At 42.4% G+C, this 72,089-nt stretch overlaps 4 protein-coding genes and 1 long non-coding RNA gene across 8 annotated transcripts in view; 3 read left to right on the forward strand and 2 right to left on the reverse strand.

Annotated features, from left to right (window-relative positions):
• Positions 1-12,234: 12,234 nt before the first annotated feature.
• LOC111974957 (uncharacterized) lies at positions 12,235-17,928 on the reverse strand. Of its 3 annotated transcripts, none has more exons than XR_011481047.1 (4): positions 17,752-17,928; positions 16,794-16,906; positions 12,701-13,424; positions 12,235-12,590 (listed from the first exon to the last, which is right to left on the reverse strand). It is a non-coding gene; the product is annotated as an uncharacterized lncRNA (long non-coding RNA). The 3 variants fall into 3 exon arrangements; XR_011481048.1 differs by having other exon boundaries at positions 12,701-12,782; positions 13,294-16,906; XR_011481046.1 differs by having other exon boundaries at positions 12,701-16,906.
• A 13,232-nt stretch (positions 17,929-31,160) lies between these two features.
• On the forward strand, positions 31,161-33,284 carry LOC111974961 (chromaffin granule amine transporter-like). The gene is made up of 4 exons (XM_024003062.1): positions 31,161-31,291; positions 31,756-31,921; positions 32,341-32,625; positions 32,770-33,284. Exons 3-4 carry the CDS (start codon positions 32,357-32,359, stop codon positions 32,840-32,842), a joined length of 342 nt encoding a protein of 113 aa, XP_023858830.1. The 5' UTR covers positions 31,161-31,291; positions 31,756-31,921; positions 32,341-32,356; the 3' UTR covers positions 32,843-33,284.
• A 957-nt stretch (positions 33,285-34,241) lies between these two features.
• On the forward strand, positions 34,242-43,991 carry LOC111974960 (zinc finger MIZ domain-containing protein 2). Of its 2 annotated transcripts, XM_024003060.2 has the most exons (7): positions 34,242-34,525; positions 34,976-35,036; positions 35,251-35,346; positions 35,442-35,504; positions 36,563-36,759; positions 37,222-37,444; positions 43,198-43,991. In XM_024003060.2, the coding sequence occupies exons 5-7, from the start codon at positions 36,563-36,565 to the stop codon at positions 43,291-43,293; spliced, it is 516 nt and encodes a 171-aa protein (XP_023858828.1). In that variant the 5' UTR covers positions 34,242-34,525; positions 34,976-35,036; positions 35,251-35,346; positions 35,442-35,504; the 3' UTR covers positions 43,294-43,991. The 2 variants fall into 2 exon arrangements, with proteins under 2 accessions (XP_023858828.1, XP_023858829.1); XM_024003061.2 differs by having other exon boundaries at positions 34,243-35,036; positions 37,225-37,444.
• Positions 43,992-53,239: 9,248 nt separating this feature from the next.
• LOC111974959 (dickkopf-related protein 4) lies at positions 53,240-57,766 on the reverse strand. The gene is made up of 4 exons (XM_024003058.2): positions 57,596-57,766; positions 57,345-57,470; positions 54,533-54,614; positions 53,240-54,422 (listed from the first exon to the last, which is right to left on the reverse strand). Exons 1-4 carry the CDS (start codon positions 57,728-57,730, stop codon positions 54,115-54,117), a joined length of 651 nt encoding a protein of 216 aa, XP_023858826.1. The 5' UTR covers positions 57,731-57,766; the 3' UTR covers positions 53,240-54,114.
• A 9,155-nt stretch (positions 57,767-66,921) lies between these two features.
• LOC111974958 (chromaffin granule amine transporter) overlaps positions 66,922-72,089 on the forward strand; it is an 8,170-nt gene continuing 3,002 nt past the window's right edge. Inside the window, exons 1-11 of the mRNA XM_024003057.2 lie at positions 66,922-67,044; positions 68,060-68,228; positions 68,612-68,948; positions 69,091-69,149; positions 69,340-69,423; positions 69,547-69,639; positions 69,935-70,024; positions 70,545-70,588; positions 71,047-71,107; positions 71,323-71,418; positions 71,512-71,590. Coding sequence (XP_023858825.1) covers positions 68,102-68,228; positions 68,612-68,948; positions 69,091-69,149; positions 69,340-69,423; positions 69,547-69,639; positions 69,935-70,024; positions 70,545-70,588; positions 71,047-71,107; positions 71,323-71,418; positions 71,512-71,590 — 1,070 coding nt within the window. The 5' untranslated portion in view covers positions 66,922-67,044; positions 68,060-68,101. The remainder of the gene's footprint in view (positions 67,045-68,059; positions 68,229-68,611; positions 68,949-69,090; positions 69,150-69,339; positions 69,424-69,546; positions 69,640-69,934; positions 70,025-70,544; positions 70,589-71,046; positions 71,108-71,322; positions 71,419-71,511; positions 71,591-72,089) is intronic.

A 72,089-nucleotide genomic window follows, 5' to 3' on the forward strand; every position in this document is an offset into this window, starting at 1 on the left:
AGCACCGCACTGTACTCAGTGATGTATTGGATTTTGCCCAAACGCAACGCCTTTCTTATTCAGGACAGCATAATGGCGCCGAGAGATGTCGTGCCCGTTTTACGACTTCTCTAACCCAATTGCGCTCGTGTGTAGTGTATGTTTTTTGCGTTATTTTAACGGTCTATGACCGAAAAAGCTGACTTAGATATCAGGACAGCGATTACTCACTCCATACTGGGAGGAATACCTTTTCTTTAATGAGTCGGACGGGAAGGATTTACTTCAGACGCCCCAACAAGGCCCTCAACCCCTCATTCGCAGAGAAAGAGACTGAATATTGAGGACAAAGATTGGGGTCTTGTAAGGATCTGAAGACGATGAGTAATCTGCTCTTACCATAGACCTATTAGTCAACGTACAGTCATTGGATAAAAATAGATGAGCTACGAGCTCGCGCCACCAACCTCCTGTGCTACACATTAACACACAGAAACAGTACCCCCTCCATATAATTCACATCATAGGCATAATAGTACTGTAGAGCTCTTTTTACTTGCACACAATATAGCTGGGGTCCCTGTAGCACCCCAATCCAACACACTCCACTCAGATTTAGGATCTTAGTGAAACATTTATTATTGGTTTCAGGTGTGTTAGGCCAAGGCCAGAGTGACAACAGTACAGCAGACTCCCAGGACCAGGACTGAGCAGCCCAGCAGCTAGGGATTGCCTAAAAAGATATCTCCCCTAACGTGGGCTTGTTTTCAATACAGACTCTTTTTGTCGTACAGTATTCCATATAAGGCATCCAGACCTTATGAAAGTTGCACAGTATACCCTTAAWCTTAAAACAAATCTTGTGATACCATACATAACTTGACATTTCTTCCATATCTTTTGTTTATGCTTTCATTCCTTTTCAGGTCAGTTCCTGAGACACTTAGGAAGTGATAGAGCCATAAACAAAGTCCCCATACAACCATCACTTAGTGCCACAACGCCGCTCATTGGRGAATTAATGGAATTATATATTTCGTGAGTGTGTGTGTGCGTTGTTAACATCTGCCTAAGTTACTACCCAGATCTTCCAGTCTGGACGACCAGACAACGGGTCCGGAACGGCGATCCCAAACCAGACATCCACTGCCCATCCTTGTGGTGGACTGCCCCACTGTCAGAGAGCCTACCAAGGTAAACCACCAGAGGGGGGGTGTTAAGTCCGTCGTCAAATGAATGAGACCAAAGCGCAGCGTGGAAAGTGTTCATGATATTTACTAATGAACTCCGACAAAACAACAAAATACAATACCGAACGTAAAGTTCTGCAGGGCTAGACAACAACTATGCAAAACAAGATCCCACAAACTAAAGGTDGAAAAGGCTGCCTAAGTATGATCCCCAATCAGAGACAACGATATACAGCTGCCTCTGATTGGGAACCATACCCGGCAAACAAAGAAATAGAAAAACTAGAATGCCCACCCAAATCATACCCCGACCTAACCAAATAGAGAGATAAAAAGGCTCTCTAAGGTCAGGGCGTGACAGGGGGACCACAACGGGGATCACCAACCGGACTTCCACTGCCCATCCTTGTGGTGGACTGCTCCGCTTTCAGAGAGCCTACCAAGTTCAACCACCAGAGGGGGACTGCTTTTATTCTCTATGTTGGTGAGGTCGGGTGTGATTTAGGGTGGGTCATCTAGGCGTTTATATGTCGCTGTTGGCCTGTTATGGTTCCCAATYAAAGGCAGCTGTTTATCGTTGTCTCTGATTGGGGATCATATTTAGGCAGCCATTTCCCCTTTGTGGTTTGTGGGATCTTGTCTATGTATAGTTGCCTGTGAGCAGTATATTAGCTTCACGTTTTGTTTGTGCTTGTTTGTTTTTTTTGTTTTGGTGAGTTTCGATTTATTAAAATATGTGKAACTCTACGCACACTGCGCCTTGGTCCATTCATTTCGACGAGCGTGACAGTTGATTTGTAACTTGCAGGATAATCACAAGATCCAAATCACCAGGGGGGGNTCAGGGCGTGAGTTGGGGTGGGCATTATATGTTTTGTGTTTCATCGTTTAGGTCACTTGTAATTAGCCTTATATGGTTCTCAATCAGAGACAGGTGTTTGACGTTTTCCTCTGATTGAGAACCATATATAGGTTGGCTGTTCACACTGTTTGTTTGTGGGTGATTGTCTTCCGTGTTTGTGTCTGCGCACCACACGGGACTGTTTTGGTTGTTCGGTTCGTTTATTGTAGTCTGTTCCTGTTCGTGAGTTCTGCGTGTTTTATGTAAGTTCCATGATCAGGTCTGTCTATGTTGAACGTTTCTAGCCTGTGTGTGTGCACTACGTTTATAGCTACGTTGTTTGTTTGTTATTTTGTATAAGTCAAGTATAGTTCGTGTCAGTCTTCTTCTTTTCAATAAATTCATTATCTCAACATACCTCGCTGCGTATTGGTCCACCGATCCTTCTCTCCTCTCCTCGTCCGAGGAAGAGGAAGACGACAGCCGTTACACTGACATCTTTCTGCTTTGAACCTCTTCTGTCCTAGTTGGGCTTGCAAGAACAAGCGCGCCTTGTATGTTTGGTCTTAATGAAATAGAGTAGGCTGCCTATGCATAGGAGGATATTCACTTGGCAGGTATCTTGCCTAGGAAATTAAATTAAATATGATTAGACTATAGTTTACTACAGTGTCTGTAAATAAGTATTGATAATGGAAAGAAGTGTAGGGCGCTCAACCAACGTGAGTCGAGGTGTAATACTTTTTTACAGTCATCATTGAAATAGAAAAGGCGCAATGCGCACATAGTGAGTGAGCGCCTTTTCATTTTCAATAAATATTGATTAGCTATTAATTTGTCTCTGTCTGCAAATTGTCCTCCTAAAAGGTAGCCTATTTTTTATATGCAAAACATAGCTTAAGAGAAAGTGCAAGTGTCCACTCTCATCATTCTTGCTGCTTTATATTCAGTAGCCACAAACGAGAGACCAGGTGCTCATGTGGTCTCAGCTGAATAGAGTAGGCGATATCTTATGCATGGGCCGAAAATCACGGCAGTTATCCTTCCAAGGAAATTTTCTTCATGAATATGATTGGGCTATAGTTTACTACATTGCCTAGAAATATATACTGATCACCCATATTTGTTTCCGTCTTAAAATCATCCCATTCCTAAAAGGTAGGCTATACAAAGTAGCTAAAGTGCAAGTATCTACAAATACCTCTAGCCTATTGGCTGATAAAACCCAGTAATACTTATAGCCTAATAATGGGCCACGTGAGCAATGTTCCGTCTAATATTTTTCGGCACTGCCCCTTTAAGACATAAAAAAAGCTCTTTACCTGACTGCTTTTCAAAGATGGCTAGAAATGTATACCTTTGTGCTCTTGTAAGAAGCAACCACTTCCCCATTGCTGACTACAAAATAGCTATAACTGGGCTAATAACTCACTAACTAGAAAAGAATATGAACAAATGTGCACACGTGGCTACATGCAGCTCTAACTTTGATCTCAAAACAAGCACATAATAATCTCAACCACTCATGTTGTAAAACAGCCCAGTTCAAAATGAATGGCACAACTTCATATATGGCAATGGTCTATTTGCATATAGGCCTACTGCAGCTCTGATTGGTTATGGCTAATATTACGTTGATTCGATCACAATTCCCACAGTAAAGGGAAACGTTAATAGTGTTAACTAACGAGGAAAACTAGAAAGTTGAGTAAAGTTCAAGTTCTCATGATTCTCTGCAAGGGCAGATTTTTCTTTTGTGCGGCAGTCCCTGGAGAGCTGCGCACCCGTGCACGCGCAGTTTAGAGGGAACATTGCAAGTGAGAATCTCTGGTAATTTAACCTATTCCTTAGGTTATTTTTGGCATTTTCATATTGCCTATAGGGCGCAAAATTGCTGCGAAGATGGCTCGCAAGTGAGCTGCATCACATATGCCTAAAATAACATTGTGGGACTGCGGTTGGGTTCGGGACCAGCTTTTCAGGTAGCAAGTGGGAGTTGGACAGAAAGCCAGAGTGTCGGCGGGTGCCGTATGAAAAGCTGCAGTTCCCGCGTAGACCTCTAGCTAGAGCCCCTGCATTCTATATGGCTTTCCATACCCTAAGATATGTTGTGCATCAATGGAAAATATGAGATTACCCATTACCCTGATTCTACCATTCCAAACATTCTCTCTCTCAATATAGGAGGAAGGTGGAATCCAATTACACAGGCCTTTGACGCTTGTAGGATGTGGCAGGGCTCGCAGTCGATAACAGACTACAAAGCGCTCCCCAGCTGTGAGATACCCAGTGATGCAGAACTACCAAACAAGCTAAATGCCTATAATTCTTGCTTTGAGGAAAAACAACACTGAGTCTTGCATGAAAGCCCCTGTTGTTCCGGATGACTGTGCAATCTCACTCTCTGTGGCTAATGTAAGCAAAACTTTTAAACAGGTTAACACTCGCAAGGCTGCAGATGGAATACCAGGGCTCGTTCTCAGACCATGCACAGACCAGCTGGCAAGCAATTTCACTGACATTTTCAATCTCTCCCAGTCTGTAATCCCAACATGTTTCATGCTGACCACCATTGTCCCTATTCCCAAGAACTCCAAGGTAACCTGCCATGACACACATCAACACCATCATACCAGACACCCTGGACCCACTCCAATTAGCATACCGCACCAACAGATCCACAGATGACACAATCTCAATTGCATTTCATCAAGAGCATCTTGACTGGCTGCATCACCGCTTGGTATGGAAAATTCACTGCCCTCAACCTCAAAGCACTACAGAGGATGGTGCGGACAGTCGAGTACATCACTGGGTCCAAGCTCCCTGCCATCAAGGACCTCTATAATAGGCGGTGTCAGAGGAATATCTGAAAAATTGCCAAAAACTTTAGCCACCCAAGACATAGACTGTTCAATCTGCTACTGTCCGGAAAGCAGTACTGGAGCATCGGCTCTCTCTGACTAATAGGCTCCGAGACAGTTTATTTCCGCAAGCCATGAGACTGCGAAAATAGCCATAAGACTGCTAAATAGTGAATTAAATGGTTTCCCGGACGATCTGCATTGACCCTATCTTGCACTGGCTTTATGCACACTCAAAAGACTATATATGCACTATATATACACTCACTCATAAACATTACACTGACACTCACACAAACCCACACATTCATATACACTACATAAGCACACGCAGATAACACACACATGCATACTGATGCCACACACACACACTTTCACAATCATCATATGCTACTGCTAGTCTGTTCTTTATTTTACCCTTATTGTTATCTATCTTGATGCCTAGTTATTTTACCCTGCCTTTATGTACATATTTACCTCAAATACCTAGTACCCTGCACATTGATATGGTACTGGTACTCCCTGTATATAGCTTCATTCTTGTTCCTCTTGTGTTAGTTACTATTTGTAATTTTCTTATTTTATTTTCCCCCACGATGAAATCGGGGGGACTGTGGATCTGTCTCCGTCCGTTAGTACGTTCGTACATTCGTCACATGCGATATCTCAGACAGCACTGGCAAGATTTTGACGACACTTGGGTGAATGATGCGTCTTGCCATAGGGATCTGGCATTTATAAAATGACACTGGTTGGTGCTATGACAAGCGATTGAAAATGCTACATTTTAAATGTCACGCCCCTCACCCCGTTTGACTTTCAAGTCATGAAATTCGGTGCTGCATTTATTGTTGTTGTTTACTGTTGCCTTGCACTTTTTAACTCTGCATCATTGGGAAAGGCTCGTAAGCAAGCATTTCATGGTCAAGTCTACACACGCTGTATTTGGTGCATCTGACAAATAAAATGTGATTTTGATCAAATGTTTCTCTGTATCTCTCTTTCTTTCATAAACACATATATGATGTGTACATATGCGCACACAGGGAGAGTGAACATGCATTGGTCCAGGCAGCTCACCTAGGGCTGTTTGATTCAGGTCTGCCTTTTTAAAAACCTACCCTCGAGCTAGTAGGCGATGGCACCTGCTCAGTTCCAGGTGAATTTCAGTTATCAAAGCACAGTGGAAAAGCCTGTATTCCCTACCCCACTAAATACATTGCACAACACTAATTCTATTAGTAGTAGGTACATATAGTAACAGTACATGACAGTATATAGTAACAGTACATGATTATAATTTATGCAAAGCAAATAATTCAAGCAATAGAGGAATTATCCCTCTTAGATTCACATGGTACTAAAATAATTTTCCAAATTCTTCATTATTAATATGAGATGAAAGGTGAGTTCCTAACGAGTTCTGGAAACCAAGCTACAGCTTCATGTGATGTTCAAAGTGGTGGAGGCAGATATTTTGATCAAGAGAGACCTTTAGAAAACATGCACATTTTCTTTAACACTAAACATACAAATATGTAATTTACAGTTATAAAGAAGGTGAAATCTTATAGTTTGTAGTTTTATAATTTGATTATACTATATGTAGAAAGCATATAAATCATTTCAAGCCTTATTGTTGAATAAAAAATATGTCATATAATCTTTTCATATTTTTATCATATTTGTACTGTGTACTTGAGCTTGTGTCCTCAAAAGGGAATACCCCTCAAACTCCTTGGTTTTTGGGGTGTTCAGCCTGGGCACCGCAGGTTAGCCCGTGTGCACAGTCACAGTACTCAAGATTTCTCCGCAGTTTAGAGCGTCCTCCTCGCAGTATGCAGGCCTCTCCCTCCTTTGGGATGCGTCTTTTCCCTGTTAAATAGCGGACGCAGCACAGTCCTGCCTCATAGTCTCCAGAGCGCACGCATGTGGCCATCTCTGCCACTGAAGAGGGAACAGGACAGTTAGTACCACACTCTGATATGTAGAACTGCAAGGGTTGTAGGCAGCACACACAGTTTGGGACCAGGCAATCCTTTCCCAAGCTTTCTTACTTTTCTCTATGTTTTCGTCATCAACAGGAGCAAGTATTTCCTTATTCTGGTTCTTTTTCTGAGATCCATTGCAGGTATTTTCTCTGTGTAGATATAGGAACTACATTACCACTTACACATGACAGAGCAGCATAATTCAATTATGTAATGTTAGCAGTTCTGTTTAAAAAGGCAATCTGTGATTGGTACATTTTGGACTTTTGAATTCGTGATATAACCATTTATTATTGAAAATCTAAAATAAATGCCTCCTGAGCTTAGTTCAACTGTTGTTCCCATCAGAACCCAACATGTTGGGGCTAAGCTTGTTTTACTAAATTGTTTGTAAACATTGTAATTGTAAACAAACACTGTGTAGCCTCAAAACATGGTTACAACTATATTTTTGATCTCATGTCAGTAGTTGCATATAGCTTTGTCTATGAATTTGAGAGTGGTTACATTTCTCCCTCCCCAACCCTTTAACTGCAGATTGCCCTTTCAGTTTTTAATTATTCACATTATTATGTTCCCTCACTGTTCCACTTTGCAGGTGCATTAAAAACAACATAATTTGCAAATTTCAATCTGAAAAAAGAGATACTTGAATGACCCTTGAACACTTGAATCCACACAGCTGTAACACGTAGCCTAGTCATCACTGGTCACTCCACTGCAGGTGCTCTCACTTGTTCCAACATATCCATCTCTTCTTTAGAGGATAGGATTATAGTTGAGTCGAGGCTGTGCACACAACAATGAGAACACATGAACAATAAAGCGATTGTAGGTGTCTAAATTGTTGACCAAAGAAAATTTCACATAATATCCAGGAGTTATAGGTTGCAAAACCTCTAATACAGAAGACGAACCCACTTTTCTGTGAGCAGAGCAGGTGTATCCTGGTAGTTAGGACACTACAAGTTTCAAGTTTAAATGTCACATGCACAAGTACAGTGAAATGCCTTTCTTGCTAACTCAAAACCCCAAAATGCATTAATCAAYAACAAYGCAATAATAGAAAATAACAAGGTAGACTCAAAACAAAAGATTATATGGCATGAAATATACATTTGCAGAAGCCTACCTTGCATTTACCCTTCAACATTTTAACCTTAAAAACCTCTTAGATGTAAAGTCCCCTGTTTAAGGGACCTGCATGGTTCTGGTACCGGTTCAGACCAACATTTTTTCTTATAAATAGATCTGGGGACAGAAATGGCTTGCATTGAGCGATAGCCCTGGTTCCCATGGACACAGAGTGCAGGTGCATCCTGGTACTTATAACCGTACAAGTTTCAAGTTTCAGGTTTACATTTTTTATGTCACATGCACAAGTACAGGGAAATGGCTTTATTGCAAACTCAAAACCCAACAATASAATAATCAAAAACAATGAAAATAACATAAGGTAGAACAAAAACACACAAGAAATAAGAAAACACCGGCCCACCCGCACAGCATAAAGCTTCTACTTCTTTCATTGCACACCAAAATCCACACAAATTCCTCCTCCCAACACACAGAAGCCCTTTGAAACATATGTTTAATGAATAAGAAATATTCTTTGAACAAAACCGCATCAATTGATGTGGATTAGAGCTACATTCTGGCCAATGGGAACATATGGTAAGCGGCTCTCTTTAGAACTAGACTAGTGTAGGCCATAGGGGGAAATGTAGTAAATGTAAGAATTGTCAACTGTTTGATGGTGAGAGATCMTTATCCATCACTCCTGTAATAATAATAACTAGATCAGAGGACTGATATGAGGTTGATTCTGTCAATTTTGATATTATGAGTATACTTTTTGTGATGTTAAATGAATATATTGAATCATCTATGAACAGTCACTGTGACTGCACCCATTGGGAATCTTCTCCCCACCCAAATTGGMATATTTCAATGGCTCGAGCTGGAGGGCTGCATTGGGACCTGCAGGGCCCGACAGAAGTAATTGCGGCGCGGTCGTCATTTTTCATACTGTAGTTGGGAGTGGGCGTTCAGACAGAGAATTGAGAAATTAAAATAGTTTTGTTGTCCCGCAGAGTATTTGGAAACTGATATTTTCAGTATTAAAAGCACATATTTTTTCTGTTAAGCTTACCTCTTCTATCCTAGTTGGGCCCTGCAAGATCAAGTGCGCCTAGTACAGTGGGGCAAAAAAGTATTTAGTCAGCCACCAATTGTGCAAGTTCTCCCACTTAAAAAGATGAGAGGCCTGTAATTTTCATCATAGGTACACTTCAACTATGACAGACAAAATGAGAAAAAAAAATCCAGAAAATCACATTGTAGGATTTTTAATGAATTTATTTGCAAATTATGGTGGAAAATAAGTATTTGGTCACCTACAAACAAGCAAGATTTCTGGCTCTCACAGACCTGTAACTTCTTCTTTAAGAGGCTNGGGGGGGTGTTAAGTCCGTCGTCAAATGAATGAGACCAAAGCGCAGCGTGGAAAGTGTTCATGATATTTACTAATGAACTCCGACAAAACAACAAAATACAATACCGAACGTAAAGTTCTGCAGGGCTAGACAACAACTATGCAAAACAAGATCCCACAAACTAAAGGTRGAAAAGGCTGCCTAAGTATGATCCCCAATCAGAGACAACGATATACAGCTGCCTCTGATTGGGAACCATACCCGGCAAACAAAGAAATAGAAAAACTAGAATGCCCACCCAAATCATACCCCGACCTAACCAAATAGAGAGATAAAAAGGCTCTCTAAGGTCAGGGCGTGACAGGGGGACCACAACGGGGATCACCAACCGGACTTCCACTGCCCATCCTTGTGGTGGACTGCTCCGCTTTCAGAGAGCCTACCAAGTTCAACCACCAGAGGGGGACTGCTTTTATTCTCTATGTTGGTGAGGTCGGGTGTGATTTAGGGTGGGTCATCTAGGCGTTTATATGTCGCTGTTGGCCTGTTATGGTTCCCAATYAAAGGCAGCTGTTTATCGTTGTCTCTGATTGGGGATCATATTTAGGCAGCCATTTCCCCTTTGTGGTTTGTGGGATCTTGTCTATGTATAGTTGCCTGTGAGCAGTATATTAGCTTCACGTTTTGTTTGTGCTTGTTTGTTTTTTTTGTTTTGGTGAGTTTCGATTTATTAAAATATGTGKAACTCTACGCACACTGCGCCTTGGTCCATTCATTTCGACGAGCGTGACAGTTGATTTGTAACTTGCAGGATAATCACAAGATCCAAATCACCAGGGGGGGMCTGTCATGACGTGGCCCTTTCTGGGTATAGATTGTGGTTTCCCCTATCTCTTGCTCTCTCCTACACCCAGGTTCTGTTATCTCAGGTCATAAATTCCTGGTGGAGACTCTCTCCCCCTGGGCATGCAGTATTGAGAGAGAGAGTTTCACACTATATCAAAGGAACTTCTACTACATCACAGAATTTGAGTACTGAACAATATCCATGTTTTGGAGAATGTGTAAACGGTCGGTGGAGAAGCCAGTTACGACCCGGTCCGTTTTGTTTCATGTTTGTGACCTCATGAAAGACAATACAGCCACATTACCAKAACTCTGTTTCTACAGGTGCCTCCATTATGAGGTTTGCATCTAAGTATTGTATAAAATGAATGAGTAAAGATGAAACTATTTGTGAAATGATGTAATGTGATGATAAACCTTTAATGTGAGAGAATTGTATTMCGTTTAAAGTTTAACTAAGTCATTGGCCCGCCCCCGTCAGCACAGACATGATCAGGCGTCATAGAACCRCCTTTTCTATTGTTACGAATAAAAAACCCTCCTGAGGAAATCCTCTTCAGACCATGCATACTTTGGTGTAAGCTGAGGTGGCACAGGTTTGAGTACCAAGCCTGAGCAAACCCACAGCGTGAGCTGTGATTGCGAATAGTTTAGACTAAGCAAACCCACAGCGTGAGCTGTGATTGCAAATAGTTATTGAATTCCCAACCATACCACATGAAGCATTGGCTACACGGCTGGAAATGGTTAAACTCTGAGACTATCGATCCCTACAGAATAGGAGAAAATCTTAGATACTAATTACTAGTCTGCAGCTAGAAATGATGTAAACCTGGGATGCGACTACCGACAACCGCCGAAACTTCTATTCTATGAGAACATTTCTGAATGGTACTCTGAAGTATCCATTCTAACCACAAAATAATTTGATCTTCAGGGAAACAGAAAGATAGAGACTTGGATGAACTCTCCAGCAGATGGACCGGATTCCAACAGAAAAGATCACGACACATGGGCGTAAACATATATTGATTGCAATTATTCCCAAATGAGTGAGCGTTCATGTGCAAAGGATTAGCATTTCAATTAATATAGTTGTCAACTATGTGTAGTGATCCTTTTTGTCTTTCCTGCTCTTTCTCAGTCCACATCCACTTCCCTTTGTCCACCAAGCCATCATATCGGCTTAGCCCACTAGGAAATCATCCCTATCATTTGTTAGTAACATATCTACTGTTTTTTTGTGCATTTCTGTGATTATTTGGTTAGTTAGTAAATAATTAATTAAGCCAATTGGTGTATGGGTGATTTATAGTAAAGGCTAGGTTCGTGCAGATAACCAACAATTTAAGATGTTTGGAATGAGACTGACGTGAGGTAAAGAATAATTCATTAATAGAAGACTAATTGTTCAGATATTAAAATATCTTATAGTTATATTAGGAAAATTATAATTTTGTGAAATGAAGATTTTACGTGGTGCCCCGACTTCCTAGTTAATTACATTTACATGATTAGTTTAGTCATGTAATAATAATTACAGAGAATTGATTTGATAAAATAACAGTCTTCACTTTAAATGATGCCAAAGGCACGTCACTGGCTGTTAAAGTGCAGCATTTTGCCACATGACRTTTTGTGTTAAACCCACTTTTAGATTCTGATCGGTCACTGACTGGACTGGCTATTTTCTATTTAGGGCAGAGAGTCCCTCTTGGTGCAGGTCCAGACTGAATCAATGACATGAAACAATATTGAAACAGTGATGGTAAGTGTGGATTCCAGGCTACAAAACCCTATCCTCGGGCCCTTTTCAGATATTGTCAATTTGATGCTTATAATCTTCATCCAATAGATGGCACTAGTGGACATTGGTATGATGAGGTCTGGACCATTTGAGAGATGGTACCAGATGCCATTAAATTCAAGGAAGTTATGAAATGTGCAGATTTGTCTTTTAAAGATGAATAAGATTAGGTGAGGGGCTCAAATAAAAACAAAGAGTAGACCACCGGAGCTTGTATGGAATTAAATATACATTTACAAAAGCCTAACTTGCATTTAGCCTTTAACATTTAAAACAAAGAATGGCAGAAAAGTAGTTTATTGAGTCAAAAGTTTTGAGTGAAAGAAAGGCTTAAGTCATCCACATCTTCTCWYGGCATTACGCCTCTTGCCTGAGTGTCTAGCACTCCTCCTGTTCTTTTTCAGTTTGGGGATACAAACTCCTTGGTTTTTGGGGCTTTCAGCCTGGGCACGACAGGTTAGCCCGAGAGCACAGTTGCAGCGTTCAAGATTTCTCCGCTGTTTAGAGCGTCCTCCTCGCAGGAGGCAGATCTCTCYCTCCTTTGGGATGCGTTGACATCTTTTCCCTGTTAAATAGCGGACGCAGSACAGTCCTGCCTCACAGTCTCCAGAGCGCATGCATGTGGCCATCTCTGCAACTGGAGAGGGAACAGGACAGTTAATAACACACTCAGATATGCAGAGCTGCAAGAGTTGGAGGCAGCACACACAGTTTGGGACCAGGCTATCCTTTTCCAAGCTTTCTTACCTTTCCTTTTGTTGTCGTCATCATCATGAGCAAGTATTTCTTTACTCTGGTTCTTTTTCTGAGATCCAATGCAGGTATTTCTCTGTGTAGATATAGGAACTACATTACCACTTACACATGACAGTCAGCAGCACAATTAAAGTATGTAATGTTAGCATTTCAGTTTAAAAGGGCAATCTGTGATTGGTACATTTTGGACTTTTGAATTCATGATATAGTCATTTATTATTGAAAATCTAAAATAAATGCCTCCTGAGCTTAGTTCAACTGTTGTTCCCATCAGAACCCAACATGTTGGGGCTAAGCTTGTTTTACTAAATTGTTTGTAAACATTGTAATTGTAAACAAACACTGTGTAGCCTCAAAACATGGTTAMAACTATATTTTTGATCTCATGTCAGTAGTTGCATATAGCTTTGTCTATGAATTTGAGAGTGGTTACATTTCTCCCTCCCCAACCCTTYAACTGCAGATTGCCCTTTCAGTTTTTAATTATTCACATTATTATGTTCCCTCACTGTTCCACTTTGCAGGTGCATTAAAAACAACATAATTTGCAAATTTCAATCTGAAAAAAGAGATACTTGAATGACCCTTGAACACTTGAATCCACACAGCTGTAACACGTAGCCTAGTCATCACTGGTCACTCCACTGCAGGTGCTCTCACTTGTTCCAACATATCCATCTCTTCTTTAGAGGATAGGATTATAGTTGAGTCGAGGCTGTGCACACAACAATGAGAACACATGAACAATAAAGCGATTGTAGGTGTCTAAATTGTTGACCAAAGAAAATTTCACATAATATCCAGGAGTTATAGGTTGCAAAACCTCTAATACAGAAGACGAACCCACTTTTCTGTGAGCAGAGCAGGTGTATCCTGGTAGTTAGGACACTACAAGTTTCAAGTTTAAATGTCACATGCACAAGTACAGTGAAATGCCTTTCTTGCTAACTCAAAACCCCAAAATGCATTAATCAAYAACAAYGCAATAATAGAAAATAACAAGGTAGACTCAAAACAAAAGATTATATGGCATGAAATATACATTTGCAGAAGCCTACCTTGCATTTACCCTTCAACATTTTAACCTTAAAAACCTCTTAGATGTAAAGTCCCCTGTTTAAGGGACCTGCATGGTTCTGGTACCGGTTCAGACCAACATTTTTTCTTATAAATAGATCTGGGGACAGAAATGGCTTGCATTGAGCGATAGCCCTGGTTCCCATGGACACAGAGTGCAGGTGCATCCTGGTACTTATAACCGTACAAGTTTCAAGTTTCAGGTTTACATTTTTTATGTCACATGCACAAGTACAGGGAAATGGCTTTATTGCAAACTCAAAACCCAACAATASAATAATCAAAAACAATGAAAATAACATAAGGTAGAACAAAAACACACAAGAAATAAGAAAACACCGGCCCACCCGCACAGCATAAAGCTTCTACTTCTTTCATTGCACACCAAAATCCACACAAATTCCTCCTCCCAACACACAGAAGCCCTTTGAAACATATGTTTAATGAATAAGAAATATTCTTTGAACAAAACCGCATCAATTGATGTGGATTAGAGCTACATTCTGGCCAATGGGAACATATGGTAAGCGGCTCTCTTTAGAACTAGACTAGTGTAGGCCATAGGGGGAAATGTAGTAAATGTAAGAATTGTCAACTGTTTGATGGTGAGAGATCMTTATCCATCACTCCTGTAATAATAATAACTAGATCAGAGGACTGATATGAGGTTGATTCTGTCAATTTTGATATTATGAGTATACTTTTTGTGATGTTAAATGAATATATTGAATCATCTATGAACAGTCACTGTGACTGCACCCATTGGGAATCTTCTCCCCACCCAAATTGGMATATTTCAATGGCTCGAGCTGGAGGGCTGCATTGGGACCTGCAGGGCCCGACAGAAGTAATTGCGGCGCGGTCGTCATTTTTCATACTGTAGTTGGGAGTGGGCGTTCAGACAGAGAATTGAGAAATTAAAATAGTTTTGTTGTCCCGCAGAGTATTTGGAAACTGATATTTTCAGTATTAAAAGCACATATTTTTTCTGTTAAGCTTACCTCTTCTATCCTAGTTGGGCCCTGCAAGATCAAGTGCGCCTAGTACAGTGGGGCAAAAAAGTATTTAGTCAGCCACCAATTGTGCAAGTTCTCCCACTTAAAAAGATGAGAGAGGCCTGTAATTTTCATCATAGGTACACTTCAACTATGACAGACAAAATGAGAAAAAAAAATCCAGAAAATCACATTGTAGGATTTTTAATGAATTTATTTGCAAATTATGGTGGAAAATAAGTATTTGGTCACCTACAAACAAGCAAGATTTCTGGCTCTCACAGACCTGTAACTTCTTCTTTAAGAKGCTCCTCTGTCCTCCACTCGTTACCTGTATTAATGGCACCTGTTTGAACTTGTTATCAGTATAAAAGACAATTTGACATACCAGGTATCAAGCAGAAACAGACCTGAAAAATACTAATAATTTTGGTGCCCATCAATATTTCAAACTTACAGTATCATATTTATGCTCATATATATTGTGTTAACTAATAGCAAACAAAAGTTTTGGAATTGGTCTAATCAAGACCAAATTATAATTCTGCGGTTCTGATTGATCATTTTAGAATGTCATTGTACTAGCTAGTACACAGTGCAGGTTTTAATCATGACCAGAGGGACCGCATAAGTGCCAAATTATTCTAGGTAGATTTAAAACAGCATAATTCTGCGGTTCTGGTGAGAACTGGCAAAATGTTTCACAAATTCATCCATGTTGAGGGAGCGTGCCCTCCTTGACTCAACACTGAGAATTCCGAGGTGACTTAACCTGTCATCAACCATTGTTGTCCACCTTACATCCGTAAGTCTCTGTAGTTCYCTGGGCTGCTGCTGTGGATACAGCTCTTTCTGAACTGCAAGCCACTTGAGATGAACGTACAAGTGAGATACAAAGTTATAAAGCTTCTGCAGGAGAACAAAAAAAGTGAACTGCCTCAGGCACTGATTTTACAGCATCGACAAGATGCTGCACATAAAATGCAAATCTTGCACTGTTTTTAATCTGTGCAGACACACCATAATGCTTTCCGCTCATGAAGGATACACCGTCATAGCCTTGCCCAACAAGATTATTTCTGTAGTCCAGACCATGTTTTTCAAGGCAATCAATTATCATTTTTGTGAGACTTGCTGCATCTAAGCGTTCAGCTGACTGAAAGTGTAAAAAGCTTTCGTGGATGGCCCTTGTTGTAATAGTACCTCACAACTAAAGACATTTGTTCTTTTTTCTTTAAATCTTTGGTTTCATCTGCAATTACACTAAAAACTTCAATTTCTTTTACTTTTGTTATTATTTCACTTTGTACCACCTCAGCTAAGCCCTCAAGAACTTCGTTCTGGATTTGGTGGCTTGTGTACTTAGCATTGCCACATGCATTCATCCTTTTCTCTATGAGAGGGTCATGCTTTGCTATTTCTTCTATATTGTCAAAAAATTACCCTTGTTGTGAGTGTCATCAGACTCTCGATGAACTCTCTGCACTATATTTTGAGTGGCAGTTAATAGGAGCACATCTGCAATTGTTTTAATGTAAGTAGAGTTTTCCTCCACTTTCTTTTTCTGGTTCTCATTTATGACATCTAACATTGTTGAGTTGCTGTCAATAGCCCTTTTATGCTGATTCCAAGCATACATAGCATTGATATGATGCTCTGCCTTCGAATGGAGCTTAAACACAGAATCTTTAAACASCTCCTTTTTCCAGTTACAAAAACCTGACTGTGATGTAAAGGCAGATGCAGGTGTATTGTGTAGAGAAAAATGCCTACAGGCGAAACAATAAGTYGAATCTTGATTTACAGAATATTCAAGCTATGAATTGTCCTTATCACAGGAGCTGTTGAAAGCCCTTTTCCTAGTACCATGCTGAGTTCTGGGAAATGTTTTCAAACACGGCTGTACAGGACCCTCTTCTCTGGATCTTGAAATGTATGAAATACATGTTAAATAATGTGTCATATGTCCATGGAAATGTCTAATTAAGGGATCCACAAGATTAGATACTAACCGTTGCTAAATAAAATCTGTAATTTAGAGGGAAGGGCTCGATGACATCTCCTGGCAGCTCTGGCTCACTATCTTGCTCAGAGCCAGAGGTCTCTGTGTCATCCCTTGATATATCTATTACATTAAAATAACACAAGAACCATTAGTGTATCATCAAAATAAAAATGCCACAGCCATCAAAACAAGAGCACACATGAATCAACAACCAACATTTTAAAGTGAGGCTTAATCTGACAAAATCATCTATTACAAGCTGAAGCTAAACTTAAATTCTGAACTGGGCATGTGACTGACTACCTGGTAGATGCTCTGACCTGGTGGTGGTAGACTGGGTCCTTGTGAAGTCTGACCACATTGACTCTGACTAGTGTTAAAACTATATGCTTGTGTTATAATAAATGATATTTATTACACTAGCCTCAGGTAGGGAGCTGCTCTGGGGTCCGATGGTGATGCAATGGCTGGGGTCCTTTTGCACCTGATCTGCCTGTTTGTGCTTCTTTAAAAAATAGTCTATCCCTTCCTTTTCAGGCTAGCCCTACTCTGCAGTAAGTAACTTAGCTAGCTATAATTTCTTACACCTTTACGATACCAAACAGGCTATCTGCAAATTGTGGTAATCTTTTGAGTAACGTTAACAGGTTGATAATAACAATTGTTCATTTTGAGTTCAAGTACGGAAATCTAACTGAGTTAATGGATTTCAAATTGCTGAATGTTAACTTGCTGAACACTGACAGCTGTAGCCTACTAGTTGCCCCACATTAGCTAAACATTCATATACTGTAACTTACTGCACTGTATATGCGTGTATTACTAGCACAGATGTAAACATAATGTTAGGCTAAATTGGGAGCYGATCTCTCTTATCAAAGGTCTAACGTTAACTTACACAACGACTCAACTTTCGTAAAAGTTGTTCAGGAAACCTAAATCCGATGCTAAACCTTAAAACTTACTTCAAATATGACGCTTTCGCCAATCGCGAAAAGAGCTTGTGTAAATATTCTATCTTCGTTTTCTGTATGTTCTTCTTATTCTTCTGTATCTCGCAAACAACGTTAATATTCTCTCTTCCTTGTCTTCGATTTGAAAACGTCAAAATAAATGCTTCTTTCAACAAGAGGTGAAACTAAATGTAAATCAGCATCAAACTGATTCCAGTAGCAAATTACATTTTGAGGTGACAGCCGGGGTGGCCAATCAGATGTCAGGGGGGTCCAGTACCACCCCGGGCACCCCTCTGGCTCCTCCCCTGATCCTATATACAAAACATAGCTCAAGAGAAAGTGCAAGTGTCCGATCTTATCATTTATGCTGATTTATCTTCAGTAGCCATAAGTGCGAGATGAGGTGCTCATGTGGTCTCAGCTAAATAGAGTAGGCGATAACCTATGCATTGCCGGAAATTACAGCAGTTATCGTCCCACTCCTAAACTCCTAAACGTAGCTAAAGTGCAAGTATCTCCAACTTCGTCTAGCCTATCGGCTGATATAGCCCAGGAATACCTATAGCCTAATATAATGGGCTACGGGAGCAATGTTCCCTCTAATATTTTTTTGGCACTGAGAAAATTTCAGATCTGCTGAGAGCAAACTTAAACCTTGTTAAATTTCTGTGCACCTTCTAGCATGCGTTTACTGAGAACACTGAGGCTGTACCCACTTTAATTTATTGTTTTAACAGTGACCAAGTAGGCTACTGTTGCTATTTGATCATAATGTAGGCCTACCAGAGTGTTTTACAATTAAAATACTATGGAAAATATGAATCGCATAACATTTYAACATGGAAATAGTGGTTCTATCATTCAGCCTACGGTAGCAGCCAATTTAGTGTTCAATGTAAGCCTACATTCCATGAGACTTTTGAAAAAAACATGCAGGCCTTCACATTAACCTATTTATCCACTTGTCCTTCAGACAAGGAGGTGACTGAACATTTTGTTATGTTGTTTGATGCAAGAAACCACTTTACAAAATTAAATGAAWTAGTATTCCCTGCTATTATTACAGAGAATCAGAGAAAGTATGTGACCGTCTGCCTATTGGTTGCTTAGCTTATTCAAGCTTGTATAAAAATACAACATTGCCCTTTTAAGACATAAAAAAAGCTCTTTACCTAACTTGCTTTTCAAAGATGGCTAGAAATGTACACTTTTGTGCTCTTGTTGGAAGCAACCACTCCCCCATTGCTGACTATAAATTAGCTACCACTGGGCTRATAACTCACTAACTAGCAAAGAATATGAACAAATGTGCACACGTGGCTACATTTATCTCTCCTTTTGATCTGAAATCAAGCGCAYAATAATCACAACTGCTCATGCTGTAAAACAGTCCAGTGGCACAAATCCATATATGGCAATGGCCTATTTGCATATAGGCCTACTGCAGCTCTGATTGGTTATGGCGCACAGGTCTGTGTAGAGTATGGGTATGCGCTCTGCCTACAACAAAATCTCTTGCATAGTTAGTTTTGCATACCAAGTCTTGCAAAGTTAGTTTTGTTTTGGTATGTTTCATTGAATGTGGCTAATATTGCATTGATTCGATGACAATTCCCACTGTAAAGGGAAATGTTGAGAGTGTTAGCTAATTGGGAAAACTTTAGAAAGTTAAGTTCAAGTTCTTGTGCTTCTCTGCAAGGGTTGATTTTTCTTCTGTGCTGCAGTCCCTGAGAAGCTGCGCGCATRTGCATTCGCATAGCTTAGAGGGGAATTGCAAATGAGAATCTCTGGTAATTTAACATATTTCTTAGGTTATTTTTGGCATTTTCATATTGCCTATAGGGCACAAWATTGCTGGGACCATGGCTTGGAAGTGAGCTGCATCACATATGCCTAAAATTACATTGTGGGACTGCGGTTGGGTTCGGGACCAGTACTTGAGGTAGCTGGTGGAAGTTGGACAGAAAGCGGGTGCGGTATGAAACGCTTCGGGTCTTGTGCAGACCTGAGCTGGAGCCCCTGCATTCTATATGACAGGGCTGGCTTTCCATATCATAAGATAAGAATGCCCACCATTACCCTGATTCTACCATTCCAAACATGCWCTCTCTCAATATAGAAGGAAGGTGGAATACAATTACGCAGGCTTCGATGCTAGTCGGATGTGGCAGGTGTTGCAGTCAATAACTGACTACAAAGTGAAACCCAGCTGTGAGATGCCCAGTGATGCAGAACTCACAAACAAGCTAAATGCCTTTCATTCTCGCTTTGAGGAAAAACAACACTGAGTCTTGCTTGAAAGCCTCTTTTGTTCCGGATGACTGTGTGATTTCGCTCTCTGTGGCTGATGTGAGTAAAATTTTACAATAGGTTAACACTTGCAWGGCTGCAGATGGAATACCAGGGCCCGTTCTCAGAGCATGCGCAGACCAGCTGGCAAGCGACTTCATGGACATTTTCAATCTCTCCCAGTCTATAATCCCAACATGTTTCATGCTGACCACCATTGTCCCTGTTCACAGGTAACCTGCCTAAATGACTATCGTCCCATAGCAATCACATCTGTAATTATGAAGTGCTTTCAAAGGCTGGTCATAAAACACATCAACACCATCATCCCAGACCCCCTGTACCCACTCCAATTCGCATACCGCACCAACAGATCCACAGATGATACAATCTCAATTGCACTTCACCCTGCTTTCTCCCACCTGGAAAAGAGGGGATTATAACTGTTTAAGAATGATGTTTGTAGACTACTGCTCTGCGTTCAACCACATAKTCCCATTCAAGTTCATTACCAAGGTCGGGACCCTGTGACTGAACACCTCCCTCTGCAACTGGATTTGGACTTCCTGATGGGCTGGCCCCGGGTGGTGAGGGTAGGCAACAACACCTCCACCACGCTGTCTCTTAACGCGGATGCTCCTCAGGGGTCGGTGCTTAGTCCCCCACCCACGACTCCAACACTATCATCAACTTTTCTGATGACTCGATTCAACTTGTCAGTGTGGTGCCAGGACAACAGCCTCTCCCTCAATATCAGTAAGACCAAAGAGCAAATTTTGAACTGCGGGAAAAAGAAAGAAGAGCACGCCCCCTTCCACATCAACAGAGCTGTAGTGGAGTGGGTCGAGAGATTGAAGTTCCTTGGTGTCCACATCACTAAGGACTTAACATGGTCCACACATACCCGCACAGTTGTGAAGAGGACACGATAGCGCCTCTTCCAACTCAGGAGTCTGAAAAGATTTGGTATGGGCCCTTGGATCCTCAAAAAGTTATACAGCTGCACCATCAAGAGCATCTTGACTGGCTGCATCACCGCTTGGTATGGCAAATGCACCGTCCTTCACCTCAAAGCACTACAGATGGTGATGCAGACAGCCCAGTACATCACTTGGGCCGAGTTCCATGCCATCATGGACCTCTATGTCAGGCCATATCGGAGGAAGGCCTGAAAAATGATCGACAACTTCAGCCACCCAAGACATAGACTGTTCACTCTGCTACTGTCCGGCAAGCAGTACTGGAGCATCGGCTCTAGACAGCTTCTACCTCCAAGCCATAAGACTGCTAAATAGTTAATTCAAATGGTTACCTGGACTATCTGCATTGACCCTATTTTGCACTGACTTTATGCACACTCACAAGACTATATATACACTATACAGTGCATTCGGGAAGTGTTCAGACCCCTTGACCTTTTCCACATTTCGTGACGTTACAACCTTATTCTAAAAKTATTTTTTTTCTTCATCAATCTAGACACAATAACCCATAATGACAAAGCGAAAACAGGTTGTTAGAATTTTTGCAGATGTATTTAAAAAAACAAATACCTTATTTACATAAGTATTCAGACCCTTTGCTATGAGATTCAAAATTGAGCTCAAGTGCATCCTGTTTCCATTGATCATCCTTGAGATGTTTCTACAACTGGATTGGAGTCCACCTTTGGTACATTCAATTGATTGGACATAATTTAGAAAGGCCCACACCTGTCTATATAAGGTCCCACAGTTGACAGTGTATGTCAGAGCAAAAACCAAGCTATGAGGTTGAAGGAATTTTCCATAGAGCTCCGAGAAAGGATTGTGTCGAGGCAATGACCTGGGGAAGGGTACTAAAAAATGTTTGCAGCATTGAAGGTCCCCAAGGACACAGTAACCTCCATCATTCTTAATTGGATGAAGTTTGGAACCACCAAGAGCTGCCTGCCCGGCCAAAGTGAGCAATCGGGGGAGAAGGGCCTTGATCAGGGAGGCTACCAAGAACCCTATGGTCACTCTGACAAAGCTCAATAGTTTCTCTGTAGAGATGGGATAACCTTCCAGAACGACAATTATCTCTGCAACACACCACCAATCAGGACTTTATGGTAGAGTGGCCGGAAGGATGCCATTCCTCAGTAAAAGCTACATGACAGCCCGCTTGGAGTTTGCCAAAAGGGACCCAAAGACTCTCAGACCATGAGAAACGAGATTCTYTGGTCTGATGAAACCAAGATTGAACTATTTGGCCTGAATGCCAAATGTCACGTCTGGAGGAAACCTGGCACCATCCCTACAGTGAAGTATGGTGGTGGCAGCATGCTGTGGGGATGTTTTTCAGGGGCTTGGACTGGGAGACTAGTCAGGATCAAGGGAAAGATAAACGGAGMAAAGTACAGAGAGGTCCTTGATGAAAACCTGMTCCAGAGCGCTCAGGACCTCAGACCGGGGCAAAGGTTCATCTTCCAACAGGACAATGACCGTAGGCACACAGCCAAGACAATGCAGGAGTGGCTTCGGGACAAGTCTCTGAATGTCCTTGAGTGGCCCTGCCAGAGCCTGGACTTGAACCTTATAGAAACAGCTCTGAAGAAACATGAAAATAGCTGTGAAGCGACACTCCCTATTCAACTTGACAGAGCTTGAGTGGATCTGCAGAGAAGAATGGGAGAAACTCCCCAAATACAGGTGTGCCATGCTTGTACCCAATAAGACTCTAGGCTGTAATCGCTGCCAAAGGTGTGCTGTGGAAATTCTACACAGTAGATAATTGAAGTCAATCTTAAATGAATCATTCTATATTAACAGCGAGCTGGACAGGTCACAATCAAACTTAGATGCATATAGCATCGGTCTGAAGTGAGCTCCGCCGGGGCAGTTCCTTTTAGTTCTCTTATATACTGCTTACAAAGACAAGTTATATTTGCATGATTTAGCTTATTCATTATTCATCATTAATTCATCATTAACGTTTGGTTCATGCATGTGACCGACCAATATCTCACGAGGCTTCTTCTCTCCAAGCTGTTGACCTTGAAACTGAGATATCCGTTTCGTTTTTAAAAGAAGGTTCTGGRSGTACTGCCAAAATTGCAGATACTGATCGTGAGGATTCCTCCCAGGCACGTTCAATCAGTCACTTGCATGAACACAGAAATTGTTTTTTAGAAAAGCACTCCCAACACTTTTTCCATCACAGGTGCTTCAACAAAGTACTGAGTAAAGGGTCTGAATAGTTATACAAATGTTATATATCTGTTTTATATTTTTTTTATAAATTAGATACAATTTCTAAAAACCTGTTTTTGCTTTGTCATTATGGGATATTGTGTGTAGATTGATGAGGGAAAAAAMCGATTTTATCAATTTTAGAATAAGGCTGTAACGTAACAAAATGTGGAAGAAGTCAAGGAGTCTGAATACTTTCCTACATAAGGGACCAGTATAACCCCCTACCCTCCAGGTACAGATTAGTATAGTGCCCTACCCTCCAGGTATAGCCCCCTACCCTCCAGGTATAGACCAGTATAGCCCCCTACCCTCCAGGTATAGCCCCCTACCCTCCAGATATAGACCAGTATAGCCCCCTACCCTCCAGGTACAGACCAGTATAGCCCTCTACCCTCCAGGTATAGACCAGTATAGCCACCTACCCTCAAGCAATACTTATATATGCCATTTGGACATTTCTTATGCCATTTGAACATGGTTAACTGACTTTTGGGTTCGGAAGCCAACTTCCTGTGATCATATATGGCAAATGGACAAAACATAGGCCTTATGGACAAACTCACATAAAATAAGACAAATCTATATACATACGCTTCCTACATATGTACAGTGGGGAGAAGTATTTGATACACTGCCGATTTTGCMGATTTTCCTACTTACAAAGCATGTAGAGGTCTGTAATTTGTATCATAGGTACACTTCAACTGTGAGAGACGGAATCTAAAACAAAAATCCAGAAAATCACATTGTATGATTTTTAAGTAATTAATTTGCATTTTATTGCATGACATAAGTATTTGATCACCTACCAACCAGTAAGAATTCCGTCTCTCACAGACCTGTTAGTTTTTCTTTAAGAAGGCATTTGCATGCCCGCATCGCAACCTGTGGGGCATCAATGGAAAAATTTCAGAAGGTAAGGTGAGGGATCAGCCAGAACTACAAGGCAGGACCTGGTCAATGACCTGAAGAGAGCCTGGGACCACAGTCTAAAGAAAACATTGTTAACACACTATGCCGTATGGATTAATATCCTGCAGGCGCACGCAACGGTCCCCTGCTCAGCCCAAGCGCATGTCCAGGCCGCGTCTGAAGTTTGCAATGCCATCTGATGATCCAAAGGTCATGTGTGGTCTGATGAGAACAAAAATTAGAGGCTTTTTTGGTCTAACAATTAAACTCCTGCGCCGTGTTTGGAGGAAGAAGAAGGATGAGTACAACCCTCAAGAACCTATCCCAACCGTGAGCATGGAGGTGGAAACATCCTTACTTTGGGGCATGCTTTTCTGCAAAGGGGACAGGTACGAACTGCGGGATTGGGGGAAGGATGGATGGGGCCATGTATCGCAGGATCTTAAGCCACAACTCCTTCGCTCAGTAAGAGCTTGAAGATGGGTGTGGCTGGGTCTTCCCAGCATGACACGACCCGAAATACACAGCAGGGGCAAACGAAAGGGAGTTGCTCCGTAAGAAGTCTCAAGGTCCCTGGAGTGGCTAGCAGTCTCGCAGACCTGAACCCAATAGCAAAATCTTTGAGGAGGCTGAAAGTTCCGTATTGGCGGCCGCGACGAGCCCCAGAAACCTGAAAGGACTTCTGGAGAAGGTCCTGTATGGAGCGAGTGGGCCAAAATCCTGCTGCAGTGTGTGCAAACCTGGTCAGAAACTACAGGAAACGTATGATCTCTGTAATTTGCATGCCGAGAAAAGGTTTCTGTAACCAAATAATAAGTTCTGCTTTTCTGGGATGTATCAAATAACTTATGTCATGGCAATAAATGCAAACTTAATTACTTAAAATATACTAATGTGAATGCTTTTGCTGGATTTTTTGTTTTAGATTCTGTCTCTCACAGTTGAAGTGTACCTATGATAAAAAATTACAGACTTCTACATGCTTTGTAAGTAGGAAAACCTGCAAAATTGGCAGTGTATCAAATACTTGTTCTCCCCACTGTATAATTGACCAAAAAAATTGGATTTTTKAAGATTTCACCCTTGAGCCCTGACTTTCTGATCATTTCCCATATAGAATCTTACGGTGGAGCGCACTCGACCCCTTTGGGATTTTTGGTTTATTACACCCGGCATTTGACATATTCCACTTGCAATATGTTTTTGACCAATTGCCGCCCAATTGAGTGGTATTTGCGATTGTGTATATGGATCTTCCAATGCCATTAAGTAGCCATTCATTTTTGTCCATTTCATGCATTCGGAAAGGGTCTTCCCTTTCCGAATGCACTGTATATACACTCACTCACACACATTACACTGACACTGACACTCTCACACAAACCCACACACATTCACATACACTACATATGCACACACATAACACACATGCATACCCATGCCATACACACGCATGCACGCACGCACGCACGCACACACGCGCACACACACACACACACACACTTTCACAATCATATGCTGCTTTTACTCTGTTCTTTATTTTACTCGTATTATTATCTATCCTGATGCCTAGTCACTTTACCCTACCTTTATGTACATATTTACCTCAAATACCTAGTAGCCTGCACAGTGATATGGTACTGGTACTCCCTGTATACGGCTTCATTTTTGTTCCTCTTGTGTTAGTTACTATTTGCATTTTTCTTATCTTATTTTCCCTCACAATGAAATTGGGGAGGGTACTGTTTATCTGTCTCTGTCCATTAGCATGTTTGTTTGTTTGTACATGCATCACATGTGATATCTCAGTTAGCACTGGCCCGATTATGATTAAACTAGGGTGAATGATGCATTTTGCCATAGAAATAGGCATTTACAAAATTACACTGATTGGYCAGATGGAGGCGCTATAACGAGGCGCTATAACGAGTGATTGAAAATGCAAACTTTTAAATGTCATGCCCCTCACCCCGCTTGGCCTAAAGTCATGAAATTCAGTACATCAGTCTCTATTCTCATGMGTTTACTGTTGTTGTTTACTGTTGCCTTGCATTTCCCGGTAAAGTCTACACATGCTGTATTCTGAATAATACAATTCGATTTTTCTTTCTCTTTCTCTCTCTTTACATGATGTGTACACATGTGCACACAGGGAGAGTGAACTTGCATTGGTCCAGGCTGTTTGATTCAGGTCTGCCTTTTTAAAAACCTACCCTCRAGCTAGTAGGCGATGGCACCTGCTCAGTTCCAGGTGAATTTCAGCTATCAAAACATAAGGGGAAAAGATAGGGAGGGGCCTGTACTCCCTACTCCAATAAAAGCCTGCACACCACTAATTCTACTAGTAGTAAGTACATTTCAAGCTGACAGAAATATAGTAACAGTACATGACTATCATTTATGCAAAGCAAATAATTCAAGCTATGGAGGAGTTATTCCTCTTAGATTCACATGGTACTTTTAGAGGGGAGTGTGGATTTCAGAATTCTTAAAATCCTACATGTTTTGATTGGACCACTTTTACCATTTGATAATATTACATTTGCATGTCAAGCAGTGAACAAACAGTGGCTCCAGGTTTTCCAGCAGCAGGTTCGGAGGTGTACACAGTGAGAAGTGGATGTGCTGCCTTTTGTTAACAGTTTACAAGACTCTCCTCCTGGTACGCTAGCACAACAGGGACCTGTTGACAGAGCCCATTGGACAAAGATGAAATGCAAACAGGCCTGCTGAAAAGGTTGCTCCACAGTTTGAAAAGGGTCCATTTGGGTGAGATGGCAGATAAACCTTATTGTGAACAACACCAGCCTCAGGTTACACACCCCCTCACCCACCCACCCCTCTCAATAAAGAGCAGCAGATGTAGATAATTGCTTCCCCTTGTGACGCAGAGCAAGCTCAGGCCAGGGAGTGTGTATGTGTGTGTTTGTGAGGTGGCTGTGTCTTATGTGAGGGGTAAGACGTAGAGTGACTAACTTGTGAAAAAAGGCTACAGCAGGACTTAAATAGAGCAACAGGAGGGTGAGTTGACCACTTGTACCCAATGTGGATCTGCAGGATGCATCTGAAGGTAAGACATCTTGGCTCAGGTCAAATTGGACTCTAGGCCTCCCGAGTGGCGCAGCGGTCTAAGGCACTGCATTGCTTGAGGCGCCACTACAGATCCAGGTTTGAACCCGGGCTGTGTCGCAGCCAGCTGCGCCCGAGATCCATGAGGCGACGCACAATTGGCCCGGCGTCGTCCGGGTTAGGGGATTGTTTGGCTGRCCGGGATGTCCTTGTYCCATCTACTCCTGTGGCAGGCCGGGCGCATGCACGCTGACACTGTCACCAGTTGTACTGTGTTTCCTCTGACATATTGGTGTGGCTGGCTTCTGGGTTAAGCAAGGAGTGTGTCAAGAAGCAGTGCGACTTTGCAGGGTCGTGCTTGGGGGGGACGCAGGGCTCTCGACCTTTGCCTCTCCCAAGTCCGTACTGGAGTTGCAGAGATGGGACAAGACTAACTACCAATTGGATATCACTAAAAAGTAAACAAAAAATGTTTGGACTCTAGGGATGCTCAATACTTTTCTATAGACCTAACTGAAATTGATGAAGGATGAGGCTAATCAATCGTAGAAATGTTCATTTTAGTTTGTTCTGTAACCATTAAAGGCACTCCAAATAATGCATGGAATATGACTCAAACCTGAATTGTAATGTTATCCATTGCTTTGTTCCCACCAGTTATGCATGGTAACCAAAGGCTATATGATGTATCATAATAATGTCTGAAGGTAAGAGTAAGCTATATGCAAACCTGATGTTCAGAAATAACCAACTTTATGCGTATTCACCTCTATTACTGGAAGATATTGTKATTTTCATAGGAGATTGGTGTAACGTAATACGCTGGGAGTCAGGGGCAGGTGCAGAAGGTGAGTTCAATAATGAATCGAAKCAGATTAACAAAATGTGATAAGCGTACAGAACGTGAGAGAAAACAATACTACCTAGTGACTGCTGTCAACTGAGGGCTAAATAAAGGGGGAGTAATCAAGGAGATAATGATGACCAGGTGTGCGTAATGATGGGAGCAGGTGTGCGTAATGAATGTTGCCAGGGCYGGTGGTTAGCAGACCGGCGACGCTGAACGCTGGAGAGAGGGAGCGGAAGTAGGCGTGACAATTGGTGCTGTGTGTACTGAGCCTTTTGCACACTTGTTGTTGACTAGCATGTTGTGTAAGGAGAAAGGATGGAGCTGTGCGATCAGACGTATGTTTGACATATGGACCAGTCCTTATTTACAGTTTATGAGCACCACAGCAGGCAAGCAGGCTACACTTGACCTTGATCAGAACAGAACACAGTAGGCAGGGCTCTGAGAGGGCCCTGGAGGAAGTCTAATCCTATTGCTGAGAGACAAAAACACCATCCTCAGAGCCAAATGTCTCTCCAGAAATACCATGCCTGACCATTCAGGCAGCAGCCACCAGCTCACTCCATTAGCTACCACAATTACTGTAGCCCTGGCTGGGCATCCCAGYTTATTAAATTGAAACGGAGGGTGCRTTAGTGGTGGCTGCAGGTCAGGGAAAGGTAACATTAGAGGTAGTACACACAGAGAGATGAGACCCTTCAGATCAGTTACTATTGTAGTTTTATATTTGAGATGAGAAGAGTAAACCTGATGTACACTGTCATGACTGGCCTGTTCGGGTCAGGTTACCGTAGACCATAATCCTACAGCGATATCTCTCACACCCACCAGTGGGGGACAGATCGAGAGTTATGGAGGTGGGGGGTTTCATTACACCTCCTACCCATTGTAAATCTTAAGGCAGCAGACAAAATCCCCTTTGTCCTCTCAGTATGGAGGGATGGAATGTATGATGGGCCTATGGAGAACCTACCTCTGAACAGTAACATGCAATAMATKGACTTTGGGACAATATGTTTCGTGGTAGTAGTGACAATAGAGGGAATATGAAAATGAGTGTCATTTTTGTTATGTTATTCAAAGTTAAATGACGATGTTATAAMGAAAACATTATAACTTGAAGAGTTTTCACACTATGTACTTGAGGTTTGCATACTGTACGTTGTGTGGAAAATGTCCAGATCAAAGAGAATGTTTTTGTAAAGATGTAATGTGAAGTTGGTTGTCTAAATCGGATCTGAGTAAAATCCAGACCTTGCATCGTAGCTAGTTACGACCAGAGAACTTGCCCTAAAGGTGGAAACGCCCATTTCTGACCCGAGGGTATAAAACATGTGAAGTAACATAGCAGACTAAGCGACCACGAGCTCCAGCCAATGTCCAAATTAGTTGTATACCCAAAATTCAACACAAGGYTGAAGAAGACAAAGGAACCTGAAGAGGGTTAAACCAAGGCCTCATACCTTTTAAAGGGTTAATATATTGTGCTATGATAAACTCTGTGTGTGTTAAAACCTGTTTTGAGTGTTGTGCCCTTCAGACACTATCAGAAGACGAAAACCGCCTACAGTACGTTCATACTCCTCCTGTTGGGCCCCACCATGGTTATCTGAGGTTCTGAGAACACAAGGCTGCCGCAGGCCTGATGAAAACAGCCACCTGTCAGAAGATGCTTGGACTCGTTCACCTTGTTATGACTCTATACTTGTKATGGAAGGTCAAGTTTCGGTCAACCCACTTCTGAGCTTTTAATTGCTGATAATTGCTGGTTGCTGCTGTCAGGGAGAGGTTAGATTTATTAAAATGTTGTTGTCAGGGAAACTCACGCAAGGAGGACTGGGAGAGGCTCTATGAGTTACAGGATGTCTTAGACATTTTGCAGAACCTGGGGAGAGCTATTATATACTGTACTCTGTACCAACTTCTGCCTACAATTGTATTACTGAATGAGTATTTTAATACTTAAACAAAGAGTCTGTGTTTCCTTTCCATTACTAATGTATGTTTGATAATTATGTAGACCTGATCATCTGTTGAAGAAATTGACCAACAAACCTTTTTACAATCTATGGTACGGATGAGTAACTGTGTCTAAAGAGGGTGAATTCAAGCAGGACCACCCGGTCACCACTCTACAAGGAATCGTGTATCTAAACTACTTTCATTCCCACGCTGGAACCATCTACACGGCTGATTAGCCGTCCTCCGAAGAACCCCTTTCAGAGCAAGGGCGAGGAAACATTCCACTAATAGTAAGGACACTGACATCGTGAGGACAAACAGAGAGTTACACCTGGCAACCGAATGCGTGCTGTCATCAGAGAAGTTAGAACGCGGTCCACGAAGAGGCACCCCATCAGAGACCTGCAAAACGTAATTACATCATTATATTCTGACCCATAAGAGCGGCAGTTCGGGGCAAGGGTTAAAATAAGCATAGTTGACAAATGTACCCAAGTGCGCTTTTCTCTCGTGCACTCTCTCTCTTTCTCTCTCTTTTGAAATCCCCATTTTGTGTAACGATTGTCGTATTGTKTTGGCCTGCTAGGGACCTGTTTCATTGTACTACGTTCTAATCAATAGCCTAGACTGTGTGTTTATGTATGTGTATCTTATATTATAATTTTAGCTTGTTAGTAAATAAATGATCAACTCAATTGGTGTGGTATTGACTTATTTAGTGAGACTCGGGTTTGTGTAGATTCCTGGATTATGCGACGTTCAGAATGAGACTGTAAAGGAAATTAGTTAATTAGCGACTGTTGTAAAATYGATATCCTGATATTCTTTGAGTTAATTTGGTAAATAGAAACTCAATAAAGCCAAAACCCTCCCATTTTGTGCCCCAGGTTAATGAGTTAATAATTACCTGATTCATTTAATCTGTCACRCCCTGACCATGGAGAGCCTTTGGTTCTCCATKWTGTTTAGGTCAGAGTGTGACTAGTGTTCTAGTCATTTTGTTTCTATGTTTTGGGATTGAGTATGGTTCCCAATTAGAGGCAGCTGATTATCTTTGTTTCTAATTGGGGATCATACTTAAGGGTTCCCTGTTCTCACCTGCTTGGTGGGATATTGTTTTTGAGAGAGTGCATGTAACACTTCAGTACTGCACGGTAGTTGTTTGTGTCTTGTTTTGTTTGAAAGTTTCACTAAAATAAAGATTTGGAACTTTAATCACGCTGCGCCTTGGTCCGTCTCTCCACACAATCACGTAATTATAAACCGTTAATCATTCAATGAGCAGCCGTCGTCACATTAATCAATACAACATTATGACAGCGCTCTTAGAAAAAAAGGTGCAATCTACAACCTAAAAGGATTCTTCAGCTGTCCCCATAGGAGAACCATTTGAATAACCCTTTTTGGTTCTAGGTAGAACCTTTTTTGGTTCCATGTAAAACTCTTTCCACAGAGGGTTCTACATGGAACCCAAAAGGGTTCTACCTAGAACCAAAAAGCATGCTCCTATGGGGACAGCCAAAGAACCCTTTTGGAACCCTTTTTTTCTAAGAGTGTAGTTTGTGTGTAGTTAGTTTAKGACTAACTCAACTGTAGTGGTGTAACGATAATACAGACATGGTTTTGGAGACCTTATTGTGACTAAATTGGTAATCAAATGTAAATATTTTCAAATATGTTTTAATTATCAACATATCTGTTTCTTATCCAAAAAAGGAACTGTTCTGTAGCTATTGTCCTAGGGAACGTGGAGAGCTATGTCGCTGTTCAACCCCTTGGCGTGGGTGCGAGAGTTGCTACGACAGAGCAGAGGCTCCTCCAGATTGGTGCTGGTGGTCGTGTGTTGCCCTACTACTGGATAGCATGCTGCTTACTGTTGTCGGTGAGTCCAGACAACACACACGCACACGTACACACATACACACAAACACACACTTTCAAATGTGCATGTAGTTGTGTACCTTAGATCGGGTAGTGATATTTGTATTGAAAAAGGCACGTCACCCATTTTAATATTTAGCTGCAGGGCCAACAGTGCAGCTAGCGTGACCATAGCATTTGCCTTTACCTGGCTTGACCTCTAGACCCCACAGAGAATAACTCGGGTTGACAGAGAGCAGTGCGACCACATTCCCCCTCATGGAGTAGATCCACTGTGCCTCCCCAGTACTGAGACAAAAGGGTTCCCTCCTTTCCTTTCGCCTGCCTTTTAAAGTGCACAGTCTCCTCCAAACCCAAATGTGTCATCTCGCAGTACCCATAATCCCAACGTTTTTATATGCCCTGGATCCCCCTACACAGGACACCTTCATCCAGCATGCAGAGGCTCTCTGAAGAGGGCTTCACATTGGCCTCGGTCMACTCCTTCTACGACAACACTTCCTACAGCATCAGGTGCTCTGAGAGCAACCTGTCTGAGGCCCTCCTCTTCAACATCTCCAGAAACTCCAGCCAGGTGAAAGGCAGCACATGCCAGGAGGACAGTGCCTTCTTGGACAAGGAGAATGTTCGTGTGGGACTCCTCTTTGCCTCCAAGGCTCTGGTGCAGCTTCTGATCAACCCCTTTGTGGGTCCCCTGACCAACAGGTACATGTTCCGGCTTCACAGCAAGTGTTTTGTGTGTGTGACAAAATCACAGCTTGCTAGGACGGTGTTCAATTTCGCATTTATTGAAAATGATTAAATACAATACACACTCGTTCTAATCTTATCATTATCTTTTCCCCCAAGAGTTGGACATCACATACCAATGTTTGCTGGCTTCATCATCATGTTTGTTTCAACAATAAGTATGCGTGTCTGACACTGACACACAGTTCTAACTTGTTACACACAGTTGATAATGAGATATAATTGAGGTAGTGATCTYTATTATACATACCATGACTGTTTCACAACTCCAATGTGTCATCTTCAGATTTGATTGTATCTTACCACAGGGCAGTCATAGTAACGCTGGTTGTGTCTGGTGGTTGTCAGTGTTTGCCTTTTCAGGTACATACACCTTGTTGTTTTTWGCTTGCTCTCTTCAGGGAATTGGTTCCTCATTCTCCTCCATGTTTTGTGTTTCACAAAAATATCCTAATTCCCCAGTGTTGCAATAGAATATGAACCATTTTGTCCTAGCATCTTAATGTCTAAGTGAAAAGCATGTCTTCTCCTGTAAGACTGGGAATGTTGGCCAGTGTGTACACAAATAATGAGGAGAGAGGCRTAGCTATGGGGATCGCTCTGGGTGGACTGGCCATGGGGGTTCTCGGTGAGTTACTCCCCTTTTTTTATTTAACCTTTATTTAACTAGGCAAGTCAGTTAAGAGCAAATTCTTATTTACAATGACGGCCTACCAAAAGGCAAAGACCTCCTGCGGGACGGGGGCCTGAGATTGAAAATAACAAATAAATACAATATAAATATAGGACAAAGCACACATTACAACAAGAGAGACAACACAACACTACATACAGAGAGACCTAAGACAACAACGTAGCAAGGCAGCAACACATGACAACACAGCATGGTAGCAACACAACATAACAACAACATGGTAGCAACACAACATGGTAGCAGCACAAAACATGGTACAAACATTATTGGGCACAGACAACAGCACAAAGGGCAAGAAGTTAGAGACAACAGTGTGACGGTATGAAGTACTGCCAGAAAGGCTAAGATTAAGAAAGGAGCAGATCCTGGTGGTCCTGTGTGGCTCAGTTGGTAGAGCATGGYACTTGTAAGTTGTGGGGTCAATTCCCACTGTGGCCACCCATACGAAATTGTACTGTATGCACACATTACTACTGTAAGATGCTTTGGATAAAAGCATCTGCTAAATAGCAAATGGTTATGATGAAACGTGTCTTACACTAACACATGCCAAATRTGAAATCATCAAGTGGAATACATGTATAATCAATAATTTTTTCTTGAAACTGTCTTTGACAGTTGGAGCGCCATTTGGCAGTGTGATGTATKMATTTGTGGGGAAGACTGCTCCTTTCTTGATCTCGGCCTTTCTGGCAGTATTTCAGTATTTCCGTTTATCTGTTACACTTTACATTAGTGACCTTATTACAGTGTAATTATTCCTGTTATTACAGTGTAAGAAGTATTGTAATTACTCAGTGCAGGGTAATAATGAGTAATAACAATTATCATTACACTTGTACAGTAAAGTCTGTACTTATAATGTGTTTTGCATTGCTTAGGGTCGGGCCAACGTTAGGGTTATGATTAGGTACAGTGTAATATGGGAAATTACTATACTTGTTGTTACACTGTAATTACATGAGACACAGTAATAAGAGCACTAATGTCAAGTGTTACTAGATTATCTCTTGTGGCTACCAATCAGAATGACGAGTTTAGACAGGCAAGCTGTTTGTACTGTTCGGAGAGGACAAGATATATTCTAGGAATGTTCCTTAATGCTGACTGACTCTCTAAACACACAGTGTTACATCTCTGCCATCAAATATTTCACCAGATGTGAGTATACTTTTCACCTTTTCTTTCAAGATAAAAAAAATGAATGTAACCCACCCACAGAATGAACATAACTGAGTTGATCAAATCAAAAAATGGGGCTTTATTTCAATTCATCTTTCCTTGATTCCTCAAATGCTATGTCCCACCTCCTTCACAAAACCATTACAGAAGAAGGCCTGAGGAGGGACTTTGGACCTTCTCTTCCAATACTATAGAGTAGAAGGYGAGGAGCTAGGATGTGAGGAACCACGGAAATACAAATTCGGATTGAGCCAGAGTGTGTACGAATCAGTGTCGTTCAAGATGCACCGAACAGAAGCCATCATTGCATTAAATTACACGTTGTYTTATTTTATAATGTTGACATTTCAGAGGTCTCCTCCCTCACGCTAGAAAAAACAAGACATTTTCTCTGTCTCCTCYGGCTTAACATTTCACATTAATTTACAGAGTGTGGAGGGCACTCCTTTGCTGACCCTACTGAAGGACCCCTACATTCTCATTTGTGCAGGTGAGTCTGGGCCTTGACTGTCAGAATAACAAAYCAAAGAGGAAGGCTAAACACAGAGRAAGTGTCCCTAATGTCAATCTATTCCCTATTAGTGCACTACTTTTGACCAGGCCMTATGGGTGAAGTAGTGCACTAAATAGGGATTACATTGCCATTTGGGATGCAGACATAGTCRTAAAACAGAAGTGAGCTGACCTTGGTGCTTTGGTTTCAGGCTCTCTGTGCTTYGCCAACATGGGAGTTRCCATTCTGGAGCCCACACTTCCCATCTGRATGATGCAGACCATGTGCTCTCCCAAATGGCWGCTTGGTACGTTCCTACGTCATGTTTTTTTTCTTTCCAGTAAATCKTATGGATGAAATAGTCCTTCCTTTGTTTGACAGTGTTTTGCGTTTGATTTGTAGGTATGGCTTTCCTACCAGCGAGCATTTCTTACCTTATTGGCACCAATTTAACAAAACGTGAAGGTAGGTTTTCGTTGATCCTCTCCTGGTTACTTCTATTTGTTCCTATCTATCAATTATCAATATATAAAAGCACGTCACCATCTCTTTAATGCTAGTSACTCAGTAAAGAAGATCTCATGTAAGCCTATGGGGGTTGTGTGAATCAGTGTTAGTGTCTGTGTGAATGTGTGCAGGGGCAGACTGCCCAAAATGCCAGATGTGCTGGTCAATTTTTTCCCCAGTGGGCCTGTCCAACTTGTTATTTTTGCCTAAAATKATCATTATCTGGTCCCAGTCCTCCTCTGTGTGTGTGTGAGAGAGAGAGATGATTATTCCCATTAAGGAGATGGTATTTTTCTCTCCTCAGGTGGCTGTGCTCCATGTTTGGGATGTTTATTGTTGACGTCAGTCTCCTTTGCGTGACTATTATTTCCTATGCACACTTTTGGCTCTGCAAGATCACAAGGTAGTTCAATGAAGAACCATCATATTTCTTGTCCTATAGGTTCATTTTGCAAAGAACATCTATGGTCTTATTGGTCCAAATGCAGGCCTGGGGTTTGCTATTGGTGGGTGCCGATGTATTATATAGAAACACATATGAATGATGGTCTGAAGCATCAGAGAGACAGACAGACAGATATATATATAGCCCAGGCCCAGCCCAATTGTTGACCCAAGATCAGCGTCCAGTGGCAACTTAATCCTACTCTGTAGTGCATATTGTCTGCTATAGTAGTACTGTGGTCTCAGGATGACCGCAAGCCAGGGGTTGAGACACATGCGCCGTATGGGAATTGCCTGCAAGACCCATGTATTGTGCTGAAAAATAAACCAAAATGGTGGCCTCTGTGGGTCTGAGTGGATACTGCACTCCCTGCTGGCTATAGGAGTGTGTGGCTTTATGTCATGTTCAACAGAGGGAAGTTCTTCGACTTTGCAACACTGCTCAATATGGACCGTATTTATACGTTATTATAACCATGTAACCCAGGGAAAACAGAGAACATCAAAGTGACTTCTGTTTCCTTTATCTCATCTGCCATATCATGCCCACACTAACCTAGAGGACTTTTCAGATGGGCGGCGGTGCGGGCTACAACACACAGTTCATGCAACACCCGGGCCCCATGTCCCCGGCAGGTATGGGTCCCGCTTGTTCTCCGTCAATGGGGCCCCTCAGGGCCAGAGGATGCCCCTACACCCAGGCTACCCCAGGGCTCAGCAGGGACCCACTAGGCCGCAGCAGGGACTCAAATGCCCATACAATGCTGAGGTGAGTCTCCCTCAGCGAATGACTTCACATATTTTCTAATGCAAACCATTTGTAGACTGACAGCCATAARTTGAAAATATACAGTTTGAATTACAATACTACGTTAACACCTACGTACATTTTATTTATTTTATTAAGCTTGAGCTTTATATTGAGTTTAACGTAATGTAGTTGTATTTTGTTAGTGTMCAACTTCAACATGGGCCATTCTCTTATAGTAGTCAGGTGTCCCTTCACATTTCAGCAAGTAAACGTTAGTCTTTAATAAACTCTGGGTATCAGATTTTGCGAGCTTAAGCTCAACTTCCTTATTTGGTGAGGTTTATCTCGGTAACGTTATAGCTTTCATTTGTTTGTATCCTCGTCATACAGAAATATATTTGTGTGCCCAGTTTTGTTTTGAGGTCAACACATATCTCGGTTCCATTTTGCCCCCTCTGTGTCTCTCCCTTTACCGGGCAGCAGTATGGTCCAGGGCTTTACCGGGCAGCAGTATGKTCCAGGCATGGCTGACCCTGCTCCTGGTCAGGGACCCTACCCTGGGCAGCCCATGCAGTACCACAGGGGCCTGTGGCCCCAGTGCTCAGCCAACTCTCCCTCCTATCAAGGCCACAAGATGCCCATGCAGCAGGGAAACATGGGCCAGTACCCCTCAGGACCAGCCCATCCAGGACAGTGCTACAAGGTAATGCTACCTACGCTGTCTAGTGCCACTATCTGTCAAACCCCTATTCCTGTCTGTCTGTTACACAGCCTGGTGGGCTGTGCTGTTTTCATACCCTCCCTCCTATGTGTGTGTATGCCCYTGCTGGCTACTGTAATAATACCCAAACTAGAGTCCAGAGTACAAACCAGTGTTGTGYGATTTGCCTTTCCGTCGGAGCAGTTCAATGGACAGGGCAACACACTAAATGCACTAGCGATGGCTAGGGGAGTCGGTGGAGTTTACAACACCTTCAACCAGGCTGCAGTCAATGGGAGACAGAGTGAGAGAACTCATTCCACCTTTATTTATATCTAATGTTCAATGTGTTTCCATCACATTTTCAACTCTACCAATAGTTTTGTCACAATCTGTTGTGTTAAATACCAAATGTGTCTACTCTGGTCTTCGTGCACTCTAGCCAACATCTCGCAGATACAGGGTAATGGCTAGAAGGGATCCAGCTTTTGTTGAATTAACGTCAGATTTGACTTTTTGTAGCAGGTTGGGAGAATTTATGCAGCAGGTTAGCAGAATTAACGTAGCAGGTTATAATAATTAGGTTAAGGTTAGGAAAATGGTTAGGGTTAGTTAAAATGCAAAATAATCTACTTTTTATGTGTATTTGACAAAAACTGAAGCCCTTATAGCCATGACTCAGATACAGTGCGGGTAAACTAGTCTACATGATGAGATTATGAATAAGAGCAAGAATGTTTTTTATTTTTCAAAACGGCAGTCTAGCATTGATTATTATTATACCAGAATAAGACCCTCGACATTTATTGGAAAGGAGCATCAAGCTCATACCATGCACTTTCACCACCCTGTGAAGTTCATCATTTATTTAATCTGTAGCCTAATGGCCTAAACGGCATTGTTTCCTGAGTCGAAGTGGGAGGACCACACAGCATGTCATCACGTGACTCCAAGTCTATTTCAAATTATTGTTATTATATCAATATTTGCGCATAAATGCTTTTCCACCGCCATTTCTTGCATACCCTTACAAAAAAGTCTTACAGGAATCCTGCAGGAATCCTGTAGGATTGACAAAATCCTGCAGGAAGTATGAATTGTCCTGCAGAAATGTAAAAAAAACTGCACAAACATGACAATTCCTACAGGAATCCTGCAGGACCAAACGCAGAGTGGCTCCCGAGTGGTGCAGCGGTCTAAGGCACTGCATCTCGGCGCAAGAGGTGTCACTGCAGTCCCTGGTTTGAATCCAGGCTGCAATCTAGAAGAAAAAGAAACGCACACCTATTTAGGCGAGGTGCTGGCTAGCGGAGTAGAAAACTTCAAAATAAAGGAGAGCCGCACACTGTAGGAGCTCAGATGCAAAAATGTAATTACCAACGTTTCGACAGCCAAGCTGTCTTCATCAGGGTATRATCACAAACACTGCAGGATGACTCGTTTATATAGTGTCAAAAGACATACAGGTGTCTGTAATCATGGCCAAGAGTGGCCTAATATCATTGGTTAATTCTCAAATATTAAAATGGCATACAAAGAGCAGCGTACAAAAAACAAATGGATAGCATACGATCATAGATTCATTTTAGACTACACAAGCTTACAAACAATGGCAAAGTCACAAGAATGGCTTCAGATCAAAGTCTACGTTGAGACCAAAGGGAGCAAGGGTCTATAAATTAAAGATCCAGGAAGCCTCTCGTTTTAACAATAAATTATCAAGGTCACCCACTCTCCTAGGGAGGGTGACATGTTCGATGCCAATATAACGCAGAGACGAAATCGAGTGGTTTGCTTCCAAAAAGTAGGCTGCGTCACATCTGGCCATGATTGGGAGTCTCTTAGGGAGGCACACAATTGGCCCAGTGTTGTCCGGGGTAGGCTGTCATTGTTCTTAACTGACTTGCCTAGTTAAATAAAGGTTCAATTAAAAAAAAAGAATAACTGGCAATTCCTGCAGGACCAAGTCAATTCCAGGTTGAATCCTGCAGGACAATAGGTACCCTGCACCAGTAGCAGTAAATGGTGTAAGTACTGCCTGGGTAAAATCCCATTTAAAAAGGGAAGGCTATAGAACAGCAGGAAGTGTCGTAACTCTGTGGCTTTCCAATATTTGAGAAAATTAATTGAGTGTTGTGGTCTTGTCACATTTACAGGTGGTTTTATGGCAAGCAATCTTTTATTTACGCTCTCTATTTCTCTTCCAGAGTACCAGTACTCAGGGTGATATTTGGACTCAAACCACAGTATAGTCATTTGCCTACATATGCCAACTAAGATGCCGTGCATGTAATCAAAAGCAAACCCGGCAATCATGTTGAAAACAGTGAGGAACATTAAAGGAGATCGGCCCTTAACACCATGTATGATGTTCCCTGACTCTACCAMCAAGGCAACCTCTCTGCGGTGTTTACTGTCTGTGCATGGCTCTGGCTCACTCAAGTGGATACAATCTAGTGAACCCATTACCCTTTTCAACCACTTCTCCTTTGTGATAGCACCAGGTGCACCCATGTTCAACATTGAACTGTTTGATCTTTTGTACTTTAGAACGAGCAGTGGAATCACAAATACATAGTAAACTGCACACATTTGTGGGTGTCCCTCTCAACTGTCATGTCAAGCCCTCACCCTCAAGTGAAACACACTCATCAACAAAGGGCTGAAGGAAATAATTAATTTCTGTGCTCTTTTGCCCAAGCCACAGCCCCACAAGAATGATGTGCTTTGCTCTTAGGTTCGGGGGACGTTCATTAACTGTGAATTGTGTAGTGGAAATATTCAGTCAATCATATTTCCCAAATACCGGAGCCTGTGAGTTCAAATAGACTTTTATTACAACATAATAAAAGCCTAGCTGGTTCATGAAAACAACTACCTTTCCAGTCTTGGCACATACTACTTATACATTTTTCCTCCTTACGTCACACACACACAGTTATACCTCTTAATGACTCATCCCTTCTGGCATTTAGCCACCGTTATCTTATTGCCTTGCACTAATTTTAGTTTGGTTTCACATTAGGGCATGGAAACTGTAGAGCCACACCAATTGTTAAAAAATACAGACATGTGCTCGCCTTAAGACAGGTGCATGCATGTAGGACCATAGCAACAGTCCTTGGCACTTTACAGAAATAACCAGACATGTCATCCTGCTAACTCCTCTGAAAGGGACACCCATGTTCTAGAAAAGACCCAAGAGGTATAACCATAGCAACAGTACATATCAGGCCATAACACAGTTACAGGAATAACCAGGACCAAATATATCCCCTCACATAGCTAGAAAGAAGTATAAGATCCCCCCCCCCCCTCAAGCCAATTATCCTTCAACATACAGTGTAAAAGCATATGCATGCATTTCTTAGCCTTGCCYGAGATTTTTAGTTATGCATGAGAAAAGAAAAACWATTAAAACATCAAAAAKAATAAACTAAACCTCAGAAACCTTTATAACGTCGTTCTCGATATGTCACGACTTCCGCCGGAGTCGGTCCCTCTCCTTGTTCGAGCGGCGCTCGGYGGTCGACGTCATCGGCCTTCTAGCCATCGCCGATCCACTTTTCATTTTCCATTTGTTTTGTCTTTGTTTTCTACACACCTGGTTTCAATTCCCCCATTACATGTTCATTATTTAACCCTCTGGTTTCCCCCATGTTTGTGTGCGTGTTTGTTCTATTGTTCAGGCTGTTACTGACGGCTGGTATTTTGTTGCCGGGTTTTGTTATTACGCCCGTTTATTTCGTGGTACCGGTATTTTTCCCGCACCGTAGTATTGTGTTTATACTGGTGTTCTATTGTATTAAATACCTTGTCCACGCATCTCAGCTCTCCTGCGCCTGACTCCTTTCACCAGTTACCCACAGCCTTGACACAATATGACACCTAAAAACATGGCCCTCCCTCACAGACACCTCTCTAACCACTATTTGGTCATAAGTGAAAAAACCTGTTAGAGGATTAAGGGCATGTTCTGTGGACTCTTGTAACCGGAAAACCCTATGTAACTTACATGTCTAAGCAAACTGAAACTCAGAAGGTCTAACATAATTTATCATTCAGCAACTGTTACATTGAGTACATAGTTATATTCCATTATACTATGTGTATACTCTAAACATATTCATAAGGGGCAGTCCCCCTTTTTGCACATGGCACAGATAATTTAGTCAGCAGGATGAAATGTCCAAGTTTCACATCATCTAGTTTGCACCATTTGCACAAACCTCAAACGTCGCAGGTTTAGGTACTATTACTACACCTGTCATGGGGGATTTGCWACACAGTATACAAATGTCCATTCTATGTTATTTTTTTTCCTGCTGCCCCACTGAACCCACTTATATCAGCCATGTTTTGTTGCTTTTCTAAATTTTGGTCAATGTCAGATTCTGGGGTAGTTTCTTCATTGTGGCTACCCCAGTTGGTAACAGGTGTCCAGATTTTCTGCATCAACCCACTTTCTTGTGGTTTTGCCATTGTCTCCGTTGGTGTACTAGTGCTAGGTGCTAGGTGTTTTTACATGTTCTTCTAGGTTTGCCGCTGTTGCTGTCAAGGCATTCTACCGTTCTTCTACCGTTCACTGTTTGTTAAGAAATCGATGGTAGGGATGTTTCCTTCCCAATCTCCTGTTGTTGTTTCTCCGTCCCCTTTGACAGCGCCTCCGTCAGGGGTATCTGCCAGACTAGGTATGTCATCAGGAGCAACATTAAGTTTGCAGATGACACAACAGTGGTAGGCCTGATCACCGACAACGATGAGACAGCCTATAGGGGGGAGCTCAGAGACCTGGCAGTGTGTTGCCAGGACAACAACCTCTCCCTCAACGTGAGAAAGACAAAGGAGCTGATCGTGGACTACAGGAAAGGGGGGCCGAACACACAAATTCACATCAACGGGGCTGTAGTGGAGCGGGTTGAGAGTTTCAAGTTCCTTGGTGTCCACATCACCAACAAATGATCATGGTCCTAACACTCCTACACCGTCATGAAGAGGACATGACAACACCTTTTTCTGCTCCGGACACTGAAAATATTTGGCATTGGTCCCCATATCATGAAAAAGTTCTACAGCTGCACCATCGAGAGCATCCTGACCGGTTGCATCACCACCTGGTATAGCAACTGCTCGGCATCTGACCGTAAGGCGCTACAAAGGGTTGTGCGTACGGCCCAGTACATCAYTGGGGCCAAGCATCCTGCCATCCAAGACCTCTATACCGGGCGGTGTCAGAGGAAGGCCCTAAAAATTGTCATAGACTCCAGCCACCCTAGTCATAGACTGTTCTCTCTGCTACCGCACGGCAAGAGGTACCGGAGCGCCAAGTCTRGGTCCAAGAGGCTTCTAAACAGCCTCTTACCCCCAAGGCATAAGACTCCTGAACATCATCTAATCAAATGGTTACCAAGACTATTTGCATTGCCCCCTCTCTTTTACACTGCTGCTACTCTCTGTTSTTATCATCTATGCATAGTCACTTTAATAACTCTACCTACATGTACATACTACCTAAGCTAACCGGTGCCCCYGCACATTGACTCTGTACCGGTACCCCCCTGTATATAGTCTCGCTATTGTTATTTTACTGMTTCTCTTAATTACTTGTTACTTTTATTTCTTATTCTTATCCGTATTTTTGAAACCGCAATGTTGGTTAGGGGCTCGTAAGTAAGCATTTCACTGTAAGGTCTACACCTGTTGTATTCAGCGCATGTGACTAATTCAATTTTGATTTSATTTGATCACTCTCATAGGAACCCGAAAGAGGAAAAGGAGAAAGTCAAACGCTCCGGCTGAAATGTAGGAAGTCAAAAGCTCCAGCTGAAATGTCCTTATCAGTTGTCCAATAGAAGGGGGAGTAAGAGTGTGCATAGTGTGATTATAGATCAGAGGCCATTAGGCTCAGAGGTGTAAACATACAAATCAACTGAGAATGTTAATCATGTTTTTTTTTTTTCATGTTTTTTGTTTTGTACATTTATAAGTAATTTCCAAGTTTATATAATGTTGAACAGTATGGAGTTAATGTTCAAAAWGGGGGMCTGATGGGTTATAAACGTTAAATATGAAATATCCTTATTCATGTTACTGAGGGAGCAAGGGGAATGCAAAGAGTTTACATTCTGTCAGAGCAGGTTGGTATCAGATATTAGGTATCCTATGGAGAGGAGAAGGGCCACAGTCTGGTTTCAGTTGTTGGGTTGTAATTTGAAACACTTGCTACACCAGAAGTTAATGTGTAGGGGTCAATGGAGGTTGGATATGAGCCAGGGGCTTGGAATGTTACTAAGTAAGGGAAAAGGCAATCGCATGGTTGCGGTCACAGATAAGGGTGGATTAGTGAGGAATGGGGGCCGAGGTCAGGTCACATGAAGGGAGAAGGGACAGTGTATTACCCATATCACTTAACTTCCTGCCTAGCAACTGAGATGTATTGGCTGTCCAGATGTGTAAGGAGTACACTCAGCACAGGAGGAAGTTATAAATATATGTACTTGTGTAAATATGTCTTTGTCTTCTGCAGCTGTGTGACCCAGTGAGTGAATAAACTTGGTTTGAGCTTTATTAGTTTTCCGTGAGTTTTTACTATGTCTAGTTAGAACCTAACACTCAGAATTCAATAAATTGTATATTTTCTCACAAAACTACCAGGAAGCCTGAAAAAACAGGCAGAGTTAATCAATCAATCAATCAAATGTATTTATAAAGCCCTTTTTACATCAGCAGATGTCACAAAGTGCTATACAGAAGCCCAGCCTAAAACCCGAAACAACAAGCAATGCAAATGTAGAAGCACAGTGGCTAGGAAAGGCAGGAACCTAGGAAGGAACCTAGAGGAACCAGGCTCTGAGGGGTGGCAAGTCCTCTTCTGGCTGTTCCGGGGGGAGATTATAAGAGTACATGGCCATTAATTAAGGCCAAATTGTTCTTCAAGATGTTCAAATKCTCATAGATGACCAGCAGGGTAAAAAATAATCACAATGGTTGTAGAGGGTGCAACAGGGCCAACCAGGCAGGATATAACCCCACCCACTTTGCCAAGCACAGCCCCCACACCACTAGAGGGATATCAACAGACCACCAACTTACTACCCTGAGACAAGGCTGAGTATAGCCCAACGAAGATCTCCTCCACCGCACAAGCCCGAGGGGGCGCAAAACCGGACAGGAAGATCACGTCTGTGACTCAACCCACTCTCAAGTGATGCACCCCTCCTATGGACGGCATGGAAGCGCACTAGAAAGCCAGTGACTCAGCCCCCGTAAATAGGGTCAGAGGCAGAGAATCCCAGTGGAGAGAGGGGAGCCGGCCAGGCAGAGACAGCCAGGGCGGGTTGTCGCTCCAGTGCCTTGTCATTCACCTTCATACCCCTGAGCAAGACTACACTCATTCATAAGACCTACTGAAGAGATGAATCTTCAGTAAAGACTTAAAGGTCGAGACCGAGTCTGCGTCTCTCACATGGATAGGCAGACCATTCCATAAAAAAATTGCTTTATAGGAGAAAGCCCTGCCTCCAGCTGTTTGCTTAGAAATTCTAGGGATAATGGGCTGGGAGGTTATATTAATGAGCTCGCCTTGACTGACAGCTCTTTGAAATACCCTTGTGGTCGTTGCCAGGTAACAAGGTAAACAACGGGCAACGTCATTCCGAGCCTAAATAGCATGCCTCACCCCATTTTCTCAGAAAAATGCTCTCATGGTCAACAGAGCTAATCATGGACTGTTGGATATCAATTGCATTTGTAATGTTTTGTAACTATTTACAGAATACAGTTAAGTGTGAGTCACCTTAGAAGCTTTGACATAAGGGAATGTACATGAAAACAGCATACAATAAGTGTACTGGACAATGTATTGGTGCTTCTGTATTAGCATTATAAATGACAACATGTTCAGAATTGTATGTATTGATCCGACATTTATGTGATCATTCACAATAGGTCAGCATTGCCCAAAAAAATATCAACATGAAAACTCATAAGAAATAAAGGTGTGAAATAATGGTTAGATGTAATTTTACATAAAAAAAGAATGCTTGAAAAAACAAAACAATACAAGGTAACAAAATTGGGTTGAGGTCGGGTGATTGTGGAGGCCAGGTCATCAGATGCAGCACTCCATCACTCTCATTCTTGGTCAAATAGSCCTTACACAGCCTGGAGGTGTGTTGGGTCATTGTCCTGTTGAAAAATAAATGATAGTCCCACTAAGTGCAAACCAGATGGGATGGTGTATCGCTGCAGAATGCTGTGGTAGCCATGCTGGTTAAGTGTGCCTTGAATTCTAAATAAATCACAGACAGTGTCACCAGCAAAGCAACCCCACACCATCACACCATCTCTTTGCTTATTTGAGCTGTTCTTGCCATAATATGGACTTGGTCTTTTACCAAATAGGGCTATCTTCTGTATACCAAACCTACCTTGTCACAACACAACTGATTGGCTCAAACACAACTGATTGGCTCAAAATTAAGAAGGAAAGAAATTCCACAAATTAACTTTTAACAAAGCACACCTGTTAATTGAAATACATTTCAGGTGACTACTTCATGAAACTGGTTGAGAGAATGCCGAAGGGGGTGCAAAGCGGTCATCATGCAAAGGGTGGCTACTTTTAAGAATCTCAAATATAAAATATTGTTTGATTTACATGATTCCATATGTGTTATTTCATAGTTTTGATGTCTTCACTATTATTCTACAATGTAGAAAATAGTCAAATAAAGAAAAACCTTAATGTGTCCAAACTGTTGACTGGTACTGTATATATATATATATATATATGGGGTAGTGTGTGTTGGCCAGTGACAAAACAAATCTACATTTAATGCATTTTAAATTCAGGCTGTAACAACAACATTTTGAAAAAGTCAAGGGGTATGAACACTTTCTGAAGGCACTGTATGGCCTCCTTCTAGTCAGGCCTCTCACTGACAGGGGTCCTGGGATGGACAGCTTGCACAGCTTCCCCACATATGGCGTTGGAGGGGGGGCATCTAAAGCACATTTCCTGCATTTCTACACAATCTATATGACCATGACCCTCAGCAATCTCGATTTAGAACAAGAAAAAGTAATCAAAAATGCCCACAGTCATCAAGCAAGGTAAGAGATTATGTAATAMGTTTAAGACTGAACTAGATAAATGATAATTCAATAATCAACCCAACTTACTTCCYATCTTTTTTTTATGTCTCAAGGGAAAGGTTTGGAGAACAAAAGTTTAATGAAAACCCACATACACCTACAYGCTAACACACAGAAACAGTACACCCACCATATAATGAATATAATAGGCATAATAGTACTGTAGAGCTCTTTTTACACAGTATAGCTAGGTCACCCGTCCGGCCCCTAGGGATCCCTGTAGCGCCTCAACCCTACACACCAGACATCAGATTTAGGATCTTAGTGAAACATTCATTATTGGTTTCAGGTGTGTTTGGCCAAGGCCAGAGTGACAACAGTCCAGCAGACTCCCAGGACCAGGACTGAGCAGCCCAGCAGCTAGGGATTTCCTCAGTAGATATCTCCCCTGACGTGGGCATGTTTTCAATACAGGCTCTTTTTGTCGTACAGTATTCCATATAAGGCATCCAGACCTTATGAAAGTTGCACAGTATACCCTTAATCTTAAAGCAAATGTAGTGATACTGTACATAACTTGACATTTCTTCTATACATTGTGGGAGGATAACCAACGTTCCAATTAATGGCAATGCATTTCCTAGCCGCTATAAATGCTAGGTTGCACAGTTTCTTCTGATAACAATCTCCTGTTTCAACATTGGCAAGCAAACAAAACAGGGAGAATGGAAAATCCTGCAAGAATTCAGTCAGCTTTCACAAGACCATAACATATGCAAATATGTCCCCTTTTGTGCTTTACACCTCCATGTCACAATCGTGTGTAGAGACAGACCAAGGCGCAGCGGAGGTTGAGTTCCACATGTTTATGAAATGAAACTCACAAAACAATAAAGAGCAATGAACCGTGTCGTTCTGTAGYGCTCACAAGCATCAACACAAAAACACGATCCCACAAAAACTAGTGGAAAAATGGCTGCCTAAATATGATCCCCAATCAGAGACAACGATAAACACTGCCTTTGATTGGGAACCATAACAGGCCAACATAGAAATAAATGCACTAGATCACCCACCCTAGTCACACCCCGACCTAACCAAAATAGAGAAAAAAKGCTCTCTATGGTYAGGACGTGACACTCCAACAGAATAATACAATTTCAGAGTGCACGATATTCAGTTTCACTGGCATATAGTACATTCTATGGATGGTCTTAAACTGCAGTAATTTGTGAGTAATTTGTGAGATTATATGAACATGACTGAGCATTCTAACATATCTGTATCCATTCATCATCATCAATAGCGTCTCCCAGGTCTTCCTCACATTTTTGTTTTACATGTTTTGTGTCWTCGGGAAAAGCCTCTATCAACCCTTGATATAGTTTGGAAATGAAATTGACTTTAGAGGTTTGTCGGACTGMCTTAAAATAGTTTCAATCTTCCAAGCTTCTTGATTTTCTAGTGTTTGATGCACAGGGAGAATAAAGTGTTGTTCACCTCTGTGCTGTTACAGACTGGTCTTCCCTGGCTGCCTGAGACCTCTGTCACCATCTGATCCTGCTCGGATGAGGTATGACAAAGAATTACCTTGGTGTACATTTATACATGATATTATCCATGAATAGAATCAATGGTTCAATAATTGAAATGACCATTATTTCCAGATCCCAAACTATAGCCTACCCATCAACTCAAGATGGAACTTTGTATCCATTCACTAATTTTATATACTGCAAAATTCACCTGACTGGTCTTCCCTGGCTCTCTGACMCTGCATGGACATCTGTCACCATCTGATCCTGCTAAAACATAATGAGCATAGCGTACTGACTGTGCATCATGACAGTGAAGCATGTGGAGCTATTTATACCATGTCAGTGTGAAAAGTAGGGAATTAGCTATGGTAACTGACAGATCAATAATGTTACATTGCTATACTGACTAATAAAAACTAACATTGCGCTGAAAATACATCAGAAGATTGGTCTTCAATCGGTTGGTAACTGGTTTCATCATTTGATTCAGGTATAGTGTGATTGAACAACAATAATAGCTAAAGATATTGAGCTAGCTAGCTAGCTAATGTTAGTCAACTKTTGGCAAGCTATAGCAAATGGTACATCATCATATTACTTCTGTTGAAATGTGACAAAACAAAGGCTACAAAACATTACCATACACACAACAGCTGTTAGATACTGCTACCTGAGATAGCTAGAGGCTAGCTAGAGCTGAACTGGCCGTGGTAGCTGCTAGCTAGCTAACTAGCTGCTAGTAGTTCATTCACTTCAGTCGAGAGGTGATGAAACATTGGCTCACATAATATGTGAGTTACTACTAGCTCAGCACTGGGAAAACATATTTTTTYYCCTRTCAAACAGCAGTTACCTTGCCAGYTAGATCAGTCAACTAATGAGTAGCCAGTTTCTGCTCTGCTTGCTTTTACAACTGGGAGAAAAAGCGCAACACAGATAGCAGCTGCCTCTGTTCATCTATCCCATGCTGGTCCTATATGCCAGCCTTTCAGAAACTTTGCCTTCACACACCCTGTCAACACGCTCTGTGGTGTCCATGCACCACCATCTCAATTTTCTGTGACTTWCGTTCTATCCCCGCAGTAAATCAAATCAAATCAAAGTTTATTTGTCACGTGCAGTGAAATGCTTACTTACAGGCCCAAAACAACAGTGCAATTTTTAAGTAAAAAATAGGTATTAGGTGAACAATAGATAAGTAAAGAAATATAAAACAACAGTAAAAAGACAGTGAAAAATAACAGTGGCGAGGCTATATACAGAAGCAAGGCTATTAAAGTAGCAAGGCTATATACAAGCACCGGTTAGTCGGGCTAATTGAGGTAGTATGTACTTGTAGGTATGGTTAAAGTGACTATGCATATATGATAAACAGAGAGTAGCAGTAGCGTAAAAGAGGGGTTGGCGGATGGTGGGTGGTGGACACAATGCAGATAGTCCGGGTAGCCAATGTGCGGGGGCACCGGTTAGTCGGGCTAATTGAGGTCGTATGTACATGAATGTATAGTTAAAGTGTCTATACATATATGATAAACAGAGTGTAACAGCAGCGTAAAAGAGGGGTTGGGGGGACACAATGYAAATAGTCCGGGTAGCCATTTGATTASCTGTTCAGGAGGCCTTTTGGTCTTTTGGTCCTAGACTTGGCGCTCCGGTACCGCTTGCCATGCGGTAGTAGAGAGAACAGTCTATGACTAGGGTGGCTGGGGTCTTTGACAACTTTTAGGGCCTTCCTCTGACACCGCCTGGTGTAGAGGTCCTGGATGGAAGGCAACTTAGCCCCAGTGATGTACTGGGCCGTACGCACTACCCTCTGTAGTGCCTTGCGGTCAGAGACCGAGCAGTTGCCGTACCAGGCAGTAAGGCAACCAGTCAAGATGCTCTCGATGTTGCAGCTGTAGAACCTTTTGAGGATCTGAGGACCCATGTCCAATCTTTTTAGTTTCCTGAGGGGGAATAGGCTTTGTCGTGCCCTCTTCACGACTGTCTTGGTGTGTTTGGACCATTCTAGTTTCTTCGGGATGTGGACACCAATGAACTTGAAGCTCTCAACCTGCTCCACTACAGCCCCGTCGATGAGAATGGGGGCATGCTCGGTGCTCCTTTTCCTGTAGTCCACAATCATCTCCTTAGTCTTGGTTACGTTGAGGGATAAGTTGTTATTCTTGCACCACCCGGCCAGGTCTCTGACCTCCTCCCTATAGGCTGTCTCGTCATTGTCGGTGATCAGGCCTACCACTGTTGTGTCGTCTGCAAACTTAATGATGGTGTTGGAGTCATGCCTAGCCATGCAGTCGTGGGTGAACAGGGAGTACAGGAGGGGACTGAGCACGCACCCCCGAGGGGCTCCAGTGTTGAGGATCAGCGTGGCAGATGTGTTGCTACCTACCCTCACCACCTGGGGGTGGCCCGTCAGGAAGTCCAGGATCCAGTTGCAGAGGGAGGTGTTTAGTCCCAGGGTCCTTAGCTTAGTGATGAGCTTTGAGGGTACTATGGTGTTGAACGCTGAGCTGTAGTCAATGAATAGCATTCTCATGTAGGTGTTCCTTTTGTCCAGGTGGGAAAGGGCAGTGTTGAGTGCAATAGAGATTGCATCATCTGTGGATCTGTTTGGGCGGTATGCACATTGGAATGGTCTAGGGTTTCTGGGATAATGGTGTTGATGTGAGCCATTACCAGCCTTTCAAAGCAAGTGCTACAGGTCTGTTGTCATTTAGGCAGGTTGCCTTAGTGTTCTTGGGCACATGCACTATGGTGGTCTGCTTGAAACATGTTGATATTACAGACTCAATCAGGGACATGTTGAAAATGTCAGTGAAGACAGCTGCCAGTTGGTCAGCACATGCCCGGTGCACAAGTCCTGGTAATCCGTCTGGCCCCGCGTCCATGTGAATGTTGACATGTTTAAAAGTCTTACTCACGTCGGCTACAGAGAGCGTGATCACACAGTCATCCGGAACAGCTGATGCTCTCATGCATGCCTAGTGTTGCTTGCCTCGAAGCGAGCATAGAAGTGATTTAGCTCGTCTGGTATGTTTGTGTCACTGGGCAGCTCGCGGCTGTGCTTCCATTTGTAGTCTGTAAGAGTTTGCAAGCCCTGCCACATAAGACGAGCGTCGGAGCCGGTGTAGTACGATTCCATCTTAGCCCTGATTTGGTGCTTTGCCTGTTTGATGGTTCGTCGGAGGGCATAGCAGGATTTCTTATAAGCTTCCGGGTTAGATCCCGTACCTTGAAAGCGGCAGCTCTACCTTTTAGCTCAGTGCGAATGTTGCCTGTAATCTATGGCCTCTGGTTGGGGTATGTACGTACAGTCACTGTGGGGACGACGTCCTCGATGCACTTATTGATWAAGCCAGTGACTGATGTGGTGTACTCCTCAATTCAATAGGAAGAATCCCGGAACATGTTCCAATCTGTGATAGCAAAACAGTCCTGTAGTTTAGCAATTGCTTCATCTGACCACTTTTTTATAGATGAGTCACTGGTGCTTCCTGCTAGAATTTTTACTTGTAAGCAGGAATCGGGAGGATAGAATTGTGGTCAGATTTACCAAATGGAGGGCGAGGGAGAGSTTTGTTCGCGTCTCTGTGTGTGGAGTACAGGTGATCTAGAATTCTTTTCCCTCTGGTTGCGCACTTAACATGTTTATAGAGATTAGGTAAAACTGATTTAAGTTTCCCTGCATTAAAGTCTCTTATTATAAGATATTCTACTTCAGGCGAGCAAAATCTAGAGACTTTCTTAGATTTCGTGCACCAGCTGTTGTTTACAAATGTTTACAAATATGCACAGACCGCCCCATTGCTATAAATGCTAAAAATCCAATCTTACTGAAACATATTTCACTTGTATCCCTCTGTACTGGTACAGATCTTCCACTCACACCACTCCTCTCAGCATCCCTCCCCCATGACCTATCTTCCTCTACTTTCTTCACTGCCTCAGCTTATGACAACTTCTGCGCTACTCTAACCATGGAAACCTCAACCTGCTTCTCTCTAGAAGCTAGTTTCCCGTTTATAAACAAAGGCATAGGTGCACATGATGACGGTTTTAAGGCGGTACATATTTAAATTAGTTAAGATGATAAGACACAACCATTGGTGCATAACATTTCCGGCTTCATGTGACGTTGCATAAAGCTAGAAGTAAATCCTTGGTATCGCCTGGTTCCTGAATCCCAGTGTTTGATGCCGTGTTCACGTGTTAGTCGGAACTAGGAAACTCAGACATTTCAAATTTGCTAACTGGTTGAACATGGCATGTGTGTAACTACAACCAGTTAACAAGTCGGAAATTTYAGAGTTTCCTAGTTCGGGCAAGCATGTGAACACAGCGATAGCTGATTAACACTAAACTTTGTTCTCTTACATCGAGGCGGAGTTGAGTTTTGATAACGGGTCGCGGGATTCGCTAGCAACATTGAGCCATCAGTCGAATCTTCTAAAAATGTAAATTCTGAAAACGCTTACCGGTACTATGTTTGTCTTGTACAACTACGGTCCTTCCGCAGGGTGCTGAAATTCATACTTTTAATAAAAACTTTTAGCAAACACAACACCTGACTTTTTCCTTTTTGCTCGTACTACGTAAACTGAGATTCAATTGGCTCCGTGCTATCCGGGATCGTTGGGACGCCCCTACCCCATTGAAGTTGACATTTTCATTGGTTATGGTTAGGGTTATGGTTAGTGTTAAGATTAGGGTAAGGCGAAGGGTTTAGGGTAGGGACGTCGCAAGGATTCCGGATAGCACGGACCCAATTGAATCTCACCTTATGTAGTAAGAGCAATGAGGAAAAAGTCAATGGTTGTATGAATTTCAGCACCCAGCGTTTTGAGAATTTACATTTTTAGAAGAATCAACTGATGGTGGCTCAATGCTGTTACTAGCAAATCCCACGACCAGTTATCAAAACTCCCTCAACTAGGGGAGAGGGGACCTGCAACTTTATGATCAAACTTTATCAATGTGCTAACTACTGTAATTATTTTATATTTCGGTCAACCTACTTTTAACTGGTTTCATCCAAATATCATCCAATTCGATTAAAATAAATATGATTTTCCAAAGCTATCTTATAGCTGTACCATTSAAGGTTATATTGAAAGCACAATCACAATCATTTGAGGAAATTGCAGTTTATTTTTTATTTCACAATTCATTTTCATTACACAAATAACATTTTGATCTTAGGATCAATAATGTCACAGCTGTTTTCCATACTAAAAAGTGAAGTGCCACTCATGCACACCAGTTCTCCATGAACAGTAGGCTACAAGCTATAAAATGTTATGTTCTTCACCGTGTGAGTCATAGAAATTACGATCTTGCGTTCGGGCCTTTCCGGCAGTCTTCGTGGTTTTTATATGCGGGAACAAAAGTTGTATAATTGTAAACTAACAAAGATTTTGTTCTAGTTAGAACTCAGTTATATTAGTTAATATACAGCACCAACTACATCAATATATGACAAGGCCCATTATGTGCTACCTGGCCTTTAAAGTGCAGCATTTTGCCACATGGGGTTTTGTGTTAAACCCACTTTTAGATTCTGATCGGTCACTGACTGGACTGGCTATTTTCTATTTAGGCCCAAGAGTCCCTCTTGGAGCAGGTCCAGACTGAATCAATGACATGAAACAATATTGAAACGGTCAGTGTGGATTCCAGGCTACAAAACCCTAGCCTCGGACCCTTTTCAAATATTGTCAATTTGTTGCTTATAATCTTCATCCAGTACCAGTAGATGGCACTAGTGGACATTGTGATGATGAGGTCTGGACCATTTGAGAGATGGTACCAGATGCCATTAAACTCAAGGAAGTTATGAAATGTGCGGATTTGTCTGTTAAAGATGAATAAGATTAGGTGAGGGGCTCAAATAAAAACAAAGTGTAGACCACCGGAGCATGTATGGAATTAAATATACATTTACAAAAGCCTAACTTGCATTTAGCCTTTAACATTTAAAACAAAGAWTGGCAGAAAAGTAGATTATTGAGTCAAAAGTTTTGAGTGAAAGAAAGGCTTAAGTCATCCACATCTTCTCTCGGCATTACGCCTCTTGCCTGAGTGTCTTGTACTCCTCCTGTTCTCTCTCAGTCTGGGGATACAAACTCCTTGGTTTTTGGGGCTTTCAGCCTGGGCACGACAGGTTAGCCCGACTGCACAGTTGCAGCGGTCAAGGTCAAGATTTCTCCGCTGTTTAGAGCGTCCTCCTCGCAGGAGGCAGATCTCTCCCTCCTTTGGGATGCGTTGACATTTCTTCTCTTTTAAATAGCGGACGCAGCACAGTCCTGCCTCACAGTCTCCAGAGCGCACGCATGTGGCCATCACTGCAACTGGAAAGGGAACAGGACAGTTAATACCACACTCAGATATGCAGAGCTGCAAGAGTTGGAGGCAGCACAAACAGTTTGGGACCAGGCTATCYTTTTCCAAGCTTTCTTACCTTTCCTTTTGTTGTCGTCATCATCATGAGCAAGTATTTCTTTACTCTGGTTCTTTTTCTGAGATCCATTGCAGGTAATTCTCTGTGTAGATATAGGAACTACATTACCACTTACACATGACAGTCAGCAGCACAATTAAAGTATGTAATGTTAGCATTTCAGTTTAAAAGGGCAATCTGTGATTGGTACATTTTGGACTTTTGAATTCATGATATAGTCATTTATTCTTGAAGTCAGTGGAGGCTGCTGAGGGGAGGACGGCTCATAATAATAGCTGGAACGGCGCTAATGGAATGGCATCAAACACATAGAAACCATGTGTTTGATACCATTCCACTAGTTCCACTCCAGCCATTACCACAAACCCGTCTTCCCCAATTAAGGTGCCACCAACCTCCTGTGCTTGAAGAATATAACATAATGCGTCCTGAATTTAATTCAAATGTCATACCCCATCAGAACCCAACATGTAAGCTTGTTTTATTTATTCTATTGTTTGTAAACAATGTAATTGTTAACAAACACTGTGAAGCCTCAACATGGTTAAAACTATAAATTTGGCGCAGCGGTCTAAGGCACTGCATAGCAGTCACTACAGATCCAGGTTCAATCCCGGGCTGTGTTGCAACCGGCCGCCACCGGGAGACCCATGAGGCGGTGCACAATTGACCCAGCGTCGTCCGAGATAGGGGAGGGTTTGGCCGGMTGGGATGTCCTTGTCCCATCGCGCTCTAGCGACTCCTTGTGGTGGCCGGGCGCATAAACGCTGACTTCGGTTGCCAGCTGTATGGTGTTACCTCTGACACATTGGTGGGCTGGCTTCGATGTTAAGTGGGCAGTGTGTCAAGAAGCATTGCGGCTTGGCGGGGTCGTGTTTTGGAGGACGCATAGCTCTTGACCTTCGCCTCTCCCGAGTCCATACGGGAGTTGCAGTGATGGGAGAGACTGTAACTACCAATTGGATACCACGAAATTGGGGAGCAAAAGAGGCCTGACCTAAAATTTTAAATGTAGAGAGATTCAGATGATATTTTGTAACTACTCTCAAATGTAACTACTCTCAAATTCATAGACAAAGCTATATGCAAGTACTGACATCCWTGAGATAAATTCTCTCTCTCTATATATTTATATATTTAGAGAGAATTTTCATCTCATGGATGTCAGTACTTGCATATAGCTTAGTCTATGAATTTGAGAGTAGTTACATTTCTCTTTCAACTGCAGATTGCCGCTTTCTGTTATTAATTAAGAGGTCATTTGGCACATAAGGTCACACCATAAACAGTGAGCTCCAAAAGTATTGGGACAGTAGCTAGGTTTCCATCCAATTGGTGACAGATTTTCATGTGAATATTCTAAAATCTGCATAAAAACAATATGCTAATTTTCCCTACAGAGATGTTCTCCCATCAAATTGACTTGTTCCTGCTAAAAGGCTGTGCGTGATGACGTAGKGCGCATATAAAGACCTTTTGCGGTTAAAATCCCATGTACCGAATTAAAAATACAAGTTAAAGGAGTTTCCATTGCATCTTCGACTGTACTGATGGTTTCCTCATAAAAAAATGATGTCATATAGCGAGTGTGCCAACTCTGGTATTGGCACGTGCGCTCTAGCCAACAGCGCGCAGATACACGTATTGACTACATGATGAGATTATTATGGACAAAAGAGCTGATTCTTTTTATTTGTCGAATGGCAGCCAAGCATCAATGATCATCATGGGGCGGCAGGTAGCCTAGTGGTTAGAGCGTTGTGCCAGTAACCGAAAGGTTACCTGATTGTATCCCTGAGCTGACAAGGTCAAATCTGTTGTTTTGCCCCTGAACAAGGCAGTTAACCCACTGTTATTAGGCCGTCATTGTAAATAAGAATTTGTTCTTAACTGACTTGCCCAATTAAATATAGCTTATATAAAAAATATATAAAATAAAAAATGTTACCAGAATAACACCCTTGTTATTTATTGGAATAGAGCATCAAGCTCATCACCTTGCACTTTCACCACCCTGTGAATTTCATCATAACTTTTCATCTGTAGCCTAATAAACTGCACGCTTTCCCGACGAGTCGTAGTGGGRGGACCACATGTCATCATGTGACTCCAAGTTTACTTCGATATGATGGTTATTATATCAATATTTGCACATAAAATCATTTCCACAAACATTTCCGGCATAATTTATTTCACTGACACAAAAAGGACTCATTGTCTAGCGTAAATGTTATTTTTCCATCAGGCATGTCATCAAATGTTATATCCGACATGTTCTTTACTCGCATAAAAAGCTTGGAAGGAAAACTAGCTAATGAAATGTTTTGTTGTTGTTGTGGCTCTGTGCTCCAGCCCTTTTGAAATGATACAATAGTTWTGATGTTAAAGTGCAGACTGTCAGCTTTCATTTGAGGGTATTTTCATCCATATCTGGTGAACCATTTAGAAATTACAAATAGTTTTTGTACATATTCATTTTAGGGTACCAAAAGTATAGGGACAAATTCACCTTTGTGTATTGCAGTATTCAAAAGATAGTATGTGGTCCCATATTACTAGCTTGCAACTATTACATCAAGCTTGTGAGTTATCCTTTTTTGGGGTGGTATGATATTTATGCCTCTATAACTTGCTCACTTATCATTACTCACGATTCATTCAGGACTACCAGTAATCATGGTAGTATCCACATTTATGTAGAAGTGTTTAGAAACATATTCTATTATTTAAGAATTAATTTGACTACGCAGTGATAACAGTCTCAGATCCCTTCTTTCTTATCTCTCTCTCACACACACACTACAGCACTCACCGTTGACGGATTGCATTCTTGATCAGGACAAGATGGCCTGGTGTGATGGCGAGTAGAAGATGTATCTGCCCTGCGACGTGTGTTCACATTATTCTGTACACCCATCGTTCCATTGTGCGGGTCCACCTGTATTACGAAGAAAAGCATTGGCCTAATTCAATCTGAAAAAAAGACACTTGAATCACTTGAATCCACACAGCTGCAAAACGTAGCCTAAGCATCACTGGTCACTCCACTGCAGGYGCTCTCACCTGTTCCAATAGATCCATCGCTTCTTTAGAGGATCGGATTTGGTTGGAGTCGAGGCTGCGCACAAAACAATGAGAACACATGAAAAGCAACGCGATCGTAGGTGTCCACATTGTTGACCAAACAAAATGACACATAATATCCAGCCGTTGTAAATAGCAAAATCTCTAATACAGAAGGCGAACCCACTTTTCTCTGAGCAGAGCAGGTATATCCTGGTACTTATAACCCTACACCGGCCCACCCGCACATTGTAAAGCTTCTACTTCTTTCATTGCACACCAAAACCCACACCAATCCCTCCTCCCAACACACAGAGGCTCTTTGAAACGTATTTTTAATAAATAAGAAATATTCTTTGAACAAACCGCATCAGTCGACATGGATGAGAGCTACATCCTGACCGACCGGAACATATGGTAAGCTGCTCTCTTTAGAACTAGACTAGTTTAGGCTATAGGGGGAAATGTCGTAAAATGAAGAATTGTCAACCGTTTGATGGTCTGAGATCCCTATCTATCACTCCTGTAATAATAATAATTAGGATATTAACTGTCTAAAATAATGTAATAGGCTATAATAAATGTGTTACCTCGACCTTATTTTGATATTTTCCTATTCTCTAAGTAGGCTACTTGACTCCGAAATTAATTTTAAAAATAAGGGTGTCAAACACCTTCGTCCTGTGCACCTTTTCCTTGCCCAATTGCTTCATMTTTTTTGTTAGATACAGATCAAACACGTCAAAGTGAGGGCAGGTATTTACGAGATCAGAGGACTGATATGAGGGGTTGATTCTGTCCATTTTTATAAATGCCTACCTAGCAGTCAATACATGATATATTAGTCTACTTTTCATGATGTTAAATTCATATATTGAATAATCTATATCATCGGGCGATATATTGAATCATATATGACACTGTGACTGCACCCATTGGGAATCTCCTCCACGCACAAATTGTCTTATTTCAAAGGCTCGAGCTAGAGGGATGCATTTGGGAGCTGCTGGTCCCGAGTACGACAGAGATCATTGCGGCGCGGTAGGMATTKTTCATGCTGCGGTTGGGAGCGGGCGAGACAGATAACTTTGTTTTGTCTCGCAGATTACTTGGAAACGGCCAAYTTTTTTGTTTGCGTTAGTTTAGGCCTACCTTTGTCTTATTTTTCACAAACTATCAGAATTCGCTGCTTCAAGTGATGTAGCTTACCTCTCCTCTCCTAGTTGGGCGTCTGAGATCAGGTGCGACTAGTATATGTGTGGTCTCAATAAATAGAGTAGGCTGTCTATGCATTGGCGTAGARTCACGTGGCAGTTATCTTTYCAAGGAAATTAAATATGATTAGACTATAGTTAACTACAGTCAGTGTCTGTAAATAAATATTGATAATGGAAAGAAGTGGAGGGAGGTGCAACCATTGAGTGATGGTGCAATCAAAAAATGACATAATCATTGAAAAGGAAAAGGCGCAACGAGCATAGGCAACCATGGTGAGCGAGCATTGCGCCTATTCTATTTCAATAAATATTGATTCACCCCTTAATTTCTCTCTGTCTGCAAATAGTCCTCCTAAAAGTTATCCTTTATTATATATGCAAAACATAGCTCAATAGAAATTGAAAGTGTCCGCTGTCATCATTCTTGCTGCTTCAAGTTTAGTTGCCATAAGTGCAAGATCAMATTTTCAAAAATTTGTTAGGAAACAGCCTTATTCTAAAATGGATTACATTATTTTTCACCCCTCATCAATCTACACACAATTGCCCATAATGACAAAGCAAAAAAAAGTTTTTCGTAACTTTAGCAGATTTATAAAAAATAAAAAAATGAAATATCAGATTTATATTAGTATTCAGACCCTTTACTTGGTACTTTGTTRAAGCACCTTTGACATTGATTACAGTCTCGAGTCTTCTTGGGTATGATGATACAAGCTTGGCACACCTGTATTTGGAGAGTTTCTCCCATTCTTCTCTACAGATCCTCTCAAGCTCTGTAAGGTTGGATGGGGAGCGTCGCTGCACAGCTATTTTCAGGTCTCTCCAGAGATGTTCAATCGGGTTCAAGTCCGGGCTCTGGCTGGGCCTCTCAAGGACATTCATAGACTTGTCCCAAAGCCACTCCTGCGTTGTCTTGGCTATGTCCTTAGGGTCATTGTCCTGTTGGAACGTGAACCTTCGCCCAAGTCTGATGTCCTGAGCACTCTGGAGAAGGTTTTTATCAATGGATCTCTCTGTACTTTTCTCTGTTCATCTTTTCCTCGATCCTGACTAGTCTCTCAGTCCCTGCTGCTGAAAAACATTCCCACAGCACAATGCTGCCGCCACGATGCTTCACCGTAGGCATGGTGCCAGGTTTCCTCCAGACGTGATGCTTGGCCTTCAGGCCAAAGAGATCAATMTTGGTTTCATCAGACCAGAGAATCTTGAGAGATCTTAAAGTGCCTTTTGGCAAACGGCAATCGGGCTGTCATGTGCCTTTTACTGAGGAGTGGCTTCCGTCTGGCCACTCTACCATAAACGCCTGATTGGTGGAGTGCTGCAGAGATGATTGTCTTTCTGGAAGGTTCTCGCATCTCCACAGAGGAACTCTGGACCAAGGCCCTTCTCCCCTGATTGCTCTGTTTTGCCGGGCAGCCAGTTCTAGGAAGAGTCGTAGTGGTTCAAAACGTCTTCCATTTAAGAATGATGGAGGCCACTGTGTTCTTGGGGACCTTCAATGCTGCAGAAATGTTTTGGTACCCATCCCCAGGTCTGTGCTTTGACACAATCCTGGGACTGAACACCTCCCTCTGCAACTGGATCTGGACTTCTTGATGGGATGTCCCCAGATGGTGAGGGTAGGCAACAACCCCTCTGCCACGCTGACCCTCAACACGGGGGCTCCTAAGGTGTTTGTGCTTAGATCCCTCCTGTACTTCCTGTTCACCCACAATTGCGTAGCCACGCACGACTCCAACACCATCATCAAATTTGCTGACRACTCAACGGTGGTAGGCCTGATCACAGATGGTGATGAGACAGCCTACAGGGAGGAGTTCAGAGACTTGGCAGTGTGGTGCCAGGACAACAGCCAAGGAGCTGATTGTGGACTGCAGGAAAAAGAGAGAAGAGCACATCCCCATCCACATCGACGGAGCTGTAATTGAGCGGGTTTAGAGCTTGAAGTTCCTTGGTGTCCACATCACTAAGGACTTAACATGGTCCACACACACCCTCACAGTCATGAAGAAGGCACAACAGCGCCTCTTTGACCTCAGGAGGCTGAAAAGATTTGGCATGGGTCATTGGATACTCAAAATGTTCTACAGCTGAACCATCGARAACATATTGACTGGCTGCATCACCGCTTGGTATGGCAAATACAACACCATCGACCTTAAAGCGCTACAGAGGTTGGTGCGGACAGCCCAGTACATCACTGGGGCCAACCTCCCTGCCATCCAGGACCTCTATATCAGGCGGTGTTGGAGGAAGGCCTGCATTTATTTTTATTTTTGCCGAGTGGTGCAGCGGTCTAGGGCACTGCATCGCAGTGCTGAGGTGCCACTACAGCCTAGGGTTCAACCCCAGGCTGTGTTACAGCCGGTCGTGCTTTATGTAAATGTTTACCTCAAATACCTAGTACTCTGCACAGTGATATGGTACTGGTAGTCCATGTATATAGCTTAATTATTGTGCATTTTATTCCTCTTTTGTTAAATGTAATCGTGGGGAGGACTGTGGATCTGTCTTACATCAAATCAAATTTTATTAGTCACATTTGCCAAATACAACAGGTGTAGACCTTAGTGAAATTCTTACTTACAAGTCCCTAACCAACAATGCAGTTTAAATAATATGAATAAGAATAAGAAATAAAAGGAACAAGTAATTAAAGAGCAGCAGTAAAATAACAGTAGCGAGATTCTATACCAGGCGTACCTGTAAAGAGTCAATGTGCGGGGGCACCGGTTAGTTGAGGTAATTGAGGTAATATGTACGTGTAGGTAGAGTTATTAAAGTGACAATGCATAGCTAATAACAGAGAGTAGCAGTGGTGTAAAGAGGGGGAGGGGGGGGGGGCAATGCAAATAGTCTGGGTAGCCATTTGATGAGATGTTCAGGAGAATTATGGAATTCTCCTGAAGCTGTTGAGAAGCCTCTTGCACCTAGACTTGGCCCTCCTGTACCACTTGCCGTGCGGTACCAGAGAGGACAGTCTATGACTAGGGTGGCTGGGGTCTTTAACAATTGTTAGGGCCTTCCTTTGACATCGCTTGGTAGAGAGGTCCTAGATGGCAGGAAGCTTGGCCCCAGTGATGCACTGGGCCGTGCGCACTACCCTCTGTAGTGCCTCGCGGTCGGAAGCCAAGCAGTTGCCATACCAGGTAGTGGTGCAACCAGTCAGGATGCTCTCGATGGTGCAGCTGTAGAACCTTTTGAGGATCTGAGGACCCATGCCAAATCTTTTCAGTCTCCTGAGGGGGAATAGGTTTTGTCGTACCCTCTTCACAACTGTCTTAGTGTGCTAGGACCATGATAGTTTCTTGGTGATGTGGACACCAAGGAACTTGAAGCTCTCAACTTGCTCCACTACAGCCCCGTCGATGAGAATAGGACGTGCTCGGTCCTCCTTTTCCTGTAGTCCACAATCATCTCCTTAGTCTTGATCACGTTGAGGGAGAGGTTGCTGTCCTTGCACCACATGGCCAGGTCTCTGACCTCCTCCCTATAGGCTATCTCGCCATTGTCGGTGATCAGGCCTACCACTGTTGTGTCATCGACAAACTTAATGATGGTGTTGGAGTCGTGCCTGGCCGTGCAGTCATGAGTACAGGACGGGACTGAGTACACACCTCTGAGGGGCCCCTGTGTTGAGGATCAGCATGGCGGATGTGTTGTTACCTACCCTTACCACCTGGGGGCGGCCCGTCAGGAAGTCCAGGATCCAAATGCAAAGGGAGGTGTTTAGTCCCAGGGTCCTTAGCTTATTGATGAGCTTTGAGGGCACTATGGTGTTGAACGCTGAGCTGTAGTCAATGAACAGCATTCTCCAGGTGGGAAAGGGCAGTGTTGAGTGCAATAGAGATTGCATCATCTGTGGATCTGTTAGGGCGGTATGCAAATTGGAGTGGGTCTAGGGTTTCTGGGATAATGGTGTTGATGTGAGCCATGACCAGCCTTTCAAAGCACTTCATGGCTACAGACGTGAGTGCTACGGGTCGGTAGTCATTTAGGCAGGTTACCTTAGTGTTCTTGGGCACAGGGACTATGGTGGTCTGCTTAAAGCATGTTGGTATTACAGACTCAGACAGGGAGAGGTTGAAAATGTCAGTGAAGACACTTGCCAGTTGGTCAGCGCATGCTCGCAGTGCACGTCCTGGTAATCCGTCTGGCCCTGCGGCCTTGTGAATGTTGACCTGTTTAAAGTTCTTACTCACATCGGCTGCGGAGAGAGTGATCACACAGTCGTCCGGAACAGCTGGTGCTCTCATGCATTTTTCAGTGAAACATGCCTCGAAGCGGGTATAGAAGTAGTTTAGCTCGTCTGGTAGGCTTGTGTCACTGGGCAACTCTCGGCTGTGCTTCCTTTTGTAGTCTTTAATGGTTTGCAAGCCCTGCCACATCTGACAAGCGTAGGAGCCGGTGTAGTACGATTCGATCGTAGTCCTTTGCTTGTTTGATGGTTCGTCGGAGGGCATAGCGGGATTTCTTATAAAGTTCCGGGTTAGAGTCCCGCTGCTCTAGCCTTAAGCTAATTTCGGATGTTGCCTGTAATCCATGGCTTCTGGTTGGGGTATGTACATACGGTCACTATGGGGATGACGTCATCGATGCACTTATTGATGAAGCCAATGACTGATGTGGTGTACTCTTCAATGCCATCGGAAGAATCCCGGAACATATTCCAGTCTGTGCTAGCAAAACAGTCCTGTAGCTTAGCATCTGCTTCATCTGACCACTTTTTTAATGACCATTTCACTGGTACTTCCTGCTTTAATTTTTACTTGTAAGCAGGAATCAGGAGGATAGAATTGTGGTCAGATTTACCAAATGGAGGGCGAGGGAGAGCTTTGTACGCGTCTCTGTGTGTGGAGTAAAGGTGGTCCAGAGTTTTTTCCCTCTGGTTGCACATTTAAGGTGCTGATAGAAATTTGGTAAAACGGATTTAAGTTTCCCTGAATTAAAGTCCCCGGCCATTAGGAGCGCCTCCTCTGGATGAGCGTTTTCCTGTTTGCTTATGGCGGAATACAGCTCATTGAGTGCGGTCTTAGTGCCAGCATCAGTCTGTGGTGGTATGTAGACAGCTACGAAAAATACAGATAAAAACACTCTAGGTAAATAATGTAGTCTACAAATGATCATGAGATACTCTATCTCAGGCGAGCAAAACCTCGARACTTCCTCATATATTGTGCACCAGCTGTTGTTTACAAATATACATAGTCCGACCCCCCCTTGTCTTACCAGACGATGATGTTGTTTTATCCTGCTGATACAGCGTATAACCAGCCAGCTGTGTGTTGATAATGTCGTCGTTCAGCCACGACTCCGTGAAGCATAAGATGTTACAGTTTTGAATGTCCCGTTGGTAGTTTAATCTTCCTCGTAGGTCATCGATTTTATTTTCCAATGATTGCATGTTAGCTAGTAGAACGGAAGGCAGTGGGTGTTTATTCGATTGCCTACGAATTCTCAGAAGGCATCCCGACCTCTGTACCCTTTTTCTGCGTCTTCTCTTCACGCAAATTATGGAGATTTGGGCCTGTTCCCGGGAAAGCAGTATGTCCTTCACGTCGGGGTCGTCGGACTCGTTAATGGGAAAAAAAGCTTCTGCCAGTTCGTGGTGAGTAATCGCTGTTCTGATGTCCAGAAGTTATTTTCGGTCATAAGAGATGGTAGCAGCAACATTATGTACAGAATAAGTAAAAAAATATGTTACAAATAATGCAAAAAACAAACAAAAACACATTTGGTTAGGAGCACGTAAAACATCAGACATCTTCTCCGGCGCATTCTCCGTCCGTTAGTACGTTTGTCACATGCGATATCTTAGACAGCACTAGCCTGATTTTGACTCAACTTGGGTGAATGATGTGTCTTGCCATAGAGATCCAGCATTAAAAAATTACACGGATTGGCCAGATGGGGCGCTATAACAAGCGATTGAAAATTCGGACTTTTAAATGTCATGCCCCTCACCCCATTTTACCTAAAGTCATGAAATGTGGTACATTGGTCCCTCTCCTCACAAGGAAGACATTTGCTTCAGAGATCCATAAGGTCCGACATGRTGGATTTTTTGCCATTTAGAATTTTGTGAAAAACACTTAAAATGCTACTCCTCTGGCACTGAATGACCGATCTGCACAAACCTTGATATGTGGCTTATATGGACAAAGGTCTCTCAACGCAATATTTTCCAGACTACTACCTAAAACAACATGATCATTAAGCAATAATCATTCACCGGGGCATGGTCATGGTCAAAATCTGGTACAGATGTTGCAAACACTGTCAAGACTCAACATATGCAAGAACATTCACATCGACCACACGGTGGCGCTATAACGGGCACATGTTTTGTTACTTTCAGTATACATGTAGTCCAGTTTGAATTGTTTTCACTAATTGGTCCAAAGGGGAGGGTGCTGCATCATTCGTGGGGGACAATGTTTACTGTTTTTGCTTACAGTTGCCTTGTTCTTTTTAACTCTGCATTGTTGGGAAAAGCTCGTAAGCAAGCATTTCACGGCAAAGTCTACACACGCTGTATTCGGCGCATCAGACAAATTAAATGTGATTTTAATTAAATTTTTCTGTCTCTTCTCTCTCTTTACATGATGTGTACACATGCGCACACAGGGAGAGTGAACTTGCGTTGGTCCAGGCAGCTCACCTAGGGCTGTTTGATTCAGGTCTGCCTTTTTTAAAACCTACCCTCGAGCTAGTAGGCAATGGCACCTGCTCAGTTCCAGGTGAATTTCAGTTATCAAAACACAGTACTCCCTACCCCACTAAAAACCGCACACCACTAATTCATTCCAAGCTGACAGAAATATAGTAACAGTACATGACTATCATTTATGCAAAGAAAATAATTCAAGCTATAGAGGAGTTATCCCTCTTAGATTCACATGGTACTTTTAAGCCATGTTCACATTGGCAGTTTGAATTGACTCAAATCAAAAAAAWTTGCAAATCCGATTGCAAATCCAATACAGCCCATGCACATGGAATCAGATGTTTCAATTCACATTTCAAACCACCTTCAAAGGTGCTTTGAAGTCAGATATAAATCTGATTCCTGGCCAGGTGATTTGTGTCTTAATGGTAAAATCTGATTTATTTGCCCTCAAGTGGTTTATTAACTTTTATTTGGCATATATTGTTGCTTGCTAGCTACTCTGTTGAGAGTTTGACAAGACCATATGGTAGCTAATTATCTTGTTAATTGCTTACAAACAAATTAGTGAATGTTCTAGGAAGCTTAACAGCTACCTAGCTGGCTAGTTGACTGCCTTGGCTGGCCAAAAATGACTCATTTTGACAGTTGGATCATCTTATACTTTGACGCTTTAAAAGTGTTCTTTGAGCATTCAAAGCAACTGGGAAACGTCCATGGCAGAAATTGTTGTCATCTTAGCTTGCTACATAACTTCTGAGTGATGGGAAGCACGAGCACCACCACCAATTTGCCAACACCACTGTGAACACACCTGTCGTTACTATGACTAGCATAGCCATGTCAGCAAATGACAAATCCTATTTGGTCACTTGTAACTTGCTATTTGGACAGTAAGTATTTCAAAACGGATTTGAAAAACAAAACTGATTTGAGCATTAAGGCCTKCAKTGTGAACAATTCTTTAGATGGGCGAGTGGTGTGGATTTCAGGAATTCTCAAAATCCTTCATTTTCTAATTGGACCAATTTTACACTTTGATAATATGATATTTGCATATCAACCAGTGAACAAACAGTGGCTCCAGGTTTTCCAGCAGCAGGTTTGGAGGTGTGCTGCCTTTTGTTTACAGTTTACAAGACTCTCTTCCTGGTACGCTAGCATCACAGGAACCTGTTGACAGAGCCAATTGGACAAAGGTGCAATGCAAACAGGCCAGGGGAAAAGACCAGGTTGTTCCACAGTTTGAAAAGGGTTAATGTGGCTGAGATGGCAGATAAAGCTTATTGTGAACAACACCAGCCTCAGGTTATACAGCCCCCCCCTCACACACCCACCCCTCTCAATAAAGAGCAGCAGATGTAGACAATTACTTCCCCCTGTGACGCAGAGTGAGCTCAGGTCAGGGAGTGTGTACAGTATGTGTGCGTGCGTGCATGTGTTTGTGAGGGGGCTGTGACTACCCTATGAAAAAAGGGCAGCCACAAGAGGACTTAAATAGAGCAACAGGAGGATGAGATGACCACTTGTATCCGATGTGGATCTGCAGGATGTATCTGAAGGTAAGAGGTCTTGACTCAGGTCGAATTGGACTTAAGGGATCCTCAACACTTTACTATAGACCTAACTGAAATTGATGAAGGATGAGGCTAATCAATTTTAGAAATGTTAATTATAGTTTGTTCTGTAATCATTAAAGGTGCAAATAATGCATGGAATATGACTCAGCATGAATTGTAATGTTATCCATTGGTTTGTTCCCACCAGTTACGCATGGTAACCATGGGCTATATGATGTGTCAATATAGTAATGTAAGATGTCTGAAGATAAGAGTAAGATTTAGATTTCTCTGYAAACCTAATTTGCAGAAATTATTAACTTAATCCGTAATCACCTCTGTTACTGAAAGTCATTGTGATTTTCATAGAAGATTGGTACTGTGTGTACTGTGTGTACTATTTGTTCTTGACTAGCACGTGGTAAAACGAGACATGATGGAGCTGTGCGATCAGACATTTGTTTAACATATGGACCAGTCCTTATTTACAGTATGTGAGCACCACRGCAGGCAAGCAGGCTGCACTTTACCTTGATCAGAACAGAACACAGCAGGCAGGGTTCGGAGAGGGCCCTGGAGGAAGTCTAATCCTATTGCTGAGAGAAAAAAAAACATCCTCGGAGCCAAATGTCTCTCCAGAAATACCATGCCTGACCATCCAGGCAGCAGCCACCAGTTCACTCCATTAGCTACCACATCCCAGCTTATTAAATTGAAATGGATGGTGCATGAGTGGTGGCTGCAGGGCAGGGATAGGTAACGTTGGAGGTAGTACACTCACAGAGAGATGAGACCCCTTCAGATCATTTACTATTAAGGTTTTATATTTTCAGATGAAAAGAGTATACCTGGGGTAGGTTATGTGTAGTTAGTTTAGGACTAACTCAAATGTAGTGGTGTAACGATAATGTACAGACACGGTTGTGGGGACATATTGTTGTGACTAAATTGGTAAACAAATGTTGATGTTGTCAAATATGTTTTAATAATCAGCATATCTGTTTCTCATCCGAAAAAGAGAATTGTTCTGTAGCTATTGGCCCAGGGAACGTGGAGAGCTATGCCACTATTCAACCCCTTGGCGTGGGTGCGGGAGTGGCTGCGACAGAGCAGAGGCTCCTCCAGATTGGTGCTGGTGGTCGTGTGTGTTGCCCTGCTACTGGATAACATGCTGCTTACTGTTGTCGGTGAGTCCAGACAACCCMCACACACACACACACACACATACGCACAAACACACACTTTCAAAAGTGCACGTGGTGTGTACCTTAGATCGGGCAGTGACATCTGATTTGAAAAAGGGACATCACACATTTTAATATTTAGCTGCAGGGCCAACAGTGCAGCTAGCGTGACCATGGCAATTGCCTTTACCTGGCCTGAACTCTAGACCCCACAGAGAATAACTTGGGTTGACAGAGAGCAGTGCGACCACATTCCCCCTCATGGAGTAGATCCACTGTGCCTCCCCGGTACTGAGACAAAAGAGTTGACCTCTCTTCCTTCCGCCTGCCTTTTAAAGTCCACAGTCTCCCCCAAACCCAAATGTGTCATCTCTCCTCTCTCGCAGTGCCCATCATCCCAACCTTTTTATATGCCCTTGACCACCCGACACAAGACCCCTTCATCCAGCCAAGCACACAGAGGCCATCTGAGGAGGGCTTCACATTGGCCTCGGTCCACTCCTTCTACGACAACACTTCCTACAGCCTCAGAGGCTCTGAGAGCAACCTGTCTGAGGCCCTCCTCTTCAACATCTCCAGGAACTCCAGYCAGGTGAAAGGCAGCACATGCCAGGAGGACAGTGCCTTCTTGGACAAGGAGAATGTTCGTGTGGGACTCCTCTTTGCTTCCAAGGCTCTGGTGCAGCTTCTGRTCAACCCCTTCGTAGGTCCCCTGACCAACAGGTACATGTTCCGGCTTCACAGCAAGTGTTTTGTGTGTGTGACAAAATCAGCTAGCTAGGACAGTGTTCAAGTTCTCATTTATTGAAAATGAAGAAATACAATACACACTGGTTCTAATCATATCCTTCTCTTTTTTCCCAAGGGTTGGATATCACATACCAATGTTTGCTGGCTTCATCATCATGTTTGTTTCAACAATAAGTATGCGTGTCTGACACTGACACACACTTCTAACTTGTTACACACAGTTGATAATGAGATATAATTGAGGTAGTGATCTCTAATATACATACCATGACTGTTTCACAACTCCAATGTGTCATCTTTAGATTTGATTGTATCTTACCACAGTGCAGTCATAGTAACGSTGGTTGTGTCTGGTGGTTGTCAGTGTTTGCCTTTTCAGGTACATACGCCTTGTTGTTTTTTGCTCGCTCTCTTCAGGGAATTGGTTCCTCTTTCTCCTCTGTGGCAGGTACTGTTTGTGGGTGTTGTGTGTTTCACAATAATATCCTAGCTCCACAGTGTTGCAATAGAAATTTAACTATTTTGTCCTAGCATCTTAATGTCTAAGTGAAAAGCACGTCTTCTCCTGTAGGGCTGGGAATGTTGGCCAGTGTGTACACAAATGATGAGGAGAGAGGCGTAGCCATGGGGATCGCTCTGGGTGGACTGGCCATGGGTGTCCTCAGTGAGTTACTCCCCTTACTCCCCCTTTCTAAGATCCTAGTGTTCCAGTGTGGCTCAGTTGGTAGAGCAAAACACTTGTAATTCCCAAGTTTTGGGTTCAATTCCCACTGTGGCCACCCATACGAAAATGTACTGTATGCACACATTACTACTGTAAGTTGCTTTGGATAAAATCATCTGCTAAATAGCAAATGGTTATGATGAAATGTGTATTATGCTACAACATGAACAACTTGAAATCATCAAGTGGAATATATGTAAAATCAGCTACTTTTTCTTGAAAATGTCTTTGACAGTTGGAGCGCCATTTGGCAGTGTGATGTATGAATTTGTGGGGAAGACTGCTCCTTTCTTAATCTTGGCTTTTCTTGCAGTATTTGATGGAGGTAATCAAATTAAAATATTTCTTATAATATTACATCAAGAACTGATTTAATCTCAGTGCTATGACTGCATTGACTGTTTCAATACCGTTTATCTGTTACACTTTACATTACAGTGACCTCATTACATTGTAATTATTCCTGTAATTACAGTGTAACAAGTATCGTAGTCACTCAGTACAGTGTAATAATGAGTAATTACAATTGTCGTTGCACTTGTACAGTACGGTCTGTACTTACAATGTACTTAAGGTTACTTAGGCTTAGGGTCGGTGCTAAGGTTAGGGTTACGCTTAGTTCAGTGTAATATGAGGAATTACTGTTGTGTTGCTACACTGTAATTACAGGAGTAGTTACACAGTACTAAGGGCACTGTAACATAAAGTGTTACCAGATTATCTCTTGTGGCTACCAATCAGAATGAACAGTTTAGACAGGAAAGCTGCTTGTATTGTTCGGAGAGTACAAGATATATTCTAGGAATGTTCCTTAATGCCAACTGACTGACTCTCTAACTACACAGCGTTACAGCTTTGTATACTTCAGCCATCAAAGATTTCACCAGGAGTGAGTATACTTTTACCATCTCTTTCAAGATAAAAAAAATGTAATAAACTCTCAAAATGAACATAACTGACTTGATCAAATCCCAATCACTGAAAATAGTGGGGCTTCATCTCAATTCAACTTTCCTTGATTCCCCAAATGCTATATCCCACCTCCACAAACCATTAGAGAAGAAAGCCTGAGGCGAGGGACKTTGGACCTTCTGTTCCAATACTGTAGAGTAGGAGGCGAGGAGCTAGGATGTGAGGAACCTCGGGAAAGACAAATTCAGATTGAGCCAGAGTGTGTACGAATCAATTTAGTTSAAGATGCACCGAACAGAAGCCATCATTGCATTAAGTTACACRTTGTCTTATTTTATAATGTTGACGTTTCACAACTCCCTCACATTAGAAAAAAACTGATATTTTTTCTGTCTTTCTGTCTCCTCCGGCTTAACATTTCACATGAACTTACAGAGTGTGGAGGGCACTCCTTTGCTGACCCTACTGAAGGACCCCTACATTCTCATAAGCGCAGGTGGGACTGGGCCTTGACTGTCAGAATAACAAACCAGAGAAGAAGGCTAAACACAGAGGAAGTGTCCCTAATGTCACCCTATTCCCTATCAGTGCAATACTTTTGACCAGGCCCTATGGGCGAAGTAGTGCACTAAATAGGGATTACATTGCCATTTGGGATGCAGACATAGTCGTAAAAACAGAAGTGAGCTGACCTTGGTGCTTTGGTTTCAGGCTCTCTGTGCTTCGCCAACATGGGAGTTGCCATTCTGGAGCCCACACTTCCCATCTGGATGATGCAGACCATGTGCTCTCCCAAATGGCAGCTTGGTACGTTCCTGCGTTATCTTTTTCTTTACAATTAATATTTTAGATTGCAATAGTCCTTCCTGTGTCTGACAGTGTTTTGCGTTTGATTTATAGGTATGGCTTTCCTACCAGCAAGCATTTCTTACCTTATTGGCACCAATTTATTTGGTTTGTTGGCTAACAAAATGGGAAGGTAGGTTTTCGTTGATCTTCTCCCGTTAGCGTCTATTTGTTCCTACATACAGTACCAGTCAAAAGTTGACACACCTACTCATTCAAGGGTTTTTCTTAATTTTATTTTATTTTCTACGTTTTAGAATAGTAGTGAAGATATCAAAACTATGAAATAACACATATGGAATCATGTAGTAACTAAAAAAGTGTTAAACAAAGCAAAATATATTTTAGATTTTAGATTCATCAAAGTTGCCACCTTATGACATGTTGACAGATTTGCACACTCTTGGCATTCCCTCAACCAGCTTCACCTGTAATGAAGTCTTGAAGTCTTGAAGGAGTTCCCACATATGCTGAGCACTTGTTGGTTGCTTTTCCTTCAATCTGCGGTCCAACTTTTCCAAAACCATCTCAAGAGGTTGGGTGATTGTGGAGGCCAGGTTATCTGCTGCAGCACTCCGTCACTCTTCTTTTTGGTAAAATAGCACTTACACAGCCTGGAGGTGTGTTGGGTC

The sequence above is a fragment of the Salvelinus sp. IW2-2015 genome, linkage group LG15, assembly GCF_002910315.2.
Source record: "Salvelinus sp. IW2-2015 linkage group LG15, ASM291031v2, whole genome shotgun sequence".
Lineage (NCBI taxonomy): Eukaryota > Metazoa > Chordata > Actinopteri > Salmoniformes > Salmonidae > Salvelinus > Salvelinus sp. IW2-2015.

What these genes read in the sequence shown, in the direction of transcription:
- LOC111974959 (XM_024003058.2), bottom strand. Translation starts at nt 57,730, where the DNA reads ATGTGTCATTTTGTTTGGTCAACAATGTGGACACCTACGATCGCGTTG. An exon ending in AAGAATGCAATCCGTCAACG is followed by an intron (nt 54,615 to 57,344) that starts GTGAGTGCTGTA and finishes ATATCTACACAG; the next exon opens with AGAATTACCTGCAATGGATC. An exon ending in TGACGACAACAAAAGGAAAG is followed by an intron (nt 54,423 to 54,532) that starts GTAAGAAAGCTT and finishes TTCCCTTTCCAG; the next exon opens with TTGCAGTGATGGCCACATGC.